We start from the raw sequence: 69,794 nt of genomic DNA on the forward strand, positions 1-69,794 counted from the left end.
ACCTGAAATTTTCTAATATGAACTTATCTGATCTGATTTACAAGATCTTATCTTTTATAAAATATATTATTAGTATTATATTATTATTTTGTAATTCATTATAAGATCTTATTTATAGTATTACTATTATTATTATTTTATTTCTATCACAACTTTTACACAACTTTTATTAATAATAATAACTATTATTATTATTATTATTATCATTATTATAATAACAACAACAATAATTATAATCATAATAATAATATATAATTATTACTAAAAATAATTATATAACCCAAGTAATTAATTTATAAGAGTACTTATAAAATGTTTCACACTTTCCCTTAATAAAATATTTCACACTTGAAAAGTCGGAAGACTCAACTCTTCTTTTTTCATATAAAATAAAATAAGATATACAAACAACTATGACTTGCGCAAGAATGAAATGGATAGCGTACAACTTCAAATAGCTAGAGAGATTTGGAATTCGGTAGGAAGAGGTATACCGGATTTAAATTTATAATTTGTATCTCGCACTTAGCTTATTTTGAAATAATGTAATCCGAACCTAGTGTAGTTTCGTTGTCATGAATTTGAGCTATCATATTTTACATATTTCTTGTTTTTGCGCCAATCTTATGTTTTGAACACATGACTTTTAATTTTCTATTATTTAATAACAACAAAATAACTTAGAATAATGATAACAATGACATTTATAATGATAACAACGAGATTAATAATAATTACCAATATTAATAATTAACAAGTACAACATCAACAATAATAATCCTTTTGAATAAATGTACTAGTAAATAATAGTATTAATACTTTAATAGTAATAATGAGTTTTTAAATATAAGCATGATCTGATCTGTTGATTAGATCTAAAATAAGCAAAAATAAGGTGAACTGAACATAGCCTTAGAGAGTACACTAAACTGCAGTGGAAAATTTATGGGGACCCCCTGCGCCATGGGCCCTAGGCAACGATACCTCTCGCCTACCCTCAGGGTCGACACTGCATTTAATAACCACATTATAACTTATCACCTTAACCACATATCCTAACAGGTGTTCAAATCTTTCTAGAATGGAGAGAGTAATTTTTTTACTATGTCGTGTTTTCGTGTCTACAAGGCACCATGTGTGTGCTTTCATCCTCATGCAACAAAATGATAAGGTTGCATTATTAGTTTTCGTGGTATATGTAAAAATCTAAAAAATAATGTCCAATAATGCAAGTTCAGTTGATCATTTGATGTCCATGTATTCACCTACTACATGCACATTATTGCATGGAGTTGAAACTTCCTATATATATTAATACTCTTACACACCTCTTTAGCTAGGTCTTTAGTAAGAACTTCATAAGATTCTCAGTATTCTCAAAGCAATGTCAACCAACATGATGAAGAGTTCGCTGATCACCAATATTATTATTGTCATATCTTTCATTTCCTTTCTTATAACATCTTCATTTGCTGAAGCTGATAGGCTTCATGTTCCAGGTAACCATGTTTACAATATCTAATCCTATTTTCAGAATTATTTCATTTTAATTCAGAGCTTTTTGTTTTGGTAAATTTTGTTTGCTGAGAAATTAAATATTTCCTTTGTTTTAAATACTTGAAAGTTGACACACTTGTCTGTGCATGCTTGCCAACACATAACTTTAACCATCCTTATCCAACTGACAACACTTTTTGATTGCCACAACCATCCAAGAAGAACAACTTTAGCAACTCGAAATAAACAACTTATATTACTTCGACTATTTGGAAATTTCCACGCATATACTAAGATAAAAACCATCATACTTATATCTGACATAACTAGGAAGGGGACGCCCAACAACTAGGGGGAAGGGGAAGCCCGAAAATCGAGGGGAGGGGGGGAGGTGGAACGGGAAGCCCGAAAACCAAGGGGCGGGGAAATGGGAAGTCGGAAAACCAGGGGGAGGGGAAAGGGAAGTCCAACAAATAGAAGAGGGGGAATGGAAGACCGACGCACCTATGGGCTACGGGGGAGGGGAGTGAAAAACGACAAACACTGGGGAACGAGGAAGGGAGACTGAGACCAGGGGGAGGGGAAAGGGGAACCAAATAGATAGGGGAGGGGGAAGCGAAAACCGACAAACCTACCGAGGAGGAAAAGGGAAATTTAAAACGATGAACATCAGGGAAGGTAAAGGGAGATCAACGCAACTACAAGGGAAAGACAGAAAGGAGGAAGACACGGAGGAAAAAGACTCGTAGGAAGACACAAATAGGGGGACGATTGAGGAAGGAGACAAGGGGAGGGGACGACGAACATGGGAGATACAGAAGGAAGGGGATGAGGATCAATCAGGAAAAAAAAGGGGGGAGGGGCTCGACAACCACCGTGAGGGCGCGGAGGCAACTCAGGCGGTCGTCGAGCCCTCGGGTTTGGCAGCGCTTAGGGTGTTCACTCTTAGTTTCGCTGTACAAAAGGACAATATTAAGGATATATGTTTGGACTCATTGCTCATTGATTATTTAATTTCCTGATTTCGATAAATAATAGTTCCTCCTTGCAATACTTATTGTTCAATTTGCTCTTTTTAAAACAAATTTTATCTATTTTGACCAATCCCTATTCATTAATATTTCCTCAGTTCCAATATCTAATATATAATTTTAATTGTTACCAAATTATAACTAGAGATATTAATGGTGTAGATTGTGCATTGATAAACGTGAAACTGAAAGTGTTGCATGAAACGAAGGAAGTATAGAAGAGAATATATTCGATTCAATTCTATGCATATCTACAATTATCAAAGGGTTTTATTGATACGTAATTAGATATACCAATACAATTACCAATAAAAGCAATATCAATGTATGACTTTCATACCAAGAATATCTTAGCCTATTGGTTAATGTTGAGCTGTTGTGAACGATAGGTCACATGCTCGAATTACCCCTCCCTTTTTATGTACTATCTTCGTGGCTCCAATGGATTAAAAAAAATGTATGACTTTCATATCTAAATATATATTTAACTTTAACTATTTGTAATATCGTAATGTAATTAATATATTGCAAATAGAAAATCCAATGACTATAAGTCTTTAATTTAAATAATTCCAATAATATTATTGTTACATCATTAATTTGAACACTTGTAAATTTTAAAGGTTAACGAAATATCTATAACAAGGAAGAATTTGAACAATTTAAATCATTATCATTAAACCAAAACGTCATTTTTTTTTGAAGAGTTAAACCAAAACGTCATTAGTAATTAGCAAAAATTACTCATTGTTAGTTGTTACAACTTACAACATACAATTCTAAATTTTATACATGGCGCAGGGAGTATTTACAACCGGTTTATTAATTCTATGAGACACTTAGAGAGGCATGCAATCCCGCCACCTTCGTATCCATATCCGGTCCCTCCACACCACTACGTTGCTCAAGTACTGATCTACAGCCATTCCTGAATATTATTGTTATGCTACAAATTTTAAAATAATTGCATGTGACAATAATTAAAAGGTTTAATCAGACTAATATATAACAATTTGATAGATGATTCAGCAGAGGGGTCTCAGATGCTCAGATGCATGAGTAGAGTGAGCGCTCCCTCAATGCCTCCAATTTTAAAGAGCACCACCTATATATATTTTCTTACTTTTGAAGTTCTTTGAGTTTAATAGATAATACATTTGTTGATCCAAGATTTTTTCTTCTAATCTATATACTTTTTTTTTTCATAGCTTATTTTAGCTTTATCCTTGATATATCTTTACTATATATTCTTTTAAATCTAAGTTGTCTCGGCCTTGTTAAAAATGAAAATAATGTTGAAGTATGTGAAGCTAGTATTTAAGAAAGTTAATTCATTTTTCAACTATTTTTAATAAAAAAATTAAATTAGCTATTAATGCACGAAATTAGAGATTCGTTTTATATCCCGGTAGAGCATAGGGGTGTTCATAAAATATAATAGTATAGCTTGAATATTGGTTAATGATTAATCGGAAAGCCGTACAGAATCACGATTATCCGGTTAAGCGACAACCGGTTTAAGGCATTTACGATTCATAAAAAGAACAAATTGAAACTTTTGATTACCGAACCAAAATGTCATTTTAGTACGGTTACCTTTTGATGAACACCTCTAATAAATTTCATATTTGACGCATGACACAAAACCCTTAAATTTTCAAGAAGTTTGTGTGATGCAGGTTATTTAAACAACAGGTACTTTACTTGAATATATATACTTCGATAAAAGTGTCCACCAAAGACAACCACCATCTCATCCAAAGCATCCCCACCGGCCAGAGCGTTACGTAGCTTTCTAAGTGATAGAATTAATTATCTAGATAACTAGATTTGCCGCAAAAAAGGAGTGAGAGTAGTGATTAAACGTTCATTATGAGTGGTCAGTTTGTTCACTCACACAAATATATAAGGGTTGATTTAATAATAACAAGTGTATCAAACTAAAAAAAAAGAGGTTAATTTATCAATAATTAGAGTTTCAAAAACACACAAACACGAGTTCTTATACATAACCAATTGTACTTTTGAAGACAAAAGCTAAATAGGACACGCAAATCAATATAAATTTTTGCTTTTTGGCCGAGATCACATGTTTAATAAGGACAATATGGTCATTTCAACACATTTACATACACAAACAGAGGTTTCAAAGACACAACAGGGGTTGGTTCATCAATAAACAGGGCTTTGAACACACAAACAAGGATTCTTACAAATAAGCAAATGTATTTTTTTTGAGGACAAAAGCTGAATAGACACGTAAATCGATGTAATTTTTTTGTTTTATGTCAGAAATCACATGTTCACTTTTTAAAGTTGCCTTTTTATATTTTTATTTAGTCATAAAATTTTTTATATTACATAAAAATAATTTTTGAAAAATAATAATATTGTGAGTAAATATTCTGACAGCTCACAATAAGTGTTTTATCATTCCTCTATAAGTAATGAGTATATAATATATTGCTTGAATATTTTAATGTTGTATATATGTCGAAATAAGGTCGCTATAGCCTGTTATACTACTGTATGATGTTTACACTACGCCTTCTTGTTTGAATATATGTTGCAACGAGATATATGTTGCTTTTCTTCGTGGCTAAAAAAAAGCTAATGAAGAGTCAAGAGCTCACTCTTATTGAGATCTAGAGTTTGTAATAACTAGACTATATATGTCTTAAATTTATGTTGGTTGCGATGTAAAATTTAAATAATAAGTTATCTCCATGGCACGATTTTAAATATTACTAATATCTTTAGACACGCATTAGTAAATTTATAAAAAAATTACAAATTACAATTTTACATATTGTGACAAATTAAAAGAAATTCCATATTATTAGAAATTTAACAAGATGAGGGTGAGGGATAATTTAGTTAGTTAGAGCTTCTCCGCCAGTTCCAGCAAAATCTTGGGATAAATTCTCATCTCTTGTCCTTGTGACCTCTCTAACACCAACAAAAAAAAGAAACTTAATAAGATCCCTTTCTTCTTAGAATTCCTAGTCGCTTCTTTCTTTCTCTCTTTTTTCTCCCTATAAATCCTAGCCCATTTTCGTCTAGTTCGAGACTGCCACCATTCTTTTCAATGGTGGTAAACCCCAATTTGTAGTCGTTATATACACTTATTTTTCTAGTTTTCGTTAATAATAATTCTCTTTTCTCTTTTTGTTTGAGAGTCTTCTACCCAATTATTGGGTTCTTTTTGTCTCCACTAGTGAGAGTTTAGAGTTAGTTTGATTTGTTAGTATCCCTTGTGGGAGTTTAAAAGCTCTATTTGTATGGTTTATTGCAAATATACAGTTTATTGATGGTTTGTTGCACAAAATCTACAATAAATATTGGATTTTCTAGTTTTCTGCTTTGCCATGTAATCCACCAACCAAAGACGTTCAAGTTATTGGCTTGTTTGATCCAGCAACATCTATGTAAGGAATATGTATTGTAGGCGCTAACAAATCGAACAATAAAGTATAATATACGAAGAAAATAAGAAACTAAGCAATAAAGAACACACGAAGATTTAACGTGAAAACCCTTTGAACAGGGATACAATCATGAACACTGCACTAGGACTTCTAATATGAGATGATGATACAAAGGAGAAATTTTTAATCTTTCGGGATTGTCTGACCTCTCTTTAGGTTCTCTAGTCTCTCTAAATTGAAGAATATTTCTCTCTCTTATATTTTGGCATCACATGAACAATGACAGATATAAACGTATATATACTAGGGTTATAATTTAGGCATCCTAATTATAACCAAGAAAACTATAATAAACCAAGAAAACCGAAAAGAAGAAGCAAATGATGTTGGGCGGAATTTCCTGCGGGCGTAGGTTAAAACCTCCAAGATGGCAGAAAGTTCGAGTCTCTTCCATCCTCCTAGGTTGAGGGTGTGAGAAGGCTTCCAAAACCTGCGGGATGTGTGAGATTTATGCTGTTACTCTATACACACACTAGGGGAAAAAACAGAAAGGGCTGCACAGGAAGGGCTGCGCTTTTCGTAAAAGCGCATCCCTACTAGTGAAGGGCTGCGCTTTTTTAAAAAAGCGCAGCCCTACTAAGCAGAAGGGCTGCGCATTTTGAAAAAAGCGCAGCCCTTCACTAGTAGGGCTGCGCTTTTTTAAAAAAGCGCAGCCCTTCTGTAGGTAAGAAGGGCTGCGCCTTTTAAAAAAGCGCAGCCCTACTAAGTGAAGGGCTGCGCTTTTTTAAAAAGCGCAGCCCTTCACTTAGTAGGGCTGCGCTTTTTTAAAAGGCGCAGCCCTTCTGCTTAGTAGGGCTGCGCTTTTTTAAAAAAGCGCAGCCCTTCCTTAAAAAATTTGAAATTTCGGAATCGCGGGCTTTGAAATATTGAGCGGGGATTCGTCAAATATATTATCCCTCATTCTCTCTCCTCTCTCACGTCCCTCATTATTCCTTTCCTCCTTCTCTCTCATCCTCTTTCTCTCTCATCCTCTCTTCTCTCTCAAAAACTCCCATAAACATTTGCGACAAAACCTTGAAATGATTTGCACTAAACATGGCGACGGAGTCCGATTGCCTATTGTGATACCTTTTCGGAAGCGGAACGAGCCAACGAGTCAAACACACCGCTAGCCGTGACGTTTAGGCTTTTTAAGCCATCCGAGTTCGTTTAAGCCTCCAAATAGCCATTTTAAGTTTTTCCGAAATTTTTTTCCCTTAAATTATGTATTAGGGTTTTGTTTTATGTATTTAAACATTATTAGGTTAATGTTTGGAGGTAGTTCTTGTATTTTCAGATCTATAATGTTCTTGTATACTTCTCTTTGTTTATATATTTTGATTAATGTTCTTGTATACTTCTCTTTGTTTTGATTAATGTTCTTATATAATTCTCTTTGTTTATTTTGATTAATGTTCTTGTATACTTCTCTTTGTTTATTTTGATTAATGTTCTTGTATACTTCTCTTTGTATATAATTTCTTGTATTTTCATCTTTGTTTTGATTAATGTTCTTGTATACTTCTCTTTGTATATTAGTTTTTGTTCCTTTTTTTCATTTTCGTTTCATTCTTTTTATTGTTTTGGGTTTAGTATTTTCGTTTCGTTTCTCTTCTCTTCTGTTTAATTTCAGAAAATGTGAGATTATGAGTAAAAAAATGTCAAAAAAAATTTTTTTTTTTATTTTTTTTTGGTAGGAAAGGCTGCGCTAGCTAGGAAAAAGCGCAGCCCTTCTAGAGCTAGAAGGGCTGCGCTTTTTCCTAACTAGCGCAGCCCTTCTGGGCTAGAAGGGCTGCGCTTTTTCCTAACTAGCGCAGCCCTTCTAGCTTAAGGGCTGCGCTTTTCTAGCGCAGCCCTACTTAAAAAGTGAAGGGCTGCTACTGAAAGGGCTGCTGTCAAAAAGGGCAGCCCTACATGTCTTTTTTAGCGCAGCCCTTATTCATTTTTCCACTAGTGACATACACCAAGCTACACTCCACACAAACACACACGCCACTCCATTTACCATCTCCATATCAATACCCAACAATTTCCCATCTGAAGATCGGTAAAAGTGAAGAACATAACCCCCAATAAATATGTAGCACAATCTCAACTTGTCATCATCACTCTCTATACTTCACCTAGTGAAGAACCACACTTCCTACTCACAGAGAAAGCAACACCGAGGCCTCACTCGACCCGGAGTCTCTATCACAATGCGAACCATAAGGACTCTTCATAGTTCTACGAGTATCCCGACAATGCTCGCACCTGAACAAAACATCTTTCTCTAGGCTCGACTTCTCACGCACCACACTCATGTATGCCTTTTTCACCATGTTCGTTCCACAATCCACTTTAGTCGAAGAGACACCGACTTTACCACCACGGTTCTTCTTCACAGGCCTACTGTATACAAAATTTTGATTGAACGACACTCTTCGTGAAGTTTTCTTCATCCATTCCTTAACTACCTTTGTCGTGTTCCCCAAGGTGTACATCGTTCCCTTACTTGCACCTCGAGCTAATACCATAACACCCTTAGCAACTTTCCAGGAAACACCTTCGAAAACTACCTTGTAGCCGGACTTGTCAAGTTGACTAATTGATATCAAGTTTTTCTTCAAGTCACGGATGAACTTGATATCCTTCAACTCAAACACATCCCCACTTGCAAGCTTCACGCTCACGTCTCCCTTGCCTTCAATCTCAAATGGTCTATCATATGCAAGGTACACTTTTCCGAGTTTCTCAAATTTCAGATTTTGAAAAAACTCCTTACAAGGCGAAGAATGAAACGAAGAACCCAAATCCGAGATCCATGAACCAGTTGAGCTCTCTGCACTTCTTACCACCAAAGCATCAGAAACATACTCCGTTACACAGTTTGTCGAAGCATCACTCTCTTCATCACTATCTTGATCCTCATTCTTCTTTTTCTTCCCCAATACTCCACTTTTGACTTACCAAGTCTTCCACTGCTCTTTCCCTGAATTTTCCCCGTTTAGATCTCCCATGTTGTCTCTTCCCTATACCCTCAATGCTATATGCTCCACCGGATGATTCTCTGGAATCCTTATGCGAGTACTCTCACTCAATACCAAATCCCTAACATCATCCAACTTTACTGCTTCCTTCCCTATGGAATCACTAAAGGCAGCAACTACGGTCTCGCACTCTTTTGGTAAAGAGAAAAAAAATCAAAGCTTTTACCTCATCTTCAAAGGTAATTTTCACAGAGGCCAATTGATTAATAATTGTACTAAATTCATTAATAAAGTCAGCAGCAGATTCACCAACAATCATCTCAAGTTCAAACAAACAACGCATCAAATATACCTTATTCACAACATAAGGCTTCTCGTACATGTCTGAAAGAGTCTTGATCAACCCCACCGTTGTTTTAACGTCCTTGACATTAAAAGCAACACTCTTTGCTAATGTCAACCGAACCACACCTAGTCCTTTTCGATCCAATGTTGCCTAATCTTCATCTTTAATTGCAGCAGGCTTCTTTTCTGACAGAGGTTGGTATAAGTCTTTCTGGTATAGATAATCCTCAATCTGCATCTTCCAGAAACTGAAATGCTTACCATCGAATTTATCGATCCTCACCTTTATGTGATCCATTATACCTATTCAGCACGATCCAACCACACAACGATTCAACCTAGCTCTTGATATCACTTGTTAGGAATATGTATCATAGGCGCTAATAAGTCGAACAATAAAGTATAATATACGAAGGAAATAAGAAAAAAAAGCAATAAAGAACACACGAAAATTTAACGTGGAAACCCTTTGAATAGGGACAAGACCACGAAAACTGCACTGGGTTTTTTAATATGAGATGATGATACAAGGAGAAATCTTTAATCTCTCTAAACTCTCAGACCTCTCTCTCTAGGTTCTCTAGTCTCTCTAGATTGAAGAATATTTTTCTCTCTTATATTTTGGCATCACATGAATAATAACCGCTACAAACATATTTATAATAGGGTTATAATTTAGGCATCCTAATTAACTAAGGAAACTAAAGTAAAACAAGAAAACCGAAAAGAAGAAGCAAATGATGCTGGGCGAAATTTTATGTGGGCTGGCAGAAAGTTCGAGTCTCTTCCACCCTCTTCGGCTGCGGACGTGGGTGTGAGAAGGCTTCCAAAACCTGCGGGTTGCATGAGCTTTATGTTGCTATTCCATACACACACCAAACACACACGCCACTCTATTTACCATCTCCACATCAATACCCAACAATCTATAAGTCACTCGTTGATCAACTATATATCCTTAACCAACTTCAAACTATGTTGTGTCAAACTTATGGGAAGATGGGATATAAGTTGAGACGCACAATGAAACATGTGATCTCATCCTATCTATATATGACACTTGCTTTAGCTATTATATATATTTACTTATAACACCTTCACTTTTCCACCATACATATACAGATATTGAACATACATTTCTATTAATGACACCTTTTATTATGTAATTATTTTATTAATAGACAAATAACTATGTGAAACGAAAAAGAAGATAAAAAGCACGAGGGATAAACATCAATCATAGAATAAGAAAGGTGCAAGGAAATACATAAATTGTAAAAAAAGAGAGAAGAAAGCAAAAGGGGACACTTATCCAAAAGAGAGGATAGTTAAAGTAGACAAGTGCATGTCACATTTAAATTGTGATGCATGTTTGTATATGCAACCTCCTAACAAATAAATCATAGAACTTTAGATCCTTTTTACTGGCGTCCACACAAGTGTGCCAAAAGAGCTAGGTTTGTAAAGTTAACCGATTCTTAACAATTAAGTTACGATTAACGTAGTTCCATAATCATTTGTTAACTAAACTGTTAAGGCTAACATAAAGTTACATAATTGATTGTCATCTAACTTAGTTGGTAAAGTTTTGGGCAGGTACCTAAGATTTGGGATCGAATCCTGTTTTTATGAGCATGTTATGTTCGCCTTATTTTCAACCTTATTAAAACAAAAAAAGTTAATTTAAAGTGATCTTATACGTTTAGATTAGTTCAGATATAAAGTCTGATAAGTTCAAATAAGTTAAGTTCGTTCAATAACCAACTATTGATGAACTTGCAAAAAATTGTAGGAAGACTTTGGATAGGATGAATGAAACTAGAGATCAGACGTTCCTTTTCCCCCTAGTTTTTGTTAAACTCTTGTTAGATCAGATTGTGTGAAGCTATTTGAGAGCCATGACTAAGTTGCTTTAATGTTATTGTTACCTTCTTGAACAAAAAAAAGAAGTTCAATAAAAATAAACACTCTTAGGGCCTGTTTGGTTAGAGGTTTTTTGGGCTTAGAAACGGATTAAGGTAATGGACTCCCTTTTAATATGTTTGGTTGGGTTGCTAACTTATTTCACTCCCTTACTAGCCCAATTCTGAATCCATTAATTTGAAACCCTCCTCTCACCAAAGGAAACAATCTGTTACCTTCCTCAAACAACTCACTATCTCTCCTCTGTCCACACCTCTCTCTCTTCTGTTCGCACCCCTCTCTCTCTCTCCTCGCACCTCTCTCTCTCCTCTGTTCGCACCTCTTTCTCTCTCCTCTGTTCGCACCCCTCTCTCTTCCATGTCTTCAAAACAAATCCAAAAAAAATAGGGTTTCCCAATTTACAAAAATTAGACGAATTTCCCAGTTAAAATTTCAACACTTTCACTCAAATCAACAATGGCAGATGTTCGAATCGGCGGTATAATCGAAGAGATTGGCGAAAATATGCATGAACTATATCTAACAATATCTCAAGTGATGATGTTTTTTAGTATGTATAGTGTATATTATCTCCGTAATCGAAGAAATCTCACTCTGAAAAACAAAAAATGAGATGTAGATAAATGTCCTCCTTTACATTGCAAACAGACCTTACGGTGTAGCCCTTACATTCAACACAAATTATATTACAACATACCCATAGTGCCTGCTGTTTCTTTTTCTTTTCTTTTTTTTTTTGCTTTTTTGTGATCCTAAGTTTTCATGTATGTCGGAAAAATATTGATTTTAGGTATATCGATTTTGTTTGACTCATGAAATGGGATTGAATTATTTTGATGTGGGTAGAAAATTATCGTGTTCTAGAAAGTTATAATTTTTAGGGTATTATGATAATATTAAAAAATATGAATCCATTAGAAATGTGAACCAAACAATGAGAAAGGGAGTAGTAGAAAAATGTTTCCATTCTTGAGTTGAAACAAACAAATGTTAAAAATAACATATTTCATTGTCATTCCACCCTTATCTCCATTCCACTCCGTTTCCATTTCCTAATTCGAACCAAACGACCCCTTAAGTTCTAGAAGTCCTAAGATAGGATTTTCAACTTTGCATGGGCCATCTGTACGAGAAAAACAGCTTTAGTAAAGGTAAAGATTGTTGCAGGACCATTTTTCTTTTGTAAAGAAAAGTTCGATCGTGCAACAAGGATTTGATGGTGCAATAGTGCATGTATTTACGTACTATGTGTAACATTATTGCATATTGCATGGAATTGAAATCGACATATTATATAGTATATAAATACACACCTCTTGAACATTTGTTTCTAAAAAATCCTTTGTTTCCTAGGATCCTCAGTGCTCTTAAAAAAACTAAGTCGATCAACATGGTGAAACCTTTTTTAATCACCTCTATTATTCTCATGTCCTTCATTTCTTACATCCCAGCATCCACAATTGCTGAAGCTGCTAGGCTTGCTGGTAAAATGATGTTAATATAATACTTCATGATCATGTTTATGCTATTTTTCTTTACTCATATTATACTTCCCCATTTCATAAATCTTAATGATCATCGTTAAGGTTATTCAATTGAAATTAAGGATTGATCATATAGAACCCTAATTTGCAAGGTTTGAACTTTTAATAATAGGCTAATAGCTACCATGTTATCATACTTAAGATACTTATTCTTGATTTTGTATGCATGTTGCAGGAGGTGCTGATAACCGTTATTATGTTGATTCTTTGAGAGATTTAGAGAGGCCTGCAAGTTCGCCGCCACCTTATCCAGAGCCAGCTTCTCCAACACGTTATGGTGTAGATTCAAGTGAGTGATTTTTTTTTGTACTTTCATATACTCCATCCTTCCCATTGCTTGTTTCTTTTTTACATGGTCTCCAAAACATAACTTTGACCTTTAATATCTTCAATTTCGTATTAATAAAAAATATAAAAAGTTGATATTATGAAACTACACATCGAGACGAATCTAACAAGATCCCACATTAATATGTTTTTTTTTTATATATACAAATGAAAATATTCGGTCAAAGATTTTAAAGTTTGACCCACCAAAAATGAAGTAGGCACTATATTATAGGACGGAGGGAGTATTTGTTTAACATCGCTTCCGTAAAAAAACCTACTTTATTTCAATTTTAGTGTTCATTTATCTTCTACAAATAGCATAATTTGATAGAACATTGGAAGGTTGGATAATTATTACACCGTAATCAAATTATTATGATACAATAGAACTGTTTTTTTTTTTGACGGGAAAACACACACCACTAATATTCATCATTAATCAAATCCTCCGAAATACAAGATTGAATTTCTATAGGGTAGTCATCTAGCCACACACGAGTGGAATAAAGGGATCTACTCATCTTCGCAAGACTATGCGCAACCTTGTTACCACTTCTACAAATATGCATAAAGGAAAGACAAGGCCTGCCAGTACTAAAAGCTAGGATGTCCTGAACAATATTACCGAAACTAGATATCTCCACTGATTTCTTTTGTAGGTGCGCTACTAATTTGAGACAATCGCTCTCCACTATGCTCACTCGATAGCCCGCCTCCCACACAAGCGCGAGAGCTGAACGAGCGGCCAACGCCTCTGCAATATCCGCCTCAAACCTGCCTTCAAGAGTGCCACAACACGCCATGACCACCTCACCCAGACAGTCCCTGACCACACCACCATAGCCAATTCTACCTTCCTCAAACACTGCTGCATCAACATTGAGTTTAAAGGTTCCTTCCCTAGGCCTCTGCCACTTTCTTCCCCCTTTATCCAACTCGCCCCTACTTGCCTTGTCATTCTCATTCACCTCTTTAAACTCGAGAGTGCATCTAAGTGCGCGCTCGCTGACTTCCCTAAGCTCGACACGTTTTCGGTCAAAATTCCATGCGTTACGCCTGAGCCATATCCCCCAAAGCAAGCTCCAAAATAAGTCCCACCAGCTGTCCTCCCTCACAACCTGTACAAGGTGTTCACACCATTGGAAGAAGTCCATCCTTTCAGCCCCTTGGATATCTAACCGGAGTGGAGAAAGGCGCCATATCAACCGCGCTTCACCGCACAGGACAAGAGTGTGCATTGTGGTTTCCTCCCCCTCGCCACATGTCGGACACCTTTTATCATCCCCCAAGCCTCTTCGCACCAAGTTGTCCTTCACTGCCAGGCCATTATGAAGGGCCCTCCACCCAAAATTTTTGATTTTAGTGGGTACATGAGCTTTCCACAACTTCGTCCAAATACCCCCTGCCTTCCCCTTCGATGATGAGGCTGTTACGATCTTCTTCGCCTCAAGTGCTTGAAAGTACGCACTCCGGACTGTGAATTCTCCATGCTTCGTTAAATGCCACGCCCATTTGTCCTCCGTTACAACCTGCGATATCGGGATGCGAGTAATGGCCTCAATTTCCCAAGGATGAAAGAGAGAGTGAAGTTTAGTGGTATCCCATCTTCCATTACATATAATGTCACTAACTTTGCGCGTCTCTTCCGGTACAGTTCTAGTAGTCAGCATAGGGCGGAAATTGGTCAAGTTAGGGACCCAGGGATCTGCCCATATATCCACGCTATGTCCACTCCCCACCACCTTCCTTAGCCCCTTTTGTAATAAGTCACGAGCAGCCCAAATGGAACGCCACGTGAAGCTAGCCATCGGGCTCAGCTTGGCTTCCAAGAAGGAGCTGTTTGGGAAGTACTTACCCTTCAGTGTCTTAGCCATCAGTGAGTTCGGGTATCGTAATATGCGCCAAGCTTGTTTCGCTAACAATGCGTCATTAAACACCTGCAAATTTCTCATTCCCATCCCTCCACCTTTTTTCGCATCATACATCTTTGTCCACCCCACCCAAGCCATCTTCCTTTCATCTTTTTTTTGCCCCCAGAAAAAACTTCTAAATAGACCCTCAATCTCAGTTAACATTGTTACAGGTAACTTGAAACACTGCATAGCATATGTTGGTAAGGCTTGTGCAACAGCTTTAATCAATACCTCTCTTCCTGCTTGAGACATAAAACCCTCTTTCCACCCTTTAAGCTTTTTCAGCACACGCTCGTGAATATGTTTAAAAACCTTCTTCTTAGAGCCACTAACAAAAGTTGGTAGCCCCAGATACTTATCGTGACTCTCCACAGCCTTACAGGATAACTTCGTCTGAAGCGATTGTTGCTTTTCTTGTTCAATATTTCGGCTAAAAGTCACTTCCGATTTCTCCATATTCAACTTCTGTCCCGAAGCCGCTTCATAGGTGGTGAGAATTTCAAGAATCTTTTCGGCCTCTCCTTCATTTGCCCTTGTGAACAACAAACTATCATCTGCAAAAAAGAGGTGAGATATGGCATCCACTTTTTTCCCAATCTTCAACCCATGAATTTCCTTCCTTGCTTCTGCATCTCGGAGCAGCGTAGAGAAGCCTTCTGCACATATAATGAAAAGAAAGGGTGATAAAGGATCACCCTGCCGGAGGCCCCGAGTTGGCCGAAATTGCCGAGTAGGCTGACCATTCAACAAAATCGAGAAAGAGGATGTAGTCACACATTCCAGAATAAGTCGCACAAAAATATCCGGGAACCCCAGTTTCTGCATCATTTCTTCAAGGAAAACCCACTCTACTCTATCATAAGCTTTACTCATATCGAGTTTGAGTCCCATAAACCCCTCCTTCCCTTTCTTCTTTTTCCTCAAGTAGTGGAAACACTCATAGGCGACCAAAATATTATCTGTGATCAATCTACCAGGGACAAAACCACTCTGTGACGCATTAATAATACTCGGAAGGACTTTTTTGAGACGGTTTGCAAGTACTTTAGAGGCAAGTTTGTAAATAACATTGCAAAGGCTAATGGGTCTATAATCCGCGGGGGTCTCACACTCTTTTTTCTTGGGAATTAAAACAAGATAGGTATGATTTAAATCACTAATGTTACCTCCATTATTCAAGAAGTCAAGCACTTTTTTTGTTACATCATCACCCACTGTCGCCCAGTATTTCTGATAAAACATCGCGCACAAACCATCCGGTCCCGGAGCCTTGGTTGGATGCATTTGTTTGAGAGCTTCTGAAACTTCCTCGCGTCTGAAAGGTTCCGCCAGCATGGAACTCAGCTCGGATGACAGTAAGCGCTCCACCTTATTCACAACCGGTCCTGTGTCAATCACTGCATTTGCGCAAAAGAGGGATCACACTAGAGACGTTTTAAGGATGAGATTCCCTTATCCTTACCCTCTTCCCCCCCCCCCCCCTCCCTCCGAAGAGCTTGCCGGTATAGCTGGGCTTTTGACACATCTCCTTGCCACTCTTTAAAAATATAAAGCACTCCCTCTGTTTTTTTTTTATCGTTCTCACTTAAAATCTTGACATTATTCAAGTTTAGAGAGAATCTTCTCAATTTATAAGAAAAAATATAGTCAACTAGGGTCATGTTTGATTCGTCTCAATTAGTACATTATTAATAATCAATCGTTATAATTTTTATTAATATATAATAAAAGATATTTAAGTTCAAAAATGTGCATTGAGAGTGACAGATATGCACAGAAAAGTGAGAAAAAAAATAAAATAAAGAGATTTTACGCGTACCATGTACAAAGTTAGGTACATATGACTATATGATATGAGCCTTGGGTTTGGCCACCAACCTTAAGTGCAAGGCCAGCCCAATTACCAGCCCCCCAAAATCCCTCTTGCTCATATTCTTGAATCTTGAGTTAAGACATATTGATCAGTTGACCATTGACCACTGACCACTGACCAGATGCATCCCAGTCGCACAATCTTTCAAAAACTAAAAAAACTCTACTCCAGTTGATTTTAATTATTTCGTTAACTAAATGCAAAATTAGCTTTGTTTATTAGTATTTCATTTTTAGTTATGGTTGGAAAACTCATTAAAATTTCACATGCTTTTTTCATAATACATACTTATCCATTTAGTAATAATATTTTGACTTTAAAACTATTAATATATGTACACATAATTTTGCAAATGTTCTGAAGTAAAATGTATCTAATTAGTCTCAATGTATATTGTTAAAATATATAACATCAATTTATTATAACTTTTGCAAATAAATAAATAAAAATATGTGATCAAAGTTGTGATTGTGTATTAACAAATTAAACTTGAAAGTTGAAATGTCATATTTATGTAAAAGTGCGAACTAAAAAAAAAGTATTAGACGAACTTTTAACCTTGGAAAAATTGGTATAATGCAATTTTTTTTGGTGTAAATGAACGACTAAGCGTAATGATGTAGACAGGATCCGATCTCAAGTCTTAGCTGGTACCACCCCCATTATAAAACTTTACCAACTAAGTTAGACGACATCCACCAGATACATAAGAATTATATGATCATGTAACAGTTATATAAAACTAATGATGTCATACATCTATGCAGGTAATAATTGTAACATGAGATACGTAACATCTACAACGGAAGTTGGAAACAATAATATTGCTTTAGAGAGGCCACATTTTCCACCACCACATTATCCAAGACCAGCCCCTCCAGTGCGTTATGAAGCTCCAACTAATGATCAATTATCTGCTAATGATATGGCCTCAACATTCTCATATAGGAGTGCTATATAAATTTTATTGAATGTATGATCTTCTCTGTATCATAACGTGAGATAGAGGATTGGAGCAAGTATTCAAGCTTCCGAATTCGAGGCGAAAGGCTTAGGTTCGATTCTCAACAGGCTCACTCTTGGAGATCATAAAAGATATATATATGCATGTATCAATATATCATACGATTGCTATATAGGACTTTATGCTTGCTACTTTCTACTGTCTACAGTTCTATACTATGCTTTGTTTTGAGTTTCCTGCAGCACTGCAGAAGTCATCCATGTTTCCTATGTATGTTGTTTTGGGAGAGGAGTTATTGTAGTAATGGCTCCTTGCCAATTCCTAGTGTGAGGTTTGGATTATTACCTACTATAATAAAATGTAAGCTCATATTGTGTGTAAATGTTTTCTTTTAGTAAAGGTGAACATGTTGCTTGGAGTACCAAATTATTAAAAGTTGTACTATTATGTACTCTTTTTATTAGGAAAGATAATTGGTCCAAAGATCAACCTCTGTTAGGTTATTAGCTTGCCGGACATGCCAGTTTAGAGGCTGGGTACAAGGCTAAACAACCCAGAAGTAAATGCCCAACATATTGTTAGGATGAGGATTTGAACATTGGACAATGTTCTAAAATTCAGGATGATACTCCACTGAACTACCACCTCTACCTCCTATTATGTATTTTTTGGTAATATAAGATTTTGGAATTTTTTTCTAATAAGTACTCGTTGGCTATTTTATATGCTAAAAAAGAAAAACAAATGTTTGGCTAGTTTAACCAACTACCAGATAGTACCATATTAAAATGCACGCACTATAATTATCTAAGAGGTCTTCAAGTCTTTAACCCAACCAATTACTACTATAAATATTTACAAAGAAGAAAAGAATTAATGGCAAAACTCATTTTTGTCACAATTGGAAATGAATATCATTCCGCCTCATCTTTGAAACAATATTCTAGTAGTATGATCATTGTGAGTCTCCTTCAAGTTAAAAATACCCTTACATATATGGATAAGTTCTAACATGTAATTAAATATTCAAAATTAAGTTATACATCATCATCTATACTAACATAATAAGGTGTTACTATCAACGGTGTCATATGACACTCTTTAATATATATGCAACATATATTCTTCTCAAATTACACATGTCTATGATGTTATTTAATATGTACCTATTAGGAACCCAACACATGACCTTTAAAATGATCGAAATGTGAATATTTAATCACCAATTTAATGCAAATTTCAATGTTTAAGGTTTCTGAGTAAACATAATAAAGTCCTATAATTATATATTTACATGTTAATATAAAGATATAAATAAATTTTTTGATTTCCAACACTTTTATTAAGGTAATAACATTATCTTACCCTTATTTCATTGAAATTGTTATTATCTCCAATTCTTTGGAAGTTTTTTTTCAAATAAACTAATCATATTACAACGTTTAATTTTTAAATTTCACATTAGATAAAAAACTAGAAAAAGCGAGTACAATCAATCATAAAATTTATGAATTATTATATGTTTGAAATTATAATTGACCTGAAATATCCAACGATTCAAAATACTATGTTATAATATGAGATGGTGTGATGACAACAGACAAGGGACAAAAATATCACCTACCAATACCATCCCATAATGTTCAAATCAATAAAGTCAGCATATATTTGATGAAAAAGAAAACCTCGATCATATCTTAGCATAATCTTTCCTTCCACAAAATCACATCATATCATCATACTCCCTATTTTAGCAATGTGTAGCATTTCTACTCCGTGATGTCCTAATATATCATTACTTTTATTTTACTTTGTTGCTTATTTGGCTTTCAACAAATCTTGATACGTCCAATTTTATATATATATTTTTTGGTTAAAAGCGAACATTAGATTACTAAAGTTACCAAAGTTACCAAAGTTTTACAAGACCTCTCAGCCATGATCATCAAATTCCATGGCTGGCAAATTACAAATTTGTTCTTCTTCTAGTAATATTGTACTACAAACCGGGGACGGAAGGAAATACTTGCAAAGAATTTGGAATTGTTGCCCTCCCTTTTGCATACTTCCTCCGTGTTTTTATTCTTGCTACATAGAGAAAGTGGAAGGTACAGAGAGAAAGTATGAGACCACCACTTTTTGAATAAAAAAAATATTTGTTAAGGAAAAAATATGAGTATTTTAAAAGAGAAGGTGGGAGACCACCAACTTTTTCATAGTATTTTAAGATTTTTTTATGGCGAAAAGGAATCCATTTATGGTATGTAGCATCTATTATGACATTTCCATTTAAAGGAAATGTAGCATCTATAAAAAAACGAAGGAAGTATTTTGCTAGAGCATCAGCAATCCTATTTGTCTCTCTACCTTCATACCATAGCTTGAGCCCTACGGTTCCTTGGAGCAACTCCCTACAATCATAAACAACATTACAAGTATTACTTTTAATTACCTGTTTGTTATTAATCTCCTCAATAGCATTCTTGCAATAATCTGAACTAACAATGGCCGACTCCCATTTGTTGTTGTTTTGCCCACTTGAGGCTCATGTAGATTGCACGAATCTCCGCTTCTTGGACATCTGTGGAGTATGTGTTCATATTCCTCCAATCCAAATCCATAGGAGTCCCTGCAAACTGCCGCTAGACAAGATTTCTCTGATTTTAATAAGAAAGAGCTATCCACATTTATTTTCATAACATTTGGAGGTGGGGTGCCGTATTAGAGGGGCTGGAACCGTGGATGAGATAGAAGGTGAAAGATTATATGGGTAATGGGAATGCGGGGATATTATGGTGGATTGGCAGGAAGATAGTGAGGGTGTCGGGTGATTTACCCACTTTAGGTTGGTTCTTTGAATAGAACCATTCAGTGACAACCCAGCGGGAATTTTTAATAGAGGAGGAAGAAGGAATGTTCTTTTTGTTGATTACCCAAGCATTACGTCTTAACCATATTGCCCAGATTGTAAATATGAACCCGACTTTGGAAGGGATTACAGAAGCGTTTAGGCGGGTTTGATTATGGTCTTTGTTAAAGTTAATATTTAGCCAATATTGAAATAGGAATTGTTAATTACAACAAAGTTCACATTCCTCCAAATTTCTACGGCTCTATGGCAACTCCTAAGGACGTGGTCCATATTTTCTTCTATATCCGGGCAAAAAGGGCAATCACCTGGGTGTGTGTGTTTATACGGAAGTTAATGTTCCCATTAGTTGGCATTCTGTTCCACCTAGTTTGCCATAAAAATAGATGGTGTTTTGGGAGACTCGGACCTTTCCAGATCCATTCCCAAGACTCCTCATTCTTAGAAGAATTAAGGAAGGCCCTAGCTTTTTTTGAACTGAAATTACCTAGGTGAGTCCAAGAAGAGAACGTGTTATCAGGATTAGTAGAGAAATTTATTGTTTTGACTCTATCCACAATTTCCTTAGAGGAATGGAAGATATCCGAGAAAGATCATGGGACTTTAGCAATTCGACTTTTATAAAGAATTCATTTTGTTGCAGAGGACCATGAATTAGTGACCTTAAACTATCTCCATTGACCCAGTTATCATGCCAGAGATTAATGCTTTTTCCATCACCAACTTTGTGCTTGTAACTTTCCCACCCCACCCCAATGTTTTTCCAAATATGAGACCCTTTTTTTAAGCTGAGGGGTTCGAGATTTTTGTTAAAATACTTTTCTTTGATAATCTTAGAGGCCCACAAGGTGTTACTCCCTCCGTTTCCTAAAGATCTTCCCACTTACTGTTCCTACAGATACCAAGGAAAATCAAGTTGTGTGGGGCATGGTGTGAGTAAAGTAGGAGAGAGAAAGGGGTTAAGATAAATAAACAAATAAAAAGGGGTTAAAGTAGGAGAGAGAAAGGGAGTAAAATTGAATTAATAATGTAATGGTGGACCATATGATAGTGACATGAGAGGGTAAATAGGGAAATTTGTTTTGCCAAATAAGGAATAAAGCAAAAGAGGGAAGATCTTTTGGAAACACCCTTAAACGGAAAGAGGGAAGATCTTTAGGAAACGGAGGGAGTATTATCCAGCTTCCAACAAAGGTGAGCAAGGCTAACGTTGTTCATGTTTTTATGTGTAACCAGGCCAAGCCCCCCCTCACTCTTAGGAGTACAAATATTTTTCCAAGCGATCCAAGAAATTCTTTTCTTATTTTCATTGCTATTCCAGAAAAAATTACTGCATAGAGAGTCTAATTTGAATTTAATGACCATGGAAAAGTCTATCATATGCATATAGGATTTAGGAATATCCTGAAGGTAGCATTGATTAGAATGCATGGTCCTCCCTGCCTTGTTCAAGCTTTTGGCTTTCCAAGAAGTCAGCTTGCCGCTACTTGTCAATTATGAAGTTAAGTTTATTTTTTGAGGATTTCCTATGGCATAGAGGGAACCCAGACCACATTTAATTTGAAATATTCAAATTTTACTGACTATATTACTCTATATATTTTATAAGGAAAGAAAAAACTAAGACTTTGCCCAATCCGGATTTATATTACCCTATATAATATTTTTAACTAAAACTCTAATGAAAGATTACTAAACATGGTAGAGCTATAAAAACAAACACAGGCAAGAATAATTGAAGTACTTCATTAGAATTATTTTAAGAGAACCCCAATCAATTTTTTTTTTTTAATGTAAAGAATCTCAATCAAATGTGGTCTACTCCTTTTAGATAGAGACAAAGAAAGTATTATATTAATCTATATTCTAACAAATTTCAATTGAAATAGTTTTATTCTCCTGCTGCTGCTGATCATACATTGCATTCTTCTTGCTGTAATCTTTGTTTCCTTCTATAAGTTTTAACATTATCACGTGGCAACCTAACTACTTCATACTTGCTTCACATAATCACTTAGAAATCTCATTTTTGCAACATCAATATACTCTTACAATCATATGTTCTTCCATGATAATCTAGCAATTCAATCTTTACATATTCTATGACTACTTCCTTCTAAACTATACTTTCAGAACCTCTCAAAAAAAAACTTGCTACTTTCAGAAAGAATGAGCTTAAAACCTAAAGATAAGCTCCATATAGTGTTCTTCCCATTCATGGCTCACGGCCACATGATCCCAATGCTTGATACCGCCACCCTCTTCGCAGCTCGTGGTATCAAGGCAACCATCATTACCACCCCTAGGAACTTCCCTATCTTTGCCCGCGCCAATGAAACTGGACACCCGAGTATAGAAATCGAAGTGTTTAGGTTTCCATCACTAGAAAATGGGTTGCCAGAAGGATGTGAGAATTTAGGGCAAGCCATGAAATCTATAGAAATGGCAGAGAAGTTCATCAAGTCTGCAGCAATGCTTAGACAGCAGCTTGAGCAATACTTAGAGAAGTCGCGACCACATTTCCTTGTGGCTGATATGTTCTTCCCATGGGCAACTGAATGTGCAGCTAAGTTTAACATTCCTAGGCTAATCTTTCATGGGATTAGCTTCTTTGCACATTGTACTAAAGACATGATTATGGTGTACCAGCCTTACAAACACGTCTCTTCTGACGAGGATCCATTTGTTATTCCGTACTTTCCTAATGAAATTACACTTACCCGGTCACAAATCCCTGAAGATTTGATGAAACACGAGCAATCTGAGCTGAAGAAAAGGCACGAAAAGATACAAGAATCAGAGCTCCAATGCTATGGGGTGATTGTTAATAGCTTCTATGAGTTAGAACCTGATTATGTTGATTTCTTTAAGAAAAAATTGGGGAGAAGGGCATGGCATATAGGCCCTGTTTCCTCGTGTAATAAGAGCCTTAAGGATAAGGCACAAAGAGGGGGAGGAGAAGCTTCTATGAACGAGCACGAGTGTTTAAAATGGCTTAACTTGAGAAAACCAAACTCAGTGATTTATATATGTTTTGGAAGCTTAGCTAACTTCATAGTCCCTCAACTACAAGAGATAGCAAAGGCTTTAGAAGCTCTAGAATATGATTTTATATGGGTGCTAAGGGATGATCGAATTGCAAAGAATGAAGAATGGTTGCCACTAGGATTTAAGAAAAGGACTCAAGGAAAAGGATTACTAATAGGAGGATGGGTGCCACAGGTGTTAATCTTGGAGCATGAAGCCACAGGAGCATTTGTGACTCATTGTGGATGGAACTCGACACTAGAAGCGATCTCTGCTGGCATACCAATGGTTACATGGCCACTCTTTGCGGAGCAATTCTACAACGAAAAGTTGGTGAACCACATTCTGAAGATTGGAACCCCTGTCGGAGCTAAGAAATGGAAAGCGGTGCATTCCATTGAGGATGTTGTAGAGCACAACGATATTGAGAAAGCGATCAAAAACATAATGGAGGGAGATGAAACTCAAGCAATGAGGAACAGAGCAAAGAATTTGAAAGAAATGGCAAGAAAGGCTATGGAAGAAGATGGTTCATCATACCGCGACTTATGCTCATTGATTAATGAGTTGCGAGATCACTATACTCCATAAGTACATGATTAACTATGTAAGGTTTTACTAAAAATTGCAAAGATCACTGTCATGATCTCCATATTGAACACCAAAAATGTAATGAGCTGATATCATTTCCCCTGCTACATTCCACATTTTGGATTCTTCTTATCATAAAAGTGTAAAACCAACAAAAAAGAAGATGACCACTATTGTAAAGATGAATTGGTTTTTCTGTACATGTCAATAATTTATGCCACTTTCTCCTACTAGTCCTTTCCCACAACTGTTACTACATAAAATGCTGACCACTTAGTAGACTCCATATAATACACGCCTTACATTAGAGATCATGCTATAACATTTCACAAGTCCTACATGGTTTAATTTCCATTGTAATCTAGTAAATATACTTCCAAATTTCCATTAGTTCACCTCCACATTTTCAAACTTTAAAACGTCATAATATGGCTGATGAACTTCAACAGCTCCATGTAATCATCTTCCCATTTATGGCACAAGGTCACATACTCCCTGCCCTAGACATAGCAAAGCTATTTGCAGCTCGAGTTGGAACCTAAGTATGCAGACTTTTTCAGTAAAGAATAAGGAAGGAGGGCATGGCATATAAAAGTCCTGTTTCGCTTTGCAAGGGGAGTATTGAAGATAAAGCACAAAGAGGCCGAAAACAAGCTTCTAGGAATGAAGATGAGTGCTTAATATGGCTTAACTCGAAGCGTAAAGGATCTATCATTTATATATGTTTTGGAAGCTTAAATCATGTCATACAGTCTCAGTTGCATGAGATCGCATGGCTTTAGAAGCTTCTAAACAAGAATTCATTTGGGTCGTGAAGTATGTTGAGGACGATAATAGTGAAGATTGGTTGCTTTCAGAGTTCAAACAGAGGATAGAAGGTAAAGGCCTAATACTAAGAGGGTGGGCACCACAGCTCTTAATTTTAGAGCATGAAGCCATAGGAGCTTTTGTGACTCATTGTGGGTGGAACTCGATACTAGAAGGCATATGTGCTCGTGTTCCAATGGTTACAAGACCAGGTTTTGCCGAGCAATTCTACAAGGAAATTTGGTGACCGGGATTTTAAGGATAGGAGTTCCTATTGGAGTTAAGAAGTGGAGTATAATCCGTTCAATACATGATGTAGTCAAGCGAGATGCGATACAAAAAGCGTTGCAAGAGATAATGGAGGGGGATGAGGCTCAAGAGAGGAAAAAGAGGGCAAAGTGTTAAAGGAAATGGCAATATAATGAAGGCTGTTGAAGAGGATGGCTCATCATATTATCACGCCCCCTCACACAACAACCCTTTGGGCTTGAAATATTTCACTAAGAAAGGAGCGGTAGATGAGATTCAAACTTCTGACCTTTTTGTCACGCTGTCTCTTAATACCATGGCAAAGGACCAACTCAACCAAAAGCTTAACCTGATGGTTGAGGCCCCAGGAATAGATCTATACTTTATCAATTACCATGCTAGACTGCATGATTATTAGTGCTTGTTTTCCATTTTTAAGCAAATCACGAAAAAATTAGAATTAATAAAAAGAAACAAACATTATGGTTTCGAACATCGAAAAAGAAAACAACACTATGTTATTAGTGGAGGGAGTACTTTTTAACACTTTTTAATTTCTTCAACTCCCAATTCTGCACCCTTTGAAATACGATCGTTGCCATTCAGAAATAGGGTCTGATATTTTTCTGTAGTGAAAATATGGTCCTGTCTTCCTAGAAATTATTTAATATTGAGCAATCAGCCAGACAGCCACAACAAGAATGAAAGAAAAAGTTCATTTAATTGGATACGGAAGTTGTGAGCCTGGACCTTCCACAGCTGTCTTGAATACAATAATGCTAATAGAGTAGTAGTCCTCGTCCACAAACAAAAGTCACACTAGTTACCCTTGTTTTTAATTGATATATGTATAAAATAATACTTCGTTCTTTTTCTATTGTAACAAATGAAATTTTACACTAATCAGCCATCACTCTTCCTTATCTATGGTGATTTTTACGCAAAGAAAAATATAATCATGTAGGTCTTGCTAGATTCATGTTGATATATTCTTTTAAAATAATAAATTTTTATAATTTTTACTAAAAAGTAATTAAAAATAATAACAGTTAAAGTTGTACATTAACAAGTGTGAAAACTCTATGTTAAATAAGTGGCTTTGATCCACAATAATATTATTACCGACCAGGTTCAAACAAGACTAACTCAGCATATAAAAGACCTAGACGAGATCACGAGACTGTTTCACATCATCTTATGCAATATGCACTTATGCCTATGTCCTTATGCAATGCGACGTCATGGCATAAACAATCTTCACATTAATTCAATCATTAATACTTATGAAAAGATAAGACCATCCAACTTGAATTTTGCTTCCCTTGTTTAGCTTCCCTTGTTTCTAGGTATCTCCAACAAAGCCCATATCTTTTGATGTGCAATATATACACACAAACAACATAGTTTTCTCCATCCCATTCTCATATCAATCTACTAACACATTTCCATCTAACTTGTTCACCTCTTAAATTTCACAAGTGAACAATTCATTGATCATATAATTATGGATGATAAATCACAACAGCTCCATATAGTCCTATTCCCATTCATGGCCCATGGCCACATGATCCCAACTCTTGACATCGCGAGGCTCTTTGCTGCTCGCGGTGTCAAGACAACCCTCATCACCACCCCTCGCAACGCACCCACCTTTCTTACCGCCATCGAAAAAGGAAACAAATCTAGTGCCCCAACAATCAATGTTGAGGTATTCAATTTCCAAGCTCAAGCATTTGGTCTACCTGAAGGATGTGAGAACCTAGAGCAAGCACTTGGTCCTGGAATAACGGACCGATTCTTTAAGGCTGCAGCAATGCTAAGAGATCAACTCGAGCACTTCCTAGAGAAAACACAACCCAACTGTCTTGTAGCTGATATGTTCTTCCCTTGGGCTACTGATTCTGCAGCTAAGTTCAACATTCCTAGACTAGTTTTCCATGGACATTGCTTGTTTGCACTTTGTGCTTTAGAAATAATTAGACTACATGAGCCTTATAACAATGCATCATCTGACGAGGAACCATTTCTTCTTCCTCATCTTCCGCACGAAATTGAGCTAACAAGGTTACAGTTCTCAGAGGAATTATGGAAGAATGGCGGGGATAGTGACTACAAAAAAAGATCCAAAGCGATCAAAGAATCCGAGCTCAAGTGTTATGGTGTGCTTGTCAACAGCTTTTATGAGTTAGAACCAGATTATGCCGAATATTTTAGGAAAGATTTAGGAAGGAGGGCATGGAATATTGGTCCTGTTTCACTTTACAATAGAAGCAATGAAGAAAAAGCTCAAAGAGGGAAACAAGCTTCAATAGATGAACACGAATGCTTAAAATGGCTTAACTCAAAGAAGCCTAATTCCGTGATTTACATCTGTTTCGGAAGCACGATGCACATGATACCTTCTCAGCTAAATGAGATTGCCATGGGTTTAGAAGCTTCTGGAAAAGACTTTATATGGGTAGTAAGGAATGAAGATGATCTTGGAGAATTCGAGGAAAGAATGGAAGGAAAAGGTTTAATTATAAGAGGATGGGCTCCACAAGTGTTGATCTTAGAGCATGAAGTCATAGGAGCCTTTGTGACTCATTGTGGATGGAACTCGACAATAGAAGGGATCGCAGCAGGCGTGCCAATGGTTACATGGCCTGTGTTCGCCGAGCAATTCCTCAACGAAAAATTGATCACTCGGGTTTTGAGGATTGGGATCCCCGTTGGAGCTAAGAAGTGGGCTTTCAAACCTTCTGAGGAGTATGTTGTGAAAAAAAATGACATACAGAAAGCTTTGAGAGAAATAATGGAGGGGAATGAAGCTGAGGAGAGGAGAACTAGAGCTAAAGAGTACAAGGAAATGGCATGGAAGGCTTTACAAGAAGGTGGTTCTTCATATTCAGATTTGAGTGCATTAATAGATGAGTTGAGAGGTTTATCAACCTAAAATCAAGATTTATGTTAGTGCATAATCATTTTGTTGTCTTCTATCCATATGTTTTTGCTTTCTTTGCTATGTTCTTGCTTGGATATGCAACATTTTAATTATTGTGGAAAATTTATCTTCTTGGAACCACAGCATGTCCTTGTACCATGATAAAAAGGTGAAGAGCTAAGCTATCTAGAGAGATAAAAAGATATGATACAGTTTTGAACAGTGTTACCTAATTCCCTAATTCCCCAGCGAATCGCGAATTGAGAAAAGCGCGTTATGGTCGGTTTTGGTTCATTTTTGGCTTATTTTGGGCGAGTTGACGAATTCAAAAGGCGAATTAGATAGCGAATCAGGTAACACTGGTTTTTGAAAGATAATCAATTTTTACTAAAGTCTGACCCAGTTCGAGGAAAAATGATCTGATTCAAATCCAAAATACAATCCAAATCCGATCCAAAAATCTGATTTTGAATAGAGGTGGATTTGATATGGTGGAGAAAACTCCGATCTGACCAATTGCTATTCCTAGTAAGTCGTTAAAACCTTCCAACTTTCTGAGATTTGATCATTGAAAAAGCGAAATTTTAGCATCCGAAAGAAAACAGTAGTTCTGCTGATTGTTAACAACACCAGAATAGAAGTATCTATGGCACACATACAGTTAAGACTTGAGAAACTTGATCTGCAAGAGGTAGCTATGAAGGTATTTTAATTGAATCATGTTCCCTTGATTTCACTCTCCTAGAATCCTAATTCATTTCTTAATTCTACAAAAACTGCTCCATAAATTGCTGACCACTTCACTTATTAGACTCCACAATGTAACAGTCTCATTTGAGTGACAATGCTAAATGTGGACCAACCACGGTTTTTGAGGGGAAGTGGACCATAGTCTTAATTGCATCAGTCAGTGCAAGTCACATGTATCATAAAAAGATATGAACAACAATCAGACCATGTAAATTGTAATCATATATAGCACTTCAAGAATCTTCCATCCGAGCAATTTATTACTTCTTCCGTTCCTTTTTACTCGCTACACTTTCCATTATGGGAAGTTTCACATTACTTGCTACACTTCTTTTTTGGGCAATAAACTCTCTCTATCTCTCTCCTCCCATATAGATCCCTTTTCTTTTTACTCTCTACCTCTCTCTTCTCCAAAAATTGCCTAGGAGTCCGTGAAATGAGAAGTGTAGCGAGTAAAAAGAAACGGAGGAAGTAAAAAAAGATCGTTCTGGTCATAAGAGTCAATGACAAGTGACAAGTAGACCTTCCCTGCCTTTCCCCCTGTATTTATGTTTCAACTTTTAAGAGTGTTACCTAAATTACTGAACTTCGTGAACGACAATCTCAAAAATCCGAATCGAGTCACTCCTTGTAGAAGGGATCTCCATTTTCCCCCTTCTTCCAAGTAGTACATTTCATAAATCAACAAAATTATGTAGTCAATTGTATTTCCTAACCAATTCTTATACGACAAATATAAGAATTCGAAATTTTTTAGGCTGATATGAAACCTAAACAGCATGTGATGGTCTAGTGATATTGGTATCACTTTCAATCTCAAAAGATCCGAATCGAGTCTCACTCCTTGCAGAAGGGATCCCCATTTTCCCCCTCCTTGCAAGGAATTTCATCTTACCTATCTACAAAAATCTCGCTGGTTGGCACCACACACTTTGATGATCATATTATAATTCACCTCATAAATTGTAACTTATTTATTTATGTCATATATTGTAAACAAAGTTCAATACAGGTGCTAATGAAACCTGAAAAATGAAAATGGATGGATACTAAAATTTTCCCTATTTCCAAAATGCTTCCATTTACATAATCCCATCACCTAAGATAGCAAAATTAAAAAAGTTTTGAGGTTTCATCTTCTCTTTGTTTTCTTTTGCCCTCTCCCCTTGAATTTCTCCTATTGCAACTCTTGGACATACACATAATAACAATAGCAACAACATTAATAACAAGAATATCATGACGTGACAAACAGAAAGCAATGATAATCAACTATTCAACTCCTCTAGTAACGCGCTTACACTTCCCTGCTCTTTAAGGTATCATATTTCTACACTTGCTCCAAAATATGACAACTTAAAAGAGTATTCAAACTATTTCCTACTTTAACTAAAAACTTAACACGTCTCTGAAAGCAACGCTCACCTGAGCTGCATGAGAACCGTATGGCTTTAAGAAAGCATGACCTGAGATCAAGGAAATATGATGAACTATTCAGAGACTACTCTGAAAAACAGTATAATCTTATGATGGACAGCAGTCGAAAGTCGAAACACTTCGTTCGCATTGGGTACGGTTTGGGTTAACACGGTCATGCTTGTACTTGGTTTGTCTCTGAATAGCTCAGAGCAAATACCAAATACTAATGCTTGTACTTGGTTTGTCTCAAGTTTAGTCTTGAGAGAAGACGATTCTAATTCGTCGTACACTTAAAATGAATCATAAAATTCCTATTCAAAATTTTCTTACATGAAAAGGATTAAGACTATGTACACTTTCTTGGATGTTTCGGGGTAAGATGCATTGTCCTTCTTACTTCAAATTCATACACATCCAAAACCAAATGCTTCACTGTCAAAGGCAGAGGCCAAAATACTTGCAACTTCTAGGTAAGAAAATTACTTATGAGCAAGTGACATGTCAGTATCCTCGTACCTTTTACATACTACCTCCGTTCTCTTTTCGTTGCAACGTTTGACAAATTGCACTATTCATGTTCTCTTATTTGACCACATTTATTGATTTATATGTTAAACAAAATATAGTCATGTGGGGTCTTGTTTGATTCGTTTCGATGTAAGCTTTCATAATATCAAATTTTTATAATTTTTACTTACATATAATTAGAGACAAAACGATTTGAAATTGTACATTGGCAAGCGTGAAAGTCAAAACGTTGCAACTAAATAAAAACAGAGGTAGTATGATATAACGAATTTGCAAACTTTATAGTAAAGTCCTGATAAACAAAACGGATGACATAAGCGCTTATGTATCTGTGGCGCTTACCAGTTAAAATTGGACTTGTCCCAACTTCTTTGATATTGAAGCTTCAACCCATTAGAGTTTATGTACCAACTTATAAAACTAAAGTTCATACTCACTATCTCATATCCCAATTGTCATACTAAATTTTATAGCACAGATCAATATGGGTGCTGAAGAGTTTCATGTAGTTCTATTTCCATTCATGGCGCATGGCCATATGATTCCGATCCTTGATATAGCGCGGCTCTTTGCAGCTCGCGATAATGTGAAGGCTACCATTATTACCACCCCACTCAACGTCACCAACTTCACCAAAGACAATGAAAGCAACATGGAAAGCAGTGCCCCAATCGTTAATATTGAGGTGTTCAGGTTTCCTGCACAAGAAGTTGGCTTACCTGAAGGTTTTGAAAATTTGGAGAAAGTAATGAAACCTGAGTTACTCAACAAATTCTTCAAAGCTGCAGGGATGCTAAACGAGCAGCTCGAGCAATACTTAGAGAAGATACGACCTAACTGCCTTGTTGCTGATATGTTTTTCCCTTGGGCAACTGAGTCAGCAGCCAAGTTCAACATCCCAAGGCTAGTCTTTCACGGTACTAGCAACTTTGCCCTTTGTGCTCAAGAGATTGTTAGGCTATATAAGCCTTTTAAGAATGTCACATCTGACAAAGAGCCATTTGTTCTTCCTTCACTCCCCCATGATATACAGATGAGAAGATTGCAGATCCCAGAAGATTTGTGGAAATATGACGGAACAGAATTCGAAAAGAGGATGGATAGTTTGAAGGACTCAGAGATCAAAAGTTATGGAGTGCTTGTTAACAGCTTTTATGAGTTAGAGCCAGATTATGCAGAGTTCTTCAAAAAAGAATTGGGAAGGAAGACTTGGAATATAGGCCCTGTTTCATTAAGCAACAGAAGTGTAAAAGAAAAATCTCAAAGAGAGAAAGAACCTTTGATCGATCAACATGAGTGCTTGAAATGGCTTAACTCAAAGAAACCTGATTCGGTAGTTTACATCTGTTTTGGAAGTACAGCAAGTTTCATAGCTCCTCAACTGCATGAGGTGGCACTGGCCCTAGAAGCGTCAGGGCAAGAATTCATCTGGATCGTAAAGAACGATGAGAATGGAAGAAGTAAAGAGTGGCTGCCACCAGGATTTGAACAACGGACGGAAGGGAAAGGATTAGTTATTAGGGGGTGGGTTCCGCAGGTGCTAATCCTAGAGCATGAAGCCATAGGAGCTTTTGTGACTCACTGCGGGTGGAATTCAACACTAGAAGGGATCTCAGCTGGCGTGCCAATGGTTACATGGCCTATTTTTGCCGAACAATTCTACAACGAAAAGTTGGTAAACCAGATTTTAAATACTGGTGTCCCTGTCGGAGCGAAGAAGTGGAGTAGGACACCTTCTATAGAGGATATCATTAAGATGGAAGCTATACAGAAAGCATTGACAGATATTATGGTGGGAACAGAGGCAGAGGAGAGAAGAACAAGAGCAAAAAAGCTGAAAATTTTGGCATATAAGGCTGTTGAAGAAGATGGTTCATCATATTCAGACTTAACTGCATTGATGAATGAATTAAGCGCCAATCGCCTACAAGAGCAACAGTAGCATATAACAATTTGTTGAATATAGCTCAACAGATTCTTTTTCTACTGCTACTAACTTGCCATCTCAGCAAAGTTAGTTATAGATTTCTAGCTTATTTCTTCTTTGTTTAATCCTTCTTGTTGTAAAGTATATAAATATCCATAAGCTGTAATTCCCTAGTTTCAATTAAGTTAATGCAATAAAAACATATTCTATTCTCTCTAAAATTCTCTCTAGAAATTCTCTAAACTTCTCTAAGTTCTCTAGTGGAGGTTGATCACACCTCATACTAACTTTAGCTAAGCTTCAGTTCTTGACATGGTATTAGAGCTGCCAACATTACTGCAATGAACCGCTGATGTTTTACACATTCTAAAATCCAAAGTTTTGAGTTCTGTAAAATCATGCTTCATCTTTTCTTTCGTTTCTTTCGAACAGCTGAAATCAAGCTACTTCTGATTCTTGTTATCTGATTGAAATAACCACTCAAAAATTGTGATATGAATTCTTGTTGATCGATCATGAATTCATTTGTGAAAATATGAGATCCTAAAACTCCTTATTCTGCTAAACTCATGTGTCTCAAACTTGATCTGAATCCTGATTAATTATTCTTTCTCCTATTCATTTTACTTTCACATCTCAAAATTCTGCTTCATATCTTCAGATTCTTCTTGTTCATCTGATAAATTATCATAATCACACCTTAAATTTCTTGAAATCCTGGAAAATTCTGTCGAAAACAATGTGCTAAAAACATACTCTTAGATCCTGGACAAGAATACTCAAGTCCTTATTATGTACATCAAAATGATAGTATGAAGCTCATATACTAGCAACTACCGCTAGGCAAGGGATGAAAAATTGACTCTCTTCTTCTTTGCTTGCTTGGGTGTAAAAACTTAAAAATTCAAATACTATTAAATTCCTAATCAGTTTACTTTGGTTCAGATTGGGTCAATTCCGGGTCGGACCGAAATTACACTAATCTAGTTTCAGAATTAGGTCAAGCAATCAGGAAAAGCTCAAAGCTCCTAGGTTTAAACATGCATACTTCTTTTGGAAATTTAGTTTTTCACAAAATGATTTAACAATTTAAGCGAGTTTACAAAAATAACTCGTGTAATGATAGGTTGGATTAGAGCCGAGTATTACAACCTATCTAAATAAATAGGTAAGTTTGGATTTTTTGCTTTTTCCCAACCCATTTAAATCAATACAAACTCAACTCAAAGTGCTTGTCCACCGTCCACCCAAAGTGAAGCAACGTCAAACCAAAATAACTTTCAATAAAGCAAACTTGTTACAGTTGAGAATATAGAGTTTTGAAAATGATTGTTAATATCTATAGGAAGTATCTTCTATATATATATATATAAAACAAGGTTCATTTTGCTTACGTGTCAAGCCAGCATTGTTCAATGTTAATTTCGCCTACGTGTCATGCTATTACTACATCTGCCACGTGTCATCGCCAAATTTGACACTCTATTATATACAAAAATTTTGATGTCACATGGCGTGATAATTTCCTTCCAAAAAAAACTACCTTGAAATCAAACAATGATATTAGTGTGGGAAGTTTTAAGCAACTGCCTAAATTATAGCTACCGGTCAAATATAATTAAATATTTTTATTTAAAATTCAAAATTCACCCACCAAGAATTGTTATTATAGTTGCGGAAAAATAAAGGTAAAAAATGTTATTATATAAGATGTTCATGTAATCACACCCTAATATAAACTGATTGTCCAGAAAATTAAAATGTGCATTCATCCTAATTTAATTTCAATTCTAAATTCCTAAATGACAGTTATACTACTAATATATTAAATTAATTTTCACTAACTGTTAAAACTTAGAATTTTGATTTTTTTAATAGGTTTCTCACTCACTAACTGTAATAAATTAGAATATTTCTATAGATTGGCATATTCACTATTTCATTTCAACCTCATGTTATTGTTTCAAATAATTTGAATTTGATTCTCCTCACTCACTGTTATCAATTTTAGGAATTATATGACTCATTTTAGTATTATAATTATAAGATATATCTAATTGCTAAAAACTACATGCAAACATAAAATCATGGAAATTTCATCATAATTAGCCAAAATCATTTTTTTAAAATAAACTTACCAAATAATTCCAACCTATAATATGACCCATTTAGAAAAAATTCGAACTCCATTCAATCCAATGCTTCACAGATTTGTGGTTTTGCATGCGGTCTTTAAATCTTCTTCACTTTGTAGATCGAATGATGTACACCTTGGTTGCATTAAGGGATTATAGTAACCATGCTTCAAATGAGAAGAAGATAAAGATAATCAAAGGCTTAATTTCTTCACAAAACCACATGCGTGAGTTTTATAATTGTTGTTGTTGCAAAAATCGATGACTTGAGAAGATAACAATTCAAGATGTTGGAGTATAATTTTGATCGATAATTTGTGGCTTTAAAGTATAAAAATGTAGCTACTTATAAATGAGATATTGTAATTTGATTTGCTTGAAGTTCTAGATTTTAGAAGATGATAGGCGTATTTTTTGGACTTAATTTTTGGAGGGTTTTGATGGAAAATCGAAGAGGAAGAAGAATGGCGGTTGGTAATGGATAATTGTTCATAAAGAAGTTTAATATATATAGTAGAATGCAAATAAGAATGTATCTCATTTAAGTTCCCTAAATAATCTGAATACAAACAATTGTATAAGTTTGTTATAAAGTGTAACAACTTATAAAGTATTGTATATAAAGCTTAATATAAAGAGTTGAAAATAAAGTCTGATATCTTATTGTATAAGTTGATATTAAGGTTATATATAAAAAAAATAATTTTTAAACATATTACTATGGTTTTTATTTTTTGATGTATACATAACTAATTATTAGGTTAAAAAATTGGTTTTTCTTTTTTGATGCATAATGTACGTACTTGATATATGATGTATGCTTTTAGATATAGTTGAAGAATATTTTTGTGGATTGTGCTACATAACAATAAGAAAAAAAATTATATTGTTAACTCATAAGAGCCCTTTATCGGATATATCTAACAGTACAACCAATCATAATTTCAGTACTAAAAATCATACAAGAGTTATTGACTTGGTGCTCGAAATCTAGATCCCAATAAGGAGCGTCTTAATGAAAGATATATAAATGAAATATATTGTCTATTTGATAAATTAACTCACATGTTTTTTTAAAAAAATGATGGAAAACGTAATCACTCTTTACTTTGATTAAATAATATTTAATACATAGGCTTAATTATAATATTTCGGTAAATATTTATGAACTTTACAACATATTTTTGGGAAACTATCATAAAATCTTATACTTATCATTCCCATGTAATTTGCAGGGGTCAAAAACCTATACTAAAAATTTTCGATCAAATTTATTAGTAGCATAAATTATGTCCACTCACACATGAGAACCATGGTATTAGGGGGGGGCTATACTTTGTTTTGTGTGTAAAGAAATTGATATAGACATTTAAAATTGACTATAAGGAACAATGGCATAAAATTACGTGAGTTTAAAGTATCTATGAGACAAGTTTTACCGCTAAAAAGTTAGTTAAAGTTAAATAAATGACTCTAAGAAGGTCCTTTTTTTATAAGGCCCGTTCTAATAAAATAAGAACAATCATACTACTAATTATAGATAATTCACAAGTCATAATCTTACAGCACAAGGGTCGTAAGCCAGTTTTAAACTATTCTCATTACAAGTTTCTAAATTTTTAATCACAAGGCCATAATAAATATTTCAACCTAAAATTACGAGATACACCTCATTCACGAGTATGTTGGAATGTAAATATAGAAGTTTGAAATTGTTCTACAATACAATTCTAAAAATCGAAAAGAATATGGAAAAGAACAGGTCATATGGTGATTAAGAAATAAAGGCAAATCAAGAAAAAAAATGCCATATTTGTATAATTTTCTTGAGTGATTGTCTCTTTAAATTAATTTTTTACTTAGAATTTAGAAATAACCCCATTCACTTTGATGAAAATCATGCTATATAAACTTTGAGATTGTTTTTTAATACAATTTGGATAATCATATCATAAAAAAAATGTAATAAGATAGTTTAATAAGAGAGAGGAGTTGAGCGAAACTGCAGAAAGCAAGGAGTGAAAGTTGTTGCATGATTGAGTGACAGTAGTGCTGCGCATTGTGTTTTTATATAAGCCTCTGTATAAAACGATAGGCAGAACAAAAGCTTCTTCATTTAACTTTTTTTGTTTTAAGAAAGTTTTTTTTGCTAAGCAAGTAATTATATTAATTAGAGCAAACAGTTACAACCTAAAACCAACTAAGAGAAAACAAACCTTTGCTAAGCAACAAAAAAAAAGTTGGCTGGTCACATGTTTTATCATGACATTAGCTACATCAATCATGAACATACATATGGGTCGTAAGTCGGTTTTAAAATTTATTTTTAATACACGATATGATTATGAAAACTTGAAATCAACCAGCTACTATTCAAATCATGATTTCGGAGAAACATCCTAAAATCTTAAATTTATAAACAAAGTATTCCCCCGCATTTTAATGTGTTTTTTGTTTCATTTACGTAATTATAAATGTATATATCACGATTACAATATTTTTAAAGTTCAAAATGTTGTAACAAAGGATTTATATATATATTAAATATAATTTTACTTTTTATATTCTTTTAATCTTAAATACATGGATTCTAATAATCACGGATTCAATATATTTCGAATAAAAACAACTATTAAGTATACAAAATAATATTGTCGTACATTATACATGGCTCCAAATCATTTCTACATAAAACCTCCCGTGCATTTTTGCACGGGTGAAAAGCTAGTATGATATATTCATCAATCATCAGAATATTAAAGATAAACACTAAGGATCATAACATAAGATAAGGGAAAATCAGATCAAATACTAGCGTGTTTTTCTTAACCTCTGAAAATTGACAACATACCAGATACTAACCCTTATAGTAATATAAACTGACAAAGTGAGGTCTGACCAAATAAAATACATGTAGGCATGTATGAGTATGTATGTTACTAATTTATTCATAACACACGGAGCACATTGCAATATTCGAATTCTCTGACCTCAAAGGCTAAAATATAAGACTTTCGGTTTCTTGAAACTCCAAAGTCATAAACTACTAAAGATACTCAAAATAAATGACTGTCTTACCTCATTTTTATTGGAGCTCCAAGCCATTATAAGTTATGGACTATCTATACATATACCAAATTATAACTCAAAAAGTTTCATTCTCACTAGCACTCTCAAAACTTTCCTCTCAATACTAACCAAAGATCAAAATTACTCCCCTTCTTTCTCTCTCCTCTGGTCAGTCTAACGTTTCTTTTTTCTTTTCTCTCTCCTTCTTGGCTTCTTTCTTTTCACACTTTGCAGCCCAGAATTATTGAAGACGTTGTCGCCCTTGTCGGTTGTTGTCGCCCTTTGCCGGAGGCCCGTAGTTCTTCACTTCTTCTTGTCGCCACGAGACGCCACCGCCGGCAGTAAGAAGCAGAACTCACTGTAAGTGTAAGTCTGTAACTCCTTACTCCCGTCGCCACTTTCTGTTTTTTTTTTTTTTAATTTTTTTATAATTTCTGCTAATTTATAAAGGATAGGTTACTTGAATTGAACTTAGAGATTTAAATGTTGAATTGAAATTAGAGATTACTAATTACTAATTACTTCATTACTTGAATAGTTGAATTGAAATTACTTGAATTGAAATTAGAGATTACTTCATTACTTGAATTGAAATTGAGATTACTTGAATTGAAAGTAGAGATTGTAAAATTGAAATAGAGGTTGTGAATTGAAATTAGTTGAATTTGGAATTAAATGTTGTGAAATGTAATTTGAAACAAGAAACTTAACTCAAGTATTGTATTTTGTTTTATTTGAATTTTTCTCATCCGTACAGTAATACGCCACTGCAGAGTCTCAATACTAACCAAAGATCAAAATGAGTGCTGAACCTCAAGAGTTCCATGTAGTTCTGTTCCCATTCATGGCACATGGCCATATGATTCCAATGCTCGATATAGCGAGGCTCTTTGCAGCTCGCGACAATGTAAAAGCAACCATTATCACCACGCAGCTCAACATCGCCACCTTCAATAAAGCCATTGAAATTAACAAGACAACCAGAACCCCAATCTTTAACATTGAGGTGTTCAAGTTTCCTGCACAAGAAATTGGCTTGCCAGAAGGTTTTGATAACCTGGAGCAAGTATTAAGACCTGAGTTTTTCGACAAGTTCTTCGAAGCTACTGAGTTGCTAAACGAGCAGCTTGAGAAGTATTTAGAGAAGGTCCGACCTAACTGCCTTGTTGCTGACATGTTCTTTCCATGGGTGACTGACTCGGCAGCCAAGTTTAACATCCCTAGGCTAGTTTTCATGGAATCAGCACCTTTGCCCTTTGTGCTCAAGAAATTATTAGGCTGTATGAGCCCTTTAACAATGTCTCCTCTGATGAAGAGCCTTTTGTTCTTCCTCTTCTCCCCCATGAGATACAATTGAGAAGATTGCAGATCTCCGAGGAAATAAGGGAAAATGAGGAGACAGACTACAAAAGGACGACAGCAAATATCAAGGAATCAGAGCTTAAGAGTTATGGAGTGATTATAAACAGCTTTTATGAGTTGGAACCAGATTATGCAAAGTTTTATAGGAAAGAATTGGGAATGAGGTCATGGAACGTAGGTCCAGTTTCACTGAGCAACAGAAGCATAGAGGATAAGAATCAGGGAGACAAACAGGCTTTGATAGATGAGCACGAGTGCTTGGAATGGCTGGACTCAAAGAAGCCTGATTCTGTTACTTACATCTGTTTTGGCAGTACAACAAGCTTCATAGCTCCTCAACTGCATGAGATTGCAATGGCTCTAGAAGCATCAGGAGAAGACTTCATCTGGGTAGTAAAAGGTGAAGAGTGGCTGCCAACAGGATTCAAGCAACGGATGGAAGGGAAAGGCTTCATAATAACAGGATGGGCTCCCCAGGTATTGATCTTAGAGCATGAAGCTATACGAGCATTCATGACACACTGTGGATGGAATTCGATATTAGAAGGGATCTCAGCTGGTGTACCGATGGTTACGTGGCCTATTTTCGCTGAACAATTTTATAACGAAAAGTTGGTCAATCAGATTCTGAAGACTGGTGTTCCTGTAGGAGCTAAGAAGTGGAGTAGGACACCTTCATTAGAGGATCTCATTAAGTGCGATGCTATAGAGAAAGCGCTAAGAGAAGTTATGGTGGGAAAAGAGGCGGAGGAGAGAAGAAAAAGAGCAAAAAAGTTGAAGAAAAAGGCATATATGGCTGTAGAAGAAGGTGGCTCATCATATTCCGACCTAACTGCATTGATAAATGAGTTAAGGGGCTATCGTCTCCAAGAGCAAGAGTAGCCTTTAAAAATAATTAAAGTTCAATTCTTATCCTCCATTAAAGTCCTCCATAATTCTACCTCCCCTGTAATTTGTCCTCTTTTATTTGTTGGATCGTTCAAAATATGAAATAAAAAGGCAGACAAAAACATGGATGCCCTTCAACAATAGTCTAAAACTAATTAACCACGCAAGATTGAACCTATCCTTGACAGGTGACCAGGCAATTGAGCTTCAAGAACACTGTAAACAAAAAAACCTTCTTTCCTTCCATATCTTCTCCGTGTACAAGAAATAATGGAGAAGAAGCAATGGAGCGGACAGTCAGAGCAAAGAAGTTTATAGAAATTATCACGCCCACTCGCCCTCGAGCAATTAGTGTAAAAATTTAGCTCTATACCTTCTCTTCCTGTGTTTTCTTTTACCTCTTCTATATATGTCCTTGATTATATTTTGAATATGCAAATTATCAAGCTGCAAAAGATGGGGCTATTCACAATTTCACACACACAATCTAGTCGCTTAGCTCATCTATATCCCGAAAGGTATTTCCTTAAATAAAAGTTTCAAGACAGTACATCAAGGGTCCCTTTCAAAGTGTATCATGAGTGGAAATTCCAGAAAATTCTCACCTCCCAAGTTGAATAATAAAGTGAAAGTTAGATAGTCCTTAAAGAGATCTTCCTGTCTAATGACAATTATTTAAAAGGTTATTAAGGGTACACTATTTGTTTTATTCTATATTTGACCTATATTTAAATTATAACCACGACAACGCGAATGTGGAAACATGTCATACCTATCTTCCCAACTTTTTGCATCACGAAGAAGATAATGCTAGCTAACAGGAACCATCTCAGAGATTCACTCAAATCTCCTAAATTTTGCTTTATGGGTACAATAATGCTGTTAACAGAAACCCAGCTCCAGATTTACTCAAATCTCACTGAAAAGTTTCTAACTATATAAGCCTTGTGATCTCTCACAACTAATCTATACATAATCACCAGTAGGTTCTCCTACCTCAGTTCTTCAATCCACTACATCCTTACAAATATTCTTTCACGTGTACTCAAACACGAACATTATCATAATGAGACTGTCCTGCCACCGCCACGCTCCATAAGAGTAAACGCAGCTGAAGAGAGAAGACCCAATAGGCAACAGTATCAATAGCTCAAAGGCCCGACCACGTATGTGAAATCTAAAGTTCATCCTATAATCTCATTTCCAACAATACCAAGGTTACAGTCAGTAACAATCAGTATGGGGGATGAGCCTCAACAGCTCCATGTAGTTTTTTTCCCATTTATGGCCCAAGGCCACATGCTTCCAACAATTGATATAGCAAGGCTCTTTGCAGATCGCGGTGTGAGGACAACCATTATCACCACCCCTCTCAATATGCCCACCTTCACCACACCTATCAGGATCAGCCAGAACGGAGGCCCAATTATCAACATAGAACAGTTCAGGTTCCCAGCACAAGAAGCTGGCCTTCCCGAAGGATGCGAGAACTTGGAGAATGCTGTGGGGATAGATTGGTCCCCAAGTTCTTTGAAGCTGCAGCCATGTTAAGCAAGCAGCTTGAGCAATACTTAGAGAAGATCAGACCCAACTGCCTCGTGGCAGATATGCTTTACCCATGAGTAACTGACTCTGCAGCCAAGTTTGGCATCCCAAGGGTAGTCTTCCATGGGACTAGCTTCTTTTCCCTGTGCGTGACAGAAATTTTATGGCTATACAAGCCTTATGAGAATGTTTCATCTGATGAAGAGCCCTTTGTTATTCCTTCCATTCCCCATGAAGTCCAATTGACAAGATCACAGCTTCCAGACGATTTATGCATAAATGAGGAAACAGAGTTCAAAAGGATGATAATGAAAAACAAGGAATCAGAGCTCAAGGGTTATGGGGTAATTGTAAATAGCTTCTATGAGTTGGAACCATACTACGCTGAGTTTTTTAGGAAAGAATTGGGACGGAGAGCATGGAATATAGGTCCTGTATCCATGTGCAACAAAAGCATCGAGGATAAAGCTCAGAGAGGCAAAGAGGCTTCAATAAACAAACAAGAGTGCTTGGAATGGCTTAACTTGAAAAGGCCGGATACGGTAATCTACATCTGTTTTGGAAGCATAGCAAACCTTATAGCTCCTCAACTGCATGAGATTGCAATGGCTCTAGAAGCTTCAGGACAAGAATTCATCTGGGTCATGAAGAACAATGATGATGAAAAGAGTGAAGATTTGTTTCCACCAGGATTCGAACAACGGATGGAAGACAAAGGCCTCATAATAAGAGGGTGGGCTCCACAAGTGTTAATTTTGGAGCATGAAGCCATAGGAGCTTTTCTGACTCACTGTGGGTGGAATTCAACACTAGAAGGGATCACCACTGGTGTGCCAATGGTTACATGGCCTATTTTTGCTGAGCAATTCTACAATGAAAAATTGGTGACTCAGGTTCTAAAGACTGGCATCCCTGTGGGAGTTAAAAAGTGGAATAAGATGCTTTCCGTAGAGGATATCGTGAAGCAGGAATCTATCCAGAAGGCATTGCGAGAAATAATGGCGGGAAAAGAGGCAGCCGAGAGGAGAAATAGAGCAACTAAGTTTAAGGAATTGGCATGGAAAGCTGTTGAAGAGGGTGGTTCATCATATTTTGACTTAAGTGCATTCATCAATGAGCTGAGGACTTATAACCTTCAAAAGCAAGAAAAGTGATGATAACAATCAAAGTCTAACTAACATCCTCTTTCCTGTATTTCCTCCTCCCCCCCCCCCGGTCTTTCTCCTCTTGGATATGCAAATGACCAAACTGTTGTCATTGTAATAAGATGGAAGTATCCACACCAAAAAAAAGAGAGAAATCTGAAGTTGTACATAATCTGAAAGGCACTTCTCATGCAACAAATATAGACAGTATATCAAGTGTCTCTCTTGCATATATACAACACCAACTTCTTTGAGGTTAATTAGAAACAATTCTAGCATGTCAGAAGTGGGCTGAAGATCTTTCACAGGCTTCCGAGAAACATACAGTAAAGTGTTCTCTTATGCACCAAAAAAATTAGTGTTGCATTTACATTTTCAATAATGGTACTCAACTGTATGCAAAATCTATTGCTATATACTACTTGCTCTTGCATATTTATCTAAGAACTAAGCAGCTTCATAAGCAATCATTTAAAAGGTCTAACATATCACCTTTCATCTAGTATATTTCACAAAGTTCTGCTTTGATATGGATGCTGAACCTCAAGAGTGAAGAACAACAGGCACTTCTCTTCCCCTTAATACCCAAAGTTCTAGCATGTCAGAAGTGGGCTTTGATATGGATGCTTTGATATAGACTGTGTTCCATTGTGTAACAGAAGTATTCAGGATAAGGCTCAGAGAAAGAAGCCTCAATAAATGGAGTGCACGAAATGGCTAAACTCAGCCAAACCAGGTCTGGTAGATACATACTTCCTCCATTTACCATATTAACATTTGAAGACGTTGTCGCCCTTGTCGGTTGTTGTCGCCCTTTGCCGGAGGCCCGTAGTTCTTCACTTCTTCTTGTCGCCACGAGACGCCACCGCCGGCAGTAAGAAGCAGAACTCACTGTAAGTGTAAGTCTGTAACTCCTTACTCCCGTCGCCACTTTCTGTTTTTTTTTTTTTTAATTTTTTTATAATTTCTGCTAATTTATAAAGGATAGGTTACTTGAATTGAACTTAGAGATTTAAATGTTGAATTGAAATTAGAGATTACTAATTACTAATTACTTCATTACTTGAATAGTTGAATTGAAATTACTTGAATTGAAATTAGAGATTACTTCATTACTTGAATTGAAATTGAGATTACTTGAATTGAAAGTAGAGATTGTAAAATTGAAATAGAGGTTGTGAATTGAAATTAGTTGAATTTGGAATTAAATGTTGTGAAATGTAATTTGAAACAAGAAACTTAACTCAAGTATTGTATTTTGTTTTATTTGAATTTTTCTCATCCGTACAGTAATACGCCACTGCAGAGTCTCTCAATACTAACCAAAGATCAAAATGAGTGCTGAACCTCAAGAGTTCCATGTAGTTCTGTTCCCATTCATGGCACATGGCCATATGATTCCAATGCTCGATATAGCGAGGCTCTTTGCAGCTCGCGACAATGTAAAAGCAACCATTATCACCACGCAGCTCAACATCGCCACCTTCAATAAAGCCATTGAAATTAACAAGACAACCAGAACCCCAATCTTTAACATTGAGGTGTTCAAGTTTCCTGCACAAGAAATTGGCTTGCCAGAAGGTTTTGATAACCTGGAGCAAGTATTAAGACCTGAGTTTTTCGACAAGTTCTTCGAAGCTACTGAGTTGCTAAACGAGCAGCTTGAGAAGTATTTAGAGAAGGTCCGACCTAACTGCCTTGTTGCTGACATGTTCTTTCCATGGGTGACTGACTCGGCAGCCAAGTTTAACATCCCTAGGCTAGTTTTTCATGGAATCAGCACCTTTGCCCTTTGTGCTCAAGAAATTATTAGGCTGTATGAGCCCTTTAACAATGTCTCCTCTGATGAAGAGCCTTTTGTTCTTCCTCTTCTCCCCCATGAGATACAATTGAGAAGATTGCAGATCTCCGAGGAAATAAGGGAAAATGAGGAGACAGACTACAAAAGGACGACAGCAAATATCAAGGAATCAGAGCTTAAGAGTTATGGAGTGATTATAAACAGCTTTTATGAGTTGGAACCAGATTATGCAAAGTTTTATAGGAAAGAATTGGGAATGAGGTCATGGAACGTAGGTCCAGTTTCACTGAGCAACAGAAGCATAGAGGATAAGAATCAGGGAGACAAACAGGCTTTGATAGATGAGCACGAGTGCTTGGAATGGCTGGACTCAAAGAAGCCTGATTCTGTTACTTACATCTGTTTTGGCAGTACAACAAGCTTCATAGCTCCTCAACTGCATGAGATTGCAATGGCTCTAGAAGCATCAGGAGAAGACTTCATCTGGGTAGTAAAAGGTGAAGAGTGGCTGCCAACAGGATTCAAGCAACGGATGGAAGGGAAAGGCTTCATAATAACAGGATGGGCTCCCCAGGTATTGATCTTAGAGCATGAAGCTATACGAGCATTCATGACACACTGTGGATGGAATTCGATATTAGAAGGGATCTCAGCTGGTGTAGACGGAGTTACGTGGCCTATTTTCGCTGAACAATTTTATAACGAAAAGTTGGTCAATCAGATTCTGAAGACTGGTGTTCCTGTAGGAGCTAAGAAGTGGAGTAGGACACCTTCATTAGAGGATCTCATTAAGTGCGATGCTATAGAGAAAGCGCTAAGAGAAGTTATGGTGGGAAAAGAGGCGGAGGAGAGAAGAAAAAGAGCAAAAAAGTTGAAGGAAAAAGGCATATATGGCTGTAGAAGAAGGTGGCTCATCATATTCCGACCTAACTGCATTGATAAATGAGTTAAGGGGCTATCGTCTCCAAGAGCAAGAGTAGCCTTTAAAAATAATTAAAGTTCAATTCTTATCCTCCATTAAAGTCCTCCATAATTCTACCTCCCCTGTAATTTGTCCTCTTTTATTTGTTGGATCGTTCAAAATATGAAATAAAAAGGCAGACAAAAACATGGATGCCCTTCAACAATAGTCTAAAACTAATTAACCACGCAAGATTGAACCTATCCTTGACAGGTGACCAGGCAATTGAGCTTCAAGAACACTGTAAACAAAAAAACCTTCTTTCCTTCCATATCTTCTCCGTGTACAAGAAATAATGGAGAAGAAGCAATGGAGCGGACAGTCAGAGCAAAGAAGTTTATAGAAATTATCACGCCCACTCGCCCTCGAGCAATTAGTGTAAAAATTTAGCTCTATACCTTCTCTTCCTGTGTTTCTTTTACCTCTTCTATATATGTCCTTGATTATATTTTGAATATGCAAATTATCAAGCTGCAAAAGATGGGGCTATTCACAATTTCACACACACAATCTAGTCGCTTAGCTCATCTATATCCCGAAAGGTATTTCCTTAAATAAAAGTTTCAAGACAGTACATCAAGGGTCCCTTTCAAAGTGTATCATGAGTGGAAATTCCAGAAAATTCTCACCCCAAGTTGAATAATAAAGTGAAAGTTAGATAGTCCTTAAAGAGATCTTCCTGTCTAATGACAATTATTTAAAAGGTTATTAAGGGTACACTATTTGTTTTATTCTATATTTGACCTATATTTAAAGTTATAACCACGACAACGCGAATGTGGAAACATGTCATACCTATCTTCCCAACTTTTTGCATCACGAAGAAGATAATGCTAGCTAACAGGAACCATCTCAGAGATTCACTCAAATCTCCTAAATTTTGCTTTATGGGTACAATAATGCTGTTAACAGAAACCCAGCTCCAGATTTACTCAAATCTCACTGAAAAGTTTCTAACTATATAAGCCTTGTGATCTCTCACAACTAATCTATACATAATCACCAGTAGGTTCTCCTACCTCAGTTCTTCAATCCACTACATCCTTACAAATATTCTTTCACGTGTACTCAAACACGAACATTATCATAATGAGACTGTCCTGCCACCGCCACGCTCCATAAGAGTAAACGCAGCTGAAGAGAGAAGACCCAATAGGCAACAGTATCAATAGCTCAAAGGCCCGACCACGTATGTGAAATCTAAAGTTCATCCTATAATCTCATTTCCAACAATACCAAGGTTACAGTCAGTAACAATCAGTATGGGGGATGAGCCTCAACAGCTCCATGTAGTTTTTTTCCCATTTATGGCCCAAGGCCACATGCTTCCAACAATTGATATAGCAAGGCTCTTTGCAGATCGCGGTGTGAGGACAACCATTATCCACCCCTCTCAATATGCCCACCTTCACCACACCTATCAGGATCAGCCAGAACGGAGGCCCAATTATCAACATAGAACAGTTCAGGTTCCCAGCACAAGAAGCTGGCCTTCCCGAAGGATGCGAGAACTTGGAGAATGCTGTGGGGAGTAGATTGGTCCCCAAGTTCTTTGAAGCTGCAGCCATGTTAAGCAAGCAGCTTGAGCAATACTTAGAGAAGATCAGACCCAACTGCCTCGTGGCAGATATGCTTTACCCATGAGTAACTGACTCTGCAGCCAAGTTTGGCATCCCAAGGGTAGTCTTCCATGGGACTAGCTTCTTTTCCCTGTGCGTGACAGAAATTTTATGGCTATACAAGCCTTATGAGAATGTTTCATCTGATGAAGAGCCCTTTGTTATTCCTTCCATTCCCCATGAAGTCCAATTGACAAGATCACAGCTTCCAGACGATTTATGCATAAATGAGGAAACAGAGTTCAAAAGGATGATAATGAAAAACAAGGAATCAGAGCTCAAGGGTTATGGGGTAATTGTAAATAGCTTCTATGAGTTGGAACCATACTACGCTGAGTTTTTTAGGAAAGAATTGGGACGGAGAGCATGGAATATAGGTCCTGTATCCATGTGCAACAAAAGCATCGAGGATAAAGCTCAGAGAGGCAAAGAGGCTTCAATAAACAAACAAGAGTGCTTGGAATGGCTTAACTTGAAAAGGCCGGATACGGTAATCTACATCTGTTTTGGAAGCATAGCAAACCTTATAGCTCCTCAACTGCATGAGATTGCAATGGCTCTAGAAGCTTCAGGACAAGAATTCATCTGGGTCATGAAGAACAATGATGATGAAAAGAGTGAAGATTTGTTTCCACCAGGATTCGAACAACGGATGGAAGACAAAGGCCTCATAATAAGAGGGTGGGCTCCACGAGTGTTAATTTTGGAGCATGAAGCCATAGGAGCTTTTCTGACTCACTGTGGGTGGAATTCAACACTAGAAGGGATCACCACTGGTGTGCCAATGGTTACATGGCCTATTTTTGCTGAGCAATTCTACAATGAAAAATTGGTGACTCAGGTTCAAAGACTGGCATCCCTGTGGGAGTTAAAAAGTGGAATAAGATGCTTTCCGTAGAGGATATCGTGAAGCAGGAATCTATCCAGAAGGCATTGCGAGAAATAATGGCGGGAAAAGAGGCAGCCGAGAGGAGAAATAGAGCAACTAAGTTTAAGGAATTGGCATGGAAAGCTGTTGAAGAGGGTGGTTCATCATATTTTGACTTAAGTGCATTCATCAATGAGCTGAGGACTTATAACCTTCAAAAGCAAGAAAAGTGATGATAACAATCAAAGTCTAACTAACATCCTCTTTCCTGTTTCTCTCCCCCCCCCCCCCCGGTCTTTCTCCTCTTGGATATGCAAATGACCAAACTGTTGTCATTGTAATAAGATGGAAGTATCCACACCAAAAAAAGAAGAGAGAAATCTGAAGTTGTACATAATCTGAAAGGCACTTCTCATGCAACAAATATAGACAGTATATCAAGTGTCTCTCTTGCATATATACAACACCAACTTCTTTGAGGTTAATTAGAAACAATTCTAGCATGTCAGAAGTGGGCTGAAGATCTTTCACAGGCTTCCGAGAAACATACAGTAAAGTGTTCTCTTATGCACCAAAAAAATTAGTGTTGCATTTACATTTTCAATAATGGTACTCAACTGTATGCAAAATCTATTGCTATATACTACTTGCTCTTGCATATTTATCTAAGAACTAAGCAGCTTCATAAGCAATCATTTAAAAGGTCTAACATATCACCTTTCATCTAGTATATTTCACAAAGTTCTGCTTTGATATGGATGCTGAACCTCAAGAGTGAAGAACAACAGGCACTTCTCTTCCCCTTAATACCCAAAGTTCTAGCATGTCAGAAGTGGGCTTTGATATGGATGCTTTGATATAGACTGTGTTCCATTGTGTAACAGAAGTATTCAGGATAAGGCTCAGAGAAAGAAGCCTCAATAAATGGAGTGCACGAAATGGCTAAACTCAGCCAAACCAGGTCTGGTAGATACATACTTCCTCCATTTACCATATTAACATTTGACACTATTCACATTCTCTACTTTGACCCTCTTTAACTATGTATACATAAGAAAAGATATAGTCATGCGAGATTTAGTTGATTTATCTCAATGTATATTTTCCTATAATCAACTTTTAACAAATTTTACTCATACACAATTTAAAGTAGTAATGCTCAAAGTTGCGTATTAGCAAAAGTCCTTTGGGTACAACTATTAAAAACCAGAGGAAGTATGTTTTTAAAGCAAAAACATAGCTCATCTGTATTTCCTCCACCAAGGAGAAGGGAATAAGGGGTGATAAAGATGCAAAAGGTAGAGAATGGTTAGGCATCAAGATTTGAACAAAGAATTTTGGCTTGCTCGGCTGCTAATTCTTGAACATGCAATCCTTTGGGGGCCATTATTCACTGTGGATGCAAATCAACAGGAGAAGCTACCTCAGACAGCCTGCTGATGATACATGGCCTGCATTTGGCCAGCAATTTTATAGTGAGAAACTGTTGACCTCGATTTCAAATATTTTAATCACTGTTGAAATTAAGAAATCGGAGTACTGAACACATCTCAAGAAAATTAAGTAAAGCAGGGTGTTACAGAAAGGCACGTCGAGAAGTAATGGTGCGGAAAGAGATTAAGGGATTGAAGAAGGTATTAGTTCTATATGAAGTGCACTTGTAGCAGAGTTGTGAAGATGTATGCTTGAGACCTAAGAGAGTCTGAACATAGAAAAGTCACTCTTGATAAGAAAATAACCTAGTCCAAGTTCCCCAGCTTTCTTGTTATTCTTCATATACTTTCTTACCTCGCTGGATGCGAATTTTTGCACTTCCTTGGCTATTTCCCTCTTTAAGGCTCCGTTTGGTAGGGCGCAAAATATTTTCAGTGTAAAATGATTTTCATGGAAAACAATTTACAATGGAAAACACAATTCCAAAATTAGTTTTCCGTTGTTTGGTTCGATGTAAAAAAATGATGAAATGAAAGGAAAATGAAAGGGAAAGTAAGGAGGTAGTGAGAGGAGTGTACAAGAGAGAGAAGGAAAATAGTTTTCCCTTTATTTTGAAAGGAAAATGGTTTTCCATCCTTGGGAGAGTAATTTTACCCCAAAGGAAAATGGTTTTACACTCTTTTGCCAACCAAACAATGTAAAACTGAAAATAGAGGAAAACAGTTTTCCGGGAAAACATTTTACGCCCTACCAAACGGAGCCTAATTATAAAAGGGGGGAAAAGAAAGAAAAAAGACAACTTCTTTATGTCTTATGGACTTGGCAGTTTGTTGGTTCCTTCCTAAGATATTTACTTCTGTTTTCCAAAGCATAGAAAAGAGACCAAGATAAGGTCGAAGATGCTTTTTCTTCCTCTTCCTTCTGCTATATCTTTGCAAATTCTAATGGAGACCATTATTCCTACTTCCCAGAACTTGCAACTTTCATCAATTTGGTTTGCTGCAATTTATCTTTCTTCGTTTCACATTTCAACCACTTTCAAAGTTTCAATTGCCTACAAGGGTCAACTACAAATAGATCTAAGATAGGCCAGCAAACCAGACCATATGACAATGTATAAGCAAAAAAAATGGAAATTCTAGGGAATATCTTAATAGCCCCCCCCCCCCCCCCCCGGGCCAGGTCTTGGCGAAAATCTTGAATCAGCTAAATTTGATTGGTATCATGCTTTACCCAGAGTGATGCCTACCTACCCAAACCACAGGAGTATTAACCCAGTATTATTCGTCCAGGAAGTACCAAACTTATATTCTACATACAAATAATAGGATATGCAATTAGAATCAGCAAGCTGCTTACATGAAAATTAAAATACAAATAAAGCACAATCACTCTAGGCATCAATTAGGACTCAAACTAAACACATATAGGCCAATAAATCCAAGCTCAAACTTACAATGCACTTCAAAAACAGTAGACGTCCACGAATAACAATGTAAAACTAGTTGCTGAGTTCCAGAATATAGATCATAATCTAAAATGCTGATACAGCATTATCTACTCTGAAATTTGGATCAGTTCTAGGATTCTCAAGCATGTGAAACCAGGAAAAACATAGGCTAAATACTACTAATGATTTTGCTTGGCAAAAAGGAACTTTGATATAAAGATTATAGTGAGTGAAGAAATTTACAAGGCAGAAGTCCAAGCCATAGATCTTGGCGCCACAAATCTTATCTTAAAACAACCTTCAGCTTCTCCTCCACCACCTCTCTCACTTTGGACTGCATAAGAATACATGCGAAAATGATCAGTAAGTGGAAGCAAAGTATCCAGTATATCAATTGTTACATGATAGCTTGACGACAGAAGTAATCCTTAGCCATCCTCTTGTATAAACGTGAAACCTCTTTGGTGTCCTTCAAATATATGTCTTCATTACTTATCAGGGAAAAAAAGTTTCCTTCAGTAAGAGAGTTAGGCAAGATGATGAGATCTAAGCACCCTGTCATTACAGGAAACTGATCCCGCCACAAAGGAGAAAATTCACTCCTAGAGGGGAACTCCAGCCAGTAACACATCCAAACTCCTCTATCTATAGCTGAAAATTAACATCATTTAGAATGTGGTCCTGATTCCTGAACTGAAGGTTTACGTTTAGGAAAACACGACTTTCACCTACACTTCCCGTTATCACATAATAAAGGTATATCCAATATTGCATATTTGGTCCATTTAACTTAAAACGACAGTGTCCAAGTGCCAACCAGATGAAGCATTTACCTGTAACCCATTTATTTCCTCGTCTGTAAGAGAACGCTCCATGGATCGATAAGCAATTCGATAGCAATGACTTGTCAAGCCTTTCTTATTGGTAAAGTTATCAATCAATTTTACCTGAAAATTAAAAATAATTTAGCAGATCAATCTTAAAACATCTAATTGTTGTATTGGCAACAGATTCTAGCAAGTGTTTGGTAAATCAATATATTCAGCGACTTCTATGATAATGCATCTCAATATCAAGCATGTGTTTTTTCTTCATAAAAGTTTAATCATCACTCATTACCACCTCCAGAGGTAATAATGAGTCATTGTGGAAGCTTAATAAGAAACCACATGTTTCCAATGAACATGCAGTACCATGGACATCAAAATGAGACAATCCATGAAACATTTCACACAATTTCATTACTCTATTTATAATCTAACTGTTCAAATGCAGAATACAAATACACAATCTAACTGTAACAGCCTCACTTTTTGTAGCTTATACAAGAGGAGGATACACGTGCCAATGACTTCCACCTCTAACCCCTGATAGAGTTTATCCCTGCAACCTTGCACTTCAAGATACTAATACTTTCCCTACATATCCCAAAGACTTCCACCTCCGATCCCCAACAAAGTTTATCCCTGCAACCTTACACTATAAGGGTACTACCTATTTCCCTACAAGAATCTTAAATAGAATAAACAAAGTAAATGAATAAGATTCCACCAATTCAAATAGCCGAAGAAAGCATTGAGTGAACCGGCCAACTTTACAGCAGAAGGGTGAAAGTGGTTTGTTTTGTAAGTAGTAACAAAACAGAAGGAATAGTAACTGTTGGAAAGAGGGGAGATGGATGCATACCTCTTCCACGAGGTCTCCTGCAATGCCTCGAACCACTTCACATAAGTTGTTCTCGGTAAAAGACTCATTTATCCAAAAACTCACATCTTTGTAGCAGGGAGGGAACTGCATCAACAAAACATCTATTATTTAGCAGCAGAAAATGCAATCCAACATTTGATAAACAATGATAATATAAGCCATATACCACTGAAGTTTGAGGAAAATGAAGTGGGGTAACTCTGGAGACAGAGTAATCAAATTTTAAAAAAGAGAGATAATCCAAAAATAAGTTCAAATTGCGAAGCATTAAGGAGGTTCCTTAGAATAACACCATTAAAAATTGAAAACTTTTAACTTCAGGAAACAATTTTGACCCTTGAATCGTACAAAAAAAAAAAATTAATTAGCATCCCAGAAAACTTTTCTGCCTCGTAAATTTCTTCAAGTACTTCAATCTCACAAAGTCAAAGGCACTTTTAAGCACCTGCTTGAAATCATAAACCAAAATATTTATTCTCATACAATTCAACTTTGTACTCTTTTTAACATAGAATTACCAGTTCCAATTTTGCTTGATGGACTTTTACCAAAAGAAAAACGAAACGAGATTTCAAAATTGAAGAAAATTGTTTCTGAATTTTCTAGTTGCATTACCTTTGAATATGGCTTAAATTTAACTCCAAGCTGACCTTTAGCGAACTGTATCATTCAAACCCAGTCAGGATAACCAATTAATATAAAGAATGTTCTGACAGCAAAGTTCCCAGACAAAGATTACATTCACAGGAGAAGTAATGAACCAGGACCTGAGAAGTAAACCGCTCATCAGTCGACCAGAAAAGCCGAATATCAGGTATGTCAAATAAGACCATTGCTAGCCTCTCTAATCCCAATCCGAATGCCCAGGCATAGTTTTCTGTTTTACCACTTCTATTTAATATCTCCCGCTCCATTACCCCGCAGCCCAACACTTCCAACCACTCTTCCTGCCAAAAAATAATCATGACAATTGGTTAGTCACAGATTCAAGTTTGATTACAAAGGATTCACAAACACATTAACACAGAAAGCCACTGGCCAGCCCAGAAATAGAAATAAAAATATTATATACCAAAATTTGATTTTTCACCACATGCCAAGGCAGGCACAAACATCTAACATTTGTTATTCTCGGGGAAGGGTGAACCCCATCTTATTGAGTCCAGGGACTAGAAATATTGAGCCTCGGGAAGAGAAAATAACTGTATGAAGAATACTAAACATCTATATCCCTGTCAAGAATATAAAGGTAGGCAGCTGACATCGACATCGCCATCGCCATCGCCATCGCCATTACTCCAATGTAATTAGGGGGCATTTGGTACTGGGTCTACTCTTCTTTTGTTTAATTTACCCACTTTGGATGAATGAAGTACCCCAAATGCCTTTATCCTGATCTGAGTCATGTTCACCACCATACCCTCCCTTCATGAGCGAGCCACCCTTCACCGAACTCCTACCGCTAGTGAGACCAGCCATCTTCACAAACACCACCCCGCGACCAATTGCCATCCTAGGACTCCCATGGTCCCACCACACTGCCTGTGCCCAAAACCAACACCACAATCAAAGCGCTAACCACCAATTCCACTGTACAACTTCAACCACTATCACAAAGTGAGAGAGAGAGAGAGAGATGGTAGATGAGACCCAGAACTTCGTGACTGAAGTAACAACAGACAGACCTTTGGTGGTCGAATTCAGCAACCAAGGTCCCAATGCAGAACCTCAGCGATCAAATACAACCTCCATTGAGTCGAATCCAACCACCTGTGGTGGAGGAAACACCAAGTTGTCACAGATCTAATGGTAGAATGAAAGAACTTCAATGGTGGCGTACAAAGATAAGGGGTTGGCGTGGTGGCAGCAAGGACAGAGATTCGAAAAAAGGGGTGTGTGGTCATGGCAGCATAAGATATGCAGTGATGAAGGAGGAGTCAGTATGGTGGTTGGGCCGTTGGAATGAGGGGCTTCATTCTGGACTACGACCAAACAATTAAAAAAAAGGAGTAGAACTCTTTTCCCCTCTTCATCCAAACATATTAGGAAATTCTGAGGGGATAGGGGTTTTTAGTACTTAAATAATAAAAAAGGATTTACTAAGCTACCAGACAGATCTATATTAACTATCACTTTATTTTATTCATGACTGACCCTGTTGGGCAATATCCTGACACCCTTCTACTAAATGCCTCAACCCCCCCCCCCCCCCAACATTACCCATCCATTAACATGCTAGAACATAAGCTTATGATATGAGCCTAAAAGTGTACCCATTTGGCCAGTAAAATAAGACCAGAAAATTATCAAAGTGTAAACCAAGGGTCCAAAGCCATTAATTAATTAATAGAAAAGCCATAAACTTTAAACATAGTACTCCATAACCAATTTTTCTTTTGAGATTAGACTAATGGATTCACTATAATTCACCTAGCAACAGATGGTAGATACAGCAAAGAAATGAGCAGCTGAAGCAAAAGGATAATACAACATGGAAAAGCAGTTTCCTCGCCTCAATACAAGGTGAAGGTACTCTTATTTGCAGTTTGGATAAAACACTCTTACTTGAATCAACACTCCCAGATAATCTATTTCATCATATCACACTACTGCTTGACGTTACATTGCGGAGACTACAAGACACAACTCTCTTTATTGAAGCATCAGGAGAGACAGTCTTTTGTTAACAGGAGCAGTATGTGTGCAGTTGCGTCTACAACAACAAATTCACTGTTGAAGAGTTTCAGGCACTAAAGCAGCCAACAGGACAGAACAAATACATTTAGAAAGAATGATATACATAATAGACAACCATCTATATTACCTGGAAAAATATTTCAAGTTCAAATGACGGACTGGTGAAAGGAAAATATGTATCCACCCACCGCATCTCTACAGCACCTGCAAATGCCACGTGGAAATATAGTAGGGTTACATCTAGCAACATGTAACACGTGATAATACGGCGGTTATTATTATTGGTGCTTCATTCTTGGAAAAGTTTATTGTCATGTATACAGATTCCTAAATCATGACACTGACAACAAAGAGGCAGTTCTAGTGCAAGTTGTTTCACAAAAGAGGAAATTAAGCAAGCAATAGCATCTAAAATTAGAGGGAGTCTACAAGGAGACTTTAGCATCTTGAGGGTAGGGCTGCAGAAAAATCTTAATCAATCATAGAATTGCAAAGATTTTACAAAGTGAATGGACAGATTGGATTTAATTTTTTTAATATACTTAAATGTGAATTGTACTAAAAGTTTAGGATCCAACAAAAGACAACCCAACACCCAAATTTAATGAATCTTATATGCATAAGTCATATATCTGAACAAATGAAATGAATGTCCGTGGTCCTCTACCAAAAAAAGAGGTAAACAAAAACAGGTCTACATTCCTATCTTAAGAAGACAAAAGTAATTGATAAGAAAAGTTATTTGCATCCTTACACAATTGCTATCTACAAGCATATTGCTAGTTCTCATGCTTTACCTTGATTTTTAAATTTTCCATGCTGACTCTTTCTTACTTTTGTGCGAGTCATAGGTAATGATATTCTTTGGCATAGTAACATTATTAACAGCACATGTGAGGATGATATTTGGACAGCTTAGTCTGTCATTTACGTATCTGTTAAGATGTAAATTGGATGTGATAAATAAATATGTCAGATTACATTGGATTATGAACTACTAATTTACCAGGATTTATCAGACTGATAAATTGGCATACTTTGTGAAAAAGGGATATGCCAAGATATAAGAGACAATTTTAGAGGACTTCAATGTAACAAAAGATATTGGGATTCCATTTGGGGTCCCATGTGTTTTCTTATATTCAACGCCATACCCTCCTTCCTTTGAGATTTCCACATGGTACAGTATTAAAGGTTAATACTTGGTAGCTCGTTGTTACATAACTGATAAATTCTTCCACCATTCTGAGAAGATATTTACATCAACTAGGCAACGAGATTGGGCAATAATATGAGACAGATGCAAGGTTATGTAACAGATTGGGCTGACACTCTGATTCTTGTAGATGACCGTTACTCCCCATTCCCTAGCTGTGTGCTCTTCTTGCCACGTCGGTGGTAGGTCCTCGTTATGGGAGGGCAAGGTGGAATTGTTACAGGTTAGTAATACCTCGGAATTCCGGCTTTAAATTTCATCTAAAAGATAAATTTATGTTATAATAGGTCTACAAAATTAACTTTCAAAATGACGAGAGGTATCGTGTGGATTTTTTTAGGGAAAGTGGGTACAAGGACAGCTTTATTATTAAAAAGTTCTAAGATACAAAGATAAATAAAAGACTGGGACACCATATAGCAAAACCCAAAGATATAATAATGTATGTTAGTATATTGTGCAGTAAAAGACCAACATAGCTGGGCCAGTATTTCACAGTCTCAAGGAGCACAACTCTAGGAAAACAGTTGGGGATATTCATCAGGTAGAAGTAGCTCCTCTTAAATCTATGAGACATCTGGACATTTTACTGTAACTAAGAGGTGAAATTATGAAGATACAGAAAATAGAATGAGCTGGTATAATTATCAAGTTGTTAAGGATGGAAGAACAACTAAATGGAACTTCTAAACAAAGATTTGCATACTATCCACCTCTTGGTAGTGCTGCTTCAAACAAAAGACAACATAAAAGGAACGGAAAACATGAATTTTTAATGTAAACTCACAATTCCATGCGCTGTTTTTTTACATAGAAGCCAACAGTAATGGGGTAATACATCCTAAAGTCCATATATTCAACAAAAGAATTACAATCAAGGCTGCTCTTTATCAAACAAAAGCTGATTCTTACTGGCATTTACCTATTCATATCCTTCAAACTAATATGCATGTTAATCTCATCATGCATGCATCTATGAAGATCTGGTTTGGCATTTAATAGAACCAACAGATATACGAGTATTTACCAAATAAGTGGCGTGCCAACCCCTCCAGACATGTCTTCAGATCCTGAGCTGTGTAAGTTGTAGCATCCAGGCCAGATGACTCCCAATCATCAGGGGAAAATACACGAACACCTTCCATCTGTAACCATAGTACATCAGAAGATGTGAGGTTAACTCAATAGACTAGTGAAAAAAATCATGTTTCTTAGAAAATGCAGAATACGAACCTGATGGAACACTGGATAGTGGGTAGAGTCAATCGAGTCTCTACGATAGACATCTCCAGTTACAAGGAAATTAGTGTGTCCACTTCTCAGCAGTTCAGCTTGATGCGCACTCGTATGACACCTCAAAACAGTTTGGGAGTCAACATAGTATGTATCATTATAACTCCTGCTTACATGATCAGCAGGAACCAAGACATCATCAAAATTCTGCAAAGTAATTTTCTGAGGTTACATAGATGCAGATTATATAACTATGGACTATACTATATACATATTTAAGCAAAATGATGCAAAGAAACCAGGACAACAATGACACACCAAATAAAATTAGTTTTCTCATAAGTTCTTCATCTCGCACCTTATTGGATTAATGAGAAATGCAGATACAGAAATTAACCTTGTTGAATAATCAATTTTAAAAAATCTGGTATAACAACAAAATTTTCCAGTTATATCCAGTTCCTTTCTCATATAACAACGTAGCTTCCTGCGAGCAAGTCCGACAAAACTCTATAATAAATTTAATCAACACCAACAACTTGTTGTTTATATTTATTGTTATTGTTTTCTAGAGGGGGTGGAGGTGGGGGTGATCCTCAAATTTCACATAGAGGGAAGCCTTAGACAGGGAAATAGATAACCCCAAGGCCTGCTTAGCAGTACAAGGATGATCTAACCATAGACGGGAGCCCTATAGCAGGGATATAAACAAGTAATCACTAATACATAATGGTTCCAGCACGTGTAAAATCAGACAAGGCGTGCAGAAAATTTGCTAATGATCACAATCAAGTTTAAGAGCATACCGCTTTCACAGAAACAATTGGACAAAAATCGTCAAATTTCTCAAACTTGTTGGAATAATTCGCATCAAAATAGTCATATATTGCATTCTTTAAAATGCCAAGCGGGTGTCGGCCCTGCCGGTGTAGCTGCATCCCAAGCTTCGTGAAAATTGCATCAGGGACATTGTTTGTGGGATCATCGCGCACCACATCTGAATCCCCATCATATACATTAGTAAACCAGGCAAAAGCAAACTATAGAATCATCAATCATACGACATCAAATCATTTTTCCTTCTCTTGTATGTAACCATTAAACCTAACATCTCCAAGAATTTCATTTTCTATACCCATGTAAAACTAACAAACATATACCACCCAAATGGTTCAATAGTTGCATAATTTTTCAATAAACCCTTCCCTATGCAAAGTCAATATTCATAATAGATTGATAAATACAACAAGAGAATTGATATAAGAACCTAAAAATGAAAATATTAAGCAATAAATAAACATTAATTACATTGACTAACGCGTGATTATGTCAAAAGTTCCTACCTTGATACTCTTTAAAAAAATGTATATGCTTATCTGCAACCCAAGTGCCGAAATAAAACAGTGGGCACGAAACACACCATTGAAATACATCAATTTACACAACTAATTAGAGTTAAATAAAATCAACCCAAGTTATGAAATCGCAAACTAAATTCAAATTACAGCAATTAAACTAAATTACAAGAAGAAGTAAATTATGGGTAGTAAACCAAACCTTCTCTAGCAATCTTAACACCACCAAGTTCAACAGCAGAAGCTGACACAGATTGTCTCCATTTTTTAGTGCGTAGGTTGTTGTCGGATGAGACAGCAGATACAGTGGAGAAAGCGAGTGCAGCAACACGATTAGTGCAGAGGAAGAGTGAAGGTTTAGAGAAGAAGGTGGAGTGAGCCAGTGAGATTGCAGCCATTGTTGCGGTGCTCATAGTTTGAGTATGAGCAGTGCACAGTTTTCTCAGGCAAATTGATTGGATAAGCATTTTTATGAGATGGGGAAATTTGATAAACAAACAAACACACACTTGTGTTGTGGTTTAAGGATGATTATGGATGTTTATTGAATGAATTTTACTTGACTACTGTTCTAAATTTAGGGATTACTCTGACTACAATTTTCGATTTTGCGTTGGATTAACTTTGTTAGAAATCCTGTAAAAAATTGCCCGTTGTAATAAGTTTTTTGGGGTTGCCATTTAGATTTTTAGGCGTTGTTTGGTTGACAAAACAAATCATGGGAAGTGCAAATTCCTATGAAGTAGAATTATATGAAGTTGTTTGGTTGACAAAATCATGGGAATTTGCACTTTCTAGGAAGTTCTACTTCCTCCAAAATGGAGGAAGTTACTTACCTAGGTCCCCCTAGGTAAGTAGAACTTCCCATTATCAACCAAACACAATTTTACACTTCCTAGGAATTTTAACTACATGGAAAAAATAACTTCCTAGGAAGTATGACTTCCTACATACAACCAAACAAGACCTTACTAGACTTATTTGCACGCTATGCAGGTGAAGTCGAACGATAAAGGGTAAAAATTTTGTCATATGTTAGACCGGTCTTCCCATGTTTTAAAAAAAACTATAGAGTACCGGCGTTATAGTTTGAGTTTGTTTTGTAAGAGACCGCCCACTTTAAATTAAAAATAGGCAATGATAAGCCCAATATTAAAAAGAGAATTAGCAAAATAACTATGATAATTTCTTTCGGTGACTAGTTTAATACATTTAGTGATTAGGTCTACTTTTATATTAAAATTAGACCTTTTTTAATAATTTTTGTGTAGTTTTCTATTTTAGTTAGGAGTATATTGATAAAAAAAAGGGTCGACGCCAAAGTACTCAATAGTTCCCATATATAATATAGTTGCAATGTATATGATGTCTGTTGATTTTATAAACGGTAATTTAGTACATTTACTCTTTTTTATGGACACTAAAGTCATACAGTTTCCACAATAATTTGTAATGTTACTATAAATAGTAACAATATCCAGAATTTTTAGAAAGATTATTAAATCTAGAGAGTTGCTTGATATTGTAGGGGGTTATGATGTTATTAGTAATAATAAGTTCAACATCAAAGAGGCTTACAATTTGTTACAAGGAGATGTTGAGAGACTGGCTTGGAGAAAATTAATTTGTAACAACAAAGCAAGCCTAAAAGAGCAAGTTTGTTTTGTGGATTACTCTTCAAAATCGACTGGCTACTGAAGAGAATGAAACTTTGATTGTAATGTTATATATTGTCTATGTTCCGAAGATGTGGAGTTTGTTCGTCACTTGTTTTTTTAGTGCAATTATTAGATTAAGGTATGGGGTGGGGTGTTGCAACGGTTCCGACCAGCCAGCAACTTGCTTTGAGGAGGAAAGTAGAACTAATATCATTAAAGTCCAAGGGGAAGAGCCAGCTCAAGAGTTTATGTTATGTTTTCCACCGAAGCAATCTACGTTATATGCACACAGATGAATAGGAAGATCTTTGTTGAGGATAACATCTCTACACATATGCTAGTTAAAGAGATTTTGTTTAACACTGCTTGTAACGGTAATGAGGATGAGAGAAGTCACTCCATTTAGTGTATTTGGAAAGAAAAAAAGTTTATATTGACTTAGTAAATGACAGACGAAAAAATTGATGAACATTGTAAAAGCACATGATAAATTATTAATGAATCATCAATACCTATCATTTGAAAACCGGGTATGTTGAAACTCCTAAAAATGACAAAGATCCACCAATAGATGGAACAACAAAGTCTTAATTATATAGTGAAAGAAATTAAACATAAATGATTTTTGGATGTTTGAAATTAAACAAGAAATTGAGAATTAGCATCGCCGCAAATGTAACACCCCGTCCTTATGGGTTGTTACAGCAAAATGGTGGATGATAACCTTTAAAGGAAGAACTATGACTAGCCGAGGTTTTTTTTAGAAGGAGTGAGAAATTATAAGGCAGATCTACTTAGCCCTCATGGGAAGCAACTACATCATATTTTCTAAAACTTTAAATATATAATATTGATTAGTGGGGATAGATGTAAAACAATTAGAGATCATATATTGCACAACAATTGTTATAAATTAAAGGAGGGGCAAGAAAAATTGCAAATTTTTAACATAGCCACATTTTAGAAAATACTAAGCAAAAAAAGTAAAATAAAATTACCAACTTTATTTTAATATTTTTTAAAAAGAGACCAATTTTAATATACTTGTAAAACACTTTTATTTTCTTCAAGTATAGAGATCAACTTAGAGTCCACTCATGGTACACCCGGGTGTACCATGCTCATGGTACATCCAGGGGCATTTTCGTAGTTAATTGCAACTTAAGGGGCACGCTGGTAATTTTGGGGCAATAATTGTTCTTTCTCCTTCTTCCTTCCAAAGCTTAGAAACAGAAAAAATGGAGGAACCAACACAACCTTGCTAATCATTCATGGCCGATTTAACTCAAACATCTAAATCAGAGTTGCAATTTTTTTTATTAAAAGCATTTTTATTAACGATGATTCATAAGCTAATTTCGCTCATTTTTGCAAATCAACAGTGGCGGATTCAACTCATTTGTGCGAATCATTAATGGCGGAATCAATTCAAACATGCTAATCAACAAGAGAATTGCAAATTTCTTCATTCAGTGAAATACTTACTATTGGCATGCAATCAAAAACTAATTCAGGTAAATTTTTGCCCTAAATTTATCTAATTAGTGATGCAATTTGTAATTTGTTCGATCATTTGTTCTGTTCTTGTTTTTTTGCTCATTGTTGTTCATTTGTTCGATTGATTTGTTGTTGTTGTTGTTCTGTTGTTGTTGTTGTTGTTCTGTTGTTGTTGTTTCAGTAGTTCTCTCTCATCTCCTTCCTTCCAAACACAACAATGGAGATCTAAAATTCGCAAAAAAAAAGAAATTTTCAGATTTGAAATTAAGGAAGAAGATGATGAGCAAATGATAAAGTTTGGGTAAAAGTGTGCTCATTTTCTTAAATGAGTAGAAATGATGAGCAAATGATCTGTTGTTGTTGTTGTTCTTTTGTTGTTGTTTCAGTAGTTCTCTCTCACCTCCTTCCTTCCAAACACAACAATGGAGATCTAAAATTCGCGAAAAAAAAGAATTTTTCAGATCTGAAATTAAGGAAGAAGATGATGAGCAAATGATAAAGTTTGGGTAAAGGTGTGCTCATTTTTTTAAATGAGTAGAAATGCTTGTTCATTTTGCTCATTTGCTCATTTTACTCATTTGCTCATTTACTCATTTGCTTATTTACTCATTTGCTCATTTTGCTCATATGCTGATTTTACTCATTTGCTGAAAATAGCCTTGGGTGTACCATGAGCATGGTACACCCAGGTCTACTATAAAGATTCTCATCAACTTATTCTTTCACTAATTGTGATAACAAGTCAATGTTTATTTTGCTCCCTCATTTCAAGTTCTCTAAATCCGCCGCAATAGGAGATACTTGCTAGATATATATACTTTTATATTCCATGTAAATCATTTGATTAAACTACATGATCACGTAGATATATTAAGAAAAAAGAAGTGAGAGAATAGAAGGGAGATTGATTGTAAATGTGTTTAGAGTGTAAATAAGTTTCTAAAAATGCAAGAAAATAATCTAGGCACGCACATACTTCATGATTCTTCGTCCATATTCATAGTGGGTGTTAATAATACGGGACAAATTTAGAAACTTGCAATATATATATATATATATATATATATATATATATATATATATATATATATATTATAATATATATATATATATAGGGTTGGGTTCCAGTGAGAACCCTCTTATGGTGAGAACCACTTAAAATGAGCAAAAACTTCATAAAATGAGCAAAAAAAAAGTAATAAATAAGGGGAAACATAAAATGAGTAGAAACATTAACTTATCAAAAACGTAAAATGTACAAAAATGTAAAAGAAGAAAACGTAAAATGAGCAAAAAAGTTAAATGAGAAAAAAAGTAAAATGAGCAAAACGTAGAATGAGCAAAAACGTTGATAAATGAGCACAAAATTTTAAATGAGCAAAATTATAAAATAAGTGAAACAAAAAATGAGCAAAAATGTTATGAAATGATCAAAATCTTCATAAAATGAGGAAAAATGAGTGGTTCTCACCATAAGGGTGGTTCTCATATGAACTTAAACCTATAATATATATAATATATATATATATAATATATATATATATAATATATATATAATATATATATATATATATATATATATAGGGTTGGGTTCTAATGAGAACTCTCTCTTATGGTGAGAACCGTGAGAACCACTTAAAATGAGCAAAAATTTCCTAAAATGAGCAAAAAAAAGTAACAAATGAGCATAAACATAAAATGAGTAGAAAACATGAAGTTATCTAAAACGTAAAATCAACAAAAATGTAAAAGAAGAAAAACGTAAAATGAGCATAAAAAAGTTCAATGAGAAAAAAAAGTAAAATGAGCAAAACATAAAATGAGCAAAAACGTTGATAAATAAACATAAAATTGTTAAATGAGCAAAACTATAAAATAAGAGAAACAAAAAATAAGCAAAAATATTATGAAATGATCAAAATCTTCATAAAATGAGAAGAAATGAGTGGTTCTTACGGTTCTCACCATAAGGGTGGTTCTCATATGAACTTAAACATATATATATATATATACATGGGCAAGATCACATGAGAATGCTCCTTACATGAGAAATGAGAATGAATCTCAACCATACGATTGCATTGGAGTTACAACACTTGTTCATTAGAGTTATACCCACCTAAAAAATTTAGAGCCAAAAAAAAAAAATCAAATTTTGAATTTTTTTCTAATACTATTTTTTTTTGGAGTTATATCACTCTTTCATTAGAGTTACATCACCAATTCATAAGAGTTATAGCGCGTCAATATCATTCTCATTTCTCATGTACGTATGCATTCTCATATGAACTCACTTCTATATATATATATTAAAACAAGGTGTTAATTTAAAATAGTGAACATGAAATATTACTCAAGATAATATAAGTTTCACTCAAAAAAACGTAAATTATTTAACAAACTCAATAAACGAAAAAACATGTTAAGACTAAATTGAATCTATCAAAATCACATATGTCATTATCCCATATTACACACTCATATATAGCACTCACCAAGCTTCATGTTTGCAATCATTTTTATTCTTATTTAAAATATCATATCATATAATAAGTTATATGGTCCTTATAGGTGTTAAAGGTAGGGATGGCAATCCAATCCGAATCCAACCCTAGTCCGCTTCGATCTGAAGGAAAAAATCCGAGTTGACTCCGACAAAAAAGTAAACCGACTCCGACTCCGACTCCGTTTAAAAAATCCGACTCCGAGTCGGAGGAGGGTCGGAGTCGGATCTCATAAAATAATCCGACATCCGACTCCGACTTTGAGTCAATCAATCCTTTTTTCTTATTTATGTAATGTATTATTTATGTATAATCTGACTTCGACTTTCATCCAATTGTATTATATAGGCTTTTCCCACAGAAAAAATGATTTAAAAATTGGAAGAAAAATAAGTCGGATCAGGTTCGGAGTCGGATGTTCGGAATTTAAGTCGGATGTCCGTATTTTAAGTCGGGTCGGATCTCGGAGTCGGATGTCCGGATTTTAGGTCGGGTCGGATTCGGATTTTCAAAGCCGGGTCTCGGAGTCGTAATCGGATTTAAAATCCGGCTTTCTGTAGGGTCGGAGTCGGATTATGCATAATCCGGTCCAAGTCCGACCCGTTGTCATTCCTAGTTAAAGGTATTGTATCTTACACTTTATAAGACTGCACGTATCTAAATTGTTGGTTAGAAGGTGATTAGTTAAGCTTTTAAAAATATAAACTATATATTTACATGTTTAATGGGAAATATAATAAAGAGAATATATATGATTGAGAACATAAAAGGTGAAGATGGTTAAGAGCACAAGGGAAAATGATAGGGAATCATGGAGGATAGAGCAAGAGGATCATGTCAAAGATGAAAGAAAATCATAGTAAACTTATTGCTCATTTGATATTATCTAGGTGAGCAAAATTCTACTCACTTTTAATCACTTTTGCGCATTCACCCAATTGAACATACTTTCTCAAATGTGCAAAATTTTCTACTCATTTAATAAAAACGAGGAAACACTTTTGCCCAAAATGAACAAACTTTTTTCGCATTCTAGTAAATGAAAAACTATATCATGTGACTCTATACTTATTTCTATAAATCGATATTACACCCATAAATTTGGTAAATCGCATTTTTAATATGTCATTTTTTTACGAGACTTATTATAGTATGTCATTAAACAAGTTGATGACATTAATAAGGTTTGACTTAAACCTTACAAGTATTAAAAGCTATTGGAATATTTTTATATCTCTCCGCCACTCCATCTTCATTTTATATATTAAGTGGTTTGAAAATTCATATTTGTTTGTTGAAGATTCAAATTTAACTTGTGAAGAACTTTGAAAGTCTACTAGTAACTATTTATAATTGCTCGGGTCCAAGTCAAACTTTATTAATCTCATTCATTCACCAAGTTCTTAAGCTTAATAACGTTTAAAATTTTAAAGTTACCAATTACCACATAGTATGATCAATAAGAAGTGCATGATACATAATACTGATTTTAGAGCTATCTATTTTTTTCACCTAACATATAATATTATATGTTGTATTTTATTTCCCATAATAAATGTATTTGTCTGAAGTAGTAAAGCACGGAGTATGACCATATGGGTGTTGTAACAAAGTAGAGCGTTACTAAAGTAGGTACATTATATCAAATCTGTCTCAAAGCAAAAATAAATATACAATATTTATGAATGTTTTCTCATAAATGCTAACAACCTTATAATTAGTAATACGTTACTCATCTCTTGATCATAGGATGATAATTTTAATATATCCTTGTATGAAAATTAAAATATGCAACTCGTAAGATTATCCTAACAACGTTCTAATAAATGCTAACAACCTTCTAATTGGGGTTGTTTCATAATTGCAGAGGAAGGTAAGACTGGGTGGTTTTGAATTAAAAGAACTAGTTATTAGGTCCGGGCTATGCCCCGGATTAGGAAAATTTTCATTTATTGATATTATAATTTAAGATGATAACACTAATTATTAGTTGGTCTAGTGGTTAAGACTTTAGTGTATGTTCTTGAGGCTCCGGGATCAAACCTTACACTATGCAATTTCTAATTTTTTTTATTGTTGTGGATTGCATGGAGTAAAACTCCCTTAGGGAGAGCGCCACGTGGCACCGTTTCTGGCTTAGGCACGCCTTTTAATATATTAGTATAGATGGTGGTGGTGTTGTTGCGGCGATTGGGTGGAAGAAGTGGCGACAACTTATAATTTGTCGACTTCGTTAAAAAAGCCGTCGTCGAAGTTGTCGTCATCTAACGTGAATTCCATCGGAAGAATTGGTGGTATTGGCGATGGTGGTAGTGGCGTTGGGTGGGTGGAGTTTTGGTTATGCATAGTGGTGGTGAGACTACGGTGGTGGGTGCGGTGGGGATGTAGATATTAAGGGTAGTGGAGGTGAGGGTAAGGGTGGTATTGGTGGGATGTTGGAGGGGGTAGTTGTTGAGGGGTTTGGTTGGTCAAAGTAAATGCTCAATGCTTTTGAAAATCTCATATTTAAGTGTGGTGGAGGGAGGGGTATAGAATCAAGTTAGAGGGATTCGGGGTAATTGGGGGGGATAAAAGATAAAACCACGCAATCAAACAACTTTTAATGAAATGAAATCAATCTACTACTTTTCCCTTTCCTTAACCCCTTTACCAAACGCCTCCTAAGTCCTAACTATATGCTTATTTTACTAAGATTCGATGTTTTCACCTGTATTTGTGGTAACTCCATACATATAATATGTGAATGAACAAATTGTTTCATGACATCAGTAAGGATTGACTTTAAGCTTAAAATTACAAAAAGCTATTGGAATAGTTTTATATATCTCAACCACTCCATCTTAATTTATATATCTAGTGATTTGGAAATTCATATTTGTTATTTGTCGAAGATTCAAACTTGCAAAGAGCTTTGAAAGTCTACTAGCAACTTTTTATAATTGCCAAAGTCTAAGGCAAACTTTATTAATCTCATGCATCCACCAAGTTGTTAAACTTAATCCTCTTTTAAATTCTCAAAGTTATCACTTACCACATAGTATCATCAATAAGGAGTATATGATACATAATTCTAATTTCAAGGCTATCTAAAAATTTGTACCTAGAATATAATATTATATGTTGTAATTTTTTCCCATAATAAATGTATTCGTCCGGGAAAAAGCATGGGGTATGACCATATGGGGGTTGTAATAGATTAGAGTAGAGCGTTACTAAAGCAGGTACATTGTATCAAACGTATCTCACAACAAAAGAAATAATTAATATTTATGGATAGTTTCTCATCAATGCTAACGACCTTCTAATTAATAATACGTTACCCAACTCTTAATCATAGAATGAGAATTTAAATATATCCTTATATGAAAAATGATATACGTAACTCGTAGGGTTATGATATATAATGAACTAAAGCCATAAAGCAATGCTTAAACATTAATAACACCAATCACACATGATCTCTACTATATAAGCCAGGGGGAGCAACGGTGTCCCATTTGAATTTACATATTCACCCTTCCACAACATAAAAGTTAAAATCATTACACACATAAAACTTACCAAAAAAAAATCAACCAAATGTCTATTGAACCCAATCAACTCATAAAATTTATCAATCACATAAACTTGTCAATAAAAAAGATTCAATCAAATTAAATCCAATAAATTTAAAAAATTCGTAATGAAGAACTTACCAAAAATTAATACCATGGATAATAAAAAAATGACATTCTTATTACAAAGACAACTCATATACAAAATTAATCACAAATACAAATCGCAAAAAAAATTCAGTTTTTATTACTTGGATATACAATTTTATCACTTATAGTTACTTCAAAAATGTTTTTAGATAATAGTTGTAAGTATTTAAATACTTTTTACTCACCAAATGAAGGTGAACGTAAATACGTACTTTCATAATTTTATTTTTCATTTCTTTTTATACCGATTAATAGTTATGCCTAAAATGTCACCGTACGCATAGCGTGCAGAAAAAGCTAGTTTTATAAAAGGTAATCTTTGGTACATAGGTGTAGTTATTTTCAAAAAAACTTTGCTTAACAAAACTGATATAGATGACACAGTCAATTAAAGATATAATTCTCCTGATTATTTGCTATCTAAGGAGATAGAGAGCACAATGCAATTATCATATATAGAACTAGATACGAATTACTAGAATAATTCAACAAAGATAAAAACAAATAGCTAAATCTATGCACCAATCTTCATTACCTCTACTTACTCTCAACCGTAGAATAGGACTGTATAATGTATACTTTCTCTATTTCTTTTCAAGTGTAAAAACTTTGACTTTTGCACTATTCACACTTCTTTCACTTTGACCCTTTTTTATATTAATATATAAAAAAATTGATCATAAATGTTATTAGTAATATTAACTTTTCTATCATTTTTACAAATATATAATTATAAACATTAATGGTGAAAGTTATCTATTAATAAGCGTAAAAGTAAAATTGTTGTACTTATCTAAAAACATAAGTTGATATAATATCATATTATTATCAAAATCGGTTTTTATATATCTCTATTCTATATGGGAAGAGGGGTAGGATACCAAAATATTAGAAATCCTATTTTACCCTCACTTCATCTCTATTCTAACTACTTACTTTAATTAAAAAAAGAAAATGTAAAAATTAAAAAAGAAACTACCTAATTAATTTAAAAAATAAA

The 69,794-nt window shown here is 35.7% G+C and overlaps 6 protein-coding genes, 1 non-coding gene and 3 pseudogenes across 9 annotated transcripts; 9 read left to right on the top strand and 1 right to left on the bottom strand.

Moving 5' to 3' along the window:
• The first annotated feature begins 1,361 nt into the window (after window positions 1–1,361).
• LOC104904982 (uncharacterized) lies at window positions 1,362–18,307 on the top strand. Of its 2 annotated transcripts, none has more exons than XM_010693419.4 (3): window positions 1,362–1,499; window positions 12,952–13,065; window positions 17,660–18,307. In XM_010693419.4, the coding sequence occupies exons 1-3, from the start codon at window positions 1,385–1,387 to the stop codon at window positions 17,851–17,853; spliced, it is 423 nt and encodes a 140-aa protein (XP_010691721.2). In that variant the 5' UTR covers window positions 1,362–1,384; the 3' UTR covers window positions 17,854–18,307. The 2 variants fall into 2 exon arrangements, with proteins under 2 accessions (XP_010691721.2, XP_010691723.2); XM_010693421.4 differs by lacking the exon at window positions 1,362–1,499 and adding an exon at window positions 12,549–12,716.
• A 4,587-nt stretch (window positions 18,308–22,894) lies between these two features.
• LOC104904983 (scopoletin glucosyltransferase) lies at window positions 22,895–24,452 on the top strand. Its single transcript, XM_010693422.4, has one exon. The coding sequence runs from the start codon at window positions 22,895–22,897 to the stop codon at window positions 24,341–24,343; it is 1,449 nt and encodes a 482-aa protein (XP_010691724.2). The 3' UTR covers window positions 24,344–24,452.
• Window positions 24,453–24,771: 319 nt separating this feature from the next.
• On the top strand, window positions 24,772–25,913 carry LOC104905090 (UDP-glucose flavonoid 3-O-glucosyltransferase 7-like; annotated as a pseudogene).
• Window positions 25,914–26,642: 729 nt separating this feature from the next.
• On the top strand, window positions 26,643–28,544 carry LOC104904984 (scopoletin glucosyltransferase). Its single transcript, XM_010693423.4, has one exon. The coding sequence runs from the start codon at window positions 26,904–26,906 to the stop codon at window positions 28,332–28,334; it is 1,431 nt and encodes a 476-aa protein (XP_010691725.2). The 5' UTR covers window positions 26,643–26,903; the 3' UTR covers window positions 28,335–28,544.
• A 1,951-nt stretch (window positions 28,545–30,495) lies between these two features.
• On the bottom strand, window positions 30,496–60,005 carry LOC104904985 (phenylalanine--tRNA ligase, chloroplastic/mitochondrial). 2 transcript variants are annotated; one of them, XM_057391700.1, is made up of 11 exons: window positions 59,634–60,005; window positions 58,883–59,073; window positions 58,077–58,283; window positions 57,871–57,988; window positions 55,755–55,831; window positions 53,698–53,877; window positions 53,546–53,590; window positions 52,910–53,014; window positions 52,057–52,170; window positions 51,467–51,557; window positions 30,496–30,538 (listed from the first exon to the last, which is right to left on the bottom strand). In XM_057391700.1, the coding sequence occupies exons 1-10, from the start codon at window positions 59,896–59,898 to the stop codon at window positions 51,507–51,509; spliced, it is 1,353 nt and encodes a 450-aa protein (XP_057247683.1). In that variant the 5' UTR covers window positions 59,899–60,005; the 3' UTR covers window positions 30,496–30,538; window positions 51,467–51,506. The 2 variants fall into 2 exon arrangements, with proteins under 2 accessions (XP_057247683.1, XP_010691726.2); XM_010693424.4 differs by lacking the exon at window positions 30,496–30,538 and adding an exon at window positions 49,365–49,790 and having other exon boundaries at window positions 59,634–60,003.
• Window positions 31,336–33,167, top strand: LOC104904988 (scopoletin glucosyltransferase). Its single transcript, XM_010693428.4, has one exon. It carries the CDS (start codon window positions 31,504–31,506, stop codon window positions 32,959–32,961), a length of 1,458 nt encoding a protein of 485 aa, XP_010691730.2. The 5' UTR covers window positions 31,336–31,503; the 3' UTR covers window positions 32,962–33,167.
• On the top strand, window positions 38,462–40,528 carry LOC104904986 (scopoletin glucosyltransferase). Its single transcript, XR_008967522.1, has one exon. It is a non-coding gene; the product is annotated as a scopoletin glucosyltransferase (transcript).
• On the top strand, window positions 41,174–43,537 carry LOC104905091 (scopoletin glucosyltransferase-like). Its single transcript, XM_057391699.1, is given in 2 exon segments — window positions 41,174–41,904; window positions 41,907–43,537. Coding segments are annotated over 2 exon segments (1,458 nt in total). The 5' UTR covers window positions 41,174–41,639; the 3' UTR covers window positions 43,100–43,537.
• On the top strand, window positions 44,425–45,961 carry LOC125493198 (scopoletin glucosyltransferase-like; annotated as a pseudogene).
• On the top strand, window positions 46,649–49,011 carry LOC125493199 (scopoletin glucosyltransferase-like; annotated as a pseudogene).
• Window positions 60,006–69,794: the final 9,789 nt, after the last annotated feature.

The sequence above is a fragment of the Beta vulgaris genome, chromosome 9 (assembly GCF_026745355.1).
Source record: "Beta vulgaris subsp. vulgaris cultivar EL10 chromosome 9, EL10.2, whole genome shotgun sequence".
Taxonomy (NCBI): Eukaryota; Viridiplantae; Streptophyta; class Magnoliopsida; order Caryophyllales; family Amaranthaceae; genus Beta; species Beta vulgaris.

Coding starts and splice junctions, on each gene's coding strand:
- LOC104904982 (XM_010693419.4), top strand. CDS start 1,385: ATGTCAACCAACATGATGAAGAGTTCGCTGATCACCAATATTATTATT. Junction 1,500..12,951: donor TGATAGGCTTCATGTTCCAG/GTAACCATGTTT, acceptor TGCATGTTGCAG/GAGGTGCTGATAACCGTTAT. Junction 13,066..17,659: donor ACGTTATGGTGTAGATTCAA/GTGAGTGATTTT, acceptor ACATCTATGCAG/GTAATAATTGTAACATGAGA.
- LOC104904984 (XM_010693423.4), top strand. CDS start 26,904: ATGGATGATAAATCACAACAGCTCCATATAGTCCTATTCCCATTCATG.
- LOC104904983 (XM_010693422.4), top strand. CDS start 22,895: ATGAGCTTAAAACCTAAAGATAAGCTCCATATAGTGTTCTTCCCATTC.
- LOC104904985 (XM_057391700.1), bottom strand. CDS start 59,898: ATGCTTATCCAATCAATTTGCCTGAGAAAACTGTGCACTGCTCATACT. Junction 55,832..57,870: donor GTTGGCACGCCACTTATTTG/GTAAATACTCGT, acceptor TGGCATTTGCAG/GTGCTGTAGAGATGCGGTGG. Junction 51,558..52,056: donor AGGAAATAAATGGGTTACAG/GTAAATGCTTCA, acceptor ATTCTTATGCAG/TCCAAAGTGAGAGAGGTGGT.
- LOC104904988 (XM_010693428.4), top strand. CDS start 31,504: ATGGGTGCTGAAGAGTTTCATGTAGTTCTATTTCCATTCATGGCGCAT.